Here is a 72,089-nt window from a genome sequence, read left to right on the forward strand (position 1 = left end):
TCGGAAATGATGCTGTCCTGGTATGAAACCAAGCTTGCAATGCTATTTTGAGACTTGCATGTTTCATTTCATTCATTTTCCACCTGTATCCAGTTGATGATCTCTGCAGTGACTTTTCTTGTGCAGCGCCTGAAGTTCATTGACTGTACAGTATATGCAAACTTGAATGACTTTGAGTTATTGGCTCCTGGTGTGTCAATGGGGTAAGAGGTAATGCTATAACACCTGAGGTGTCAGATCTGTGCCAGCTTCTAGAGAAAACAATCCAAAATGCAGACCAAACATCTAGCGTCTAAGACTGTCTCTGCATCACTGGAACCCCATTGCTTAACAGGACCAGGAAACACCACACTGAGACCAACACAGGGGAGATAGATCTGTATGTGTGTGTGTGTGTGTGTGTGAGAGAGAGAGAGAGAGAGAGGGAGTGTGTATGCCTGTGTGCGTGTGTTTTTGTGTGTGTACAGTTGTCAGACAGTATGGCAGTCATAACAGATCAGCTGTCAAAAGGCTTTTTTAAGCCCAACTGTGAGCAGACAAATTGCCTGGAAGGGCAAGACTGCTACAGCGTGAACAGACATGCTTGCCAAGTGTGTGGGAATGATAACATGAGCACCATCTCATGCGTCCAGCATGTATTCATACACGTCCAGGCATCCACTACAGTATATTAAATGACTAAAGGGATGTGTGCGTGTGCATGCGTATGTATGTCTGTGTGTATCTGGAGAAGGTGTCATGCCACAGTAGATATCGAATGCCTGTGAGTGACCTCAGTCATGTCATGACAAACCCATCCAGACCCCATCAGAAGCATCACGACCCACGTCAATCCCATCCCTGAGGACCATTCCAGCAGCACTGGAGAAGAAGCACACAGGGGAAAATCAACTCAATTCAATTTTTTTTCTTTGTACAGCGCCAATTACAATTGAAAGGAAACTTTTTCCTTTGAAGGGAGCCAAGAGCCTGACCCCCCGTAGAGCAGGCACTAAGGCAATGGTGGCAAGGTAAAAACTCCCTTTTAACAGGAAGAAACCTTCCTAACCCAGTTCATAAGGGGGGACCCATCTGCTTAGGACCAGCTGGGTACAGAGATAGAAAAAGGGGGTGGGGGGCAGAACAGAAGGGTGGAGGAGATAAAGCAAACAGATACATTCATACATGCATGAGAATTAAACATATTAGCATACATGGGGGTAACCCCCTCAGGAGTATGAACCCGGGTTAGGGTATGGGTAGGAATTGGATAGGAACCCAGGTTAGGGTAAGGGAAGGGGCTGGGGGCAGGAGAGCCCCCCGTGATTAAGAACCTGGATTAGGATAAGGGAAAAATCTGGGATACAAACTTTAGTCACCTTAGGTATCCAAAGAGAAGTAATAGGGCCTCTTCATCAGTATTAACGACTTGTAAAACACGATATAGGGAGAGAGGAAGAGATGGAGGGAGAGGTTGCCCGGCATGGTGAATGGGAAGTATATTGCGACAGATGCCAGATCTTGATGCATTATTCCTAACTATAAGATGCACTAAAGACGAATGTTTCTAGTCTGGACTTAAAGATGGAAAGGGTGTCTGCTTCACTTATAGAGGCAGGAAGATCATTCCACAGGAGGGGTGCTTGACAGCAAAAGGCTCTGCCTCCTATTGTGCTTTTTGATACTTTTGGAATTACAAGAAAACCTGCACTCTGGGAATGAAGGTGTCTTGGTGGGCAGTAGGGGGCATTCATTCCTTGAGGTAATTTGAAGCTAGGCCATTTAGAGGTTTGTCTGTTAGAATGGAGTACTTTGAAGTCAATTCTACTTTTGACAGGGAGCCAGTGTAGAGAGGCAAGTACGGGTAAGATATGTTTATATTTTGTACTTCTAGTGACTGTGCAAGAAACACGGTATTTATCAGTGTTGTTTGCTGCAGTTGTTGCTGCATCCGGATAGGAGAGCATTGCAGTAGTTTAGTCTAGGGATAGAATATTGCGTAGATGAAAAACCCTGAGACCTGTTCAATGTGTAAATCAAATGTCTTTGCTGAAATGAAATGAAATATCAATGCTTTGATTTTAGGTAGTTGTATAATTTTGTCGGGTGTGGATAATAGTTCTGCAGTCTTTAGATGGCCCTGATAGCATGCTGCCATAATCGCAAAGAGCGAAGGTTACAGGTCACTGAAGATGTAGGTTTTTTTCGGTTTAATTACAAAATTACACCTTCTGGACCAACCACTGGATTAGTCACTAGGTCTATAAGTTAGTAAACTCTTACAGGGGGCCAGCTCACCTGTTTGTTCCCAATCAATAGCAACAAGATTGAACGCATCTTACATATAATTACTTCTAATTTATTACATTTATATGCACTTCAGCATGGCACATGAACTCTCTCACAAGCTCTCCCAGACCAGTGCCCTCAATGACCCTACCCCACCCAATCTTTTCATTCTCAGAGCCACACATTAATTTGGTGTCGACATAATTCTCCAGCGCATTCTCATGAAAGGGATTTCCACATGCTCCTGCTCATTTGAGGGGCGAAGAGAAGAGTCTTTTGTTGAGGGTGGCGTTGCGTCAGGCATTGCGTCAGGGCTCAGGAGCTTAGCGATGAGTTCAGGTTTCCTCTTCATCACCCGTGGCCTGGCTGCTCGGTCGAGCACAGCCCAGAGTAGTCATGAGGGTACGGTGGAATAAGTCAGCACCCCAACCCGTCTAGTCTGAGGACATTTTCTGACATAGTGTGACCCTGCAGAAATTACTTTTCTGTGTTTTAATTGTTGCAAATGTACCTTTTTCAAGATGGGAATTTAAAAAAAACAACAACAACAAAAAAAAAGAAATGACCTGTAAGAAGTTGAGACTTTTATTTAATTTCAGCTAACTTCTCCAAAGCAAACTGTCTGATCTGGAGATAGGGCAGCAGTTGTCATTGCGAGTGTGATAATGGAAGCAGCGGTTTATCCTGTAAAACCCAGATTATTCGGCCAGCAGTGCACATTTATATGCAGGCACATCTATGGGACTTCAAAGCAAGGCTTTTGGCGGATAATGCTCTTGTCTGGGCCTACAGATTAAGACATATCCAACAAATATCTGGTTCAATCCAATTAGCAGCTCATTTGGGCATAAATCCAGTCTCTTGGATGGTTTTCAATTTGGTCAATTCCCCCTATTTTCACTTTTCAGGAATTATGAGTTATTTCACATAAGGGCTGTGGCCCACTTTAGTGCAGATTTGGTGTTATTAAGTTCTGTTCAAACATGGCACGTATGACTACCATAACTGATTATAAAACGAAAATGGAAATACTGATGATATAACATACTGAATTCACTCAGAATGTGTCTATCCTTATAACTGTTCAGAAAGAGGGACTTCTGTTTTTGTTCATTCAGAATTCCATTGTACATTTCTGAACATATCAGGAAAATGAAACATATTTGGCTTTAGATAAACCTTTGGAATTCTTCAACTTAAATGACAGGAACAAATCAGTAATTTTATTAGTTACCTGACTGTTTCACTGACATTCAAATGGATGGATTCACAGAATCTATCCACAGAAAATCCCTCACCAAATGACAGGTTCTCACTCAGCAACAAACTAAAGCGCTTGTGTCTAATCACCAGCAGTACTTCAGTCACACTGGCTAGGGTTATCATGAAATCATGAACTCGTCCATGAAATCTTCTTAGCCAGATGCACTCCTCAAGCTGTTATTTGCCGACTTAATATGCACTCCACAGGGTGTTGGTTTCCAAAAATAAATACTTCGGGGCTTACAGTGAAAATGTCATTCTGCAGATGCAGTAAAAACCTAGAGTTTCTCAGATGCATTTTATTTCTTGGTTCCTGGTATTTGTTGCCATTTTTTTTTTTTTTTACTTTTGTCGGTCCTGGCTTCATCAAATCATTAACTGCCTGTCATAGAAACAGAAAAAAACGCAGTAAACAAACAGGCACTCAGTACATCACAGCAAAATGTTATGTTGTGCACAACAAACACACTCAGAAATTTTCCACAAGTGGTTCAAAACAAACCCGCTAATTATATTCCCCAAACATAATGGCAACAACAGAGCAACAACCAAAGTTGATTTAGCAAGTGCCACAACCTGACGTTACACAGCTGGATTCAGTTCCACTCTACACATTTCCATAACTCTTAGATTACAAGTTGTTGTATGTAATGGTCTTAGCACGCTAACAAAGATAGCTAGGACCAACAGTGAAAGCTAGGGCTAACAACTTGTGTCAGTTTGAATACATCTTCCAAAAAATAATAAATGTAAATATAAGGTCTCCAGGAGTTATCTATTAAGACTCTCTCTGTGTTGCAATACACAGTTCCTTGAATGTGTATGTGGTTAGTTTCTGGGAGGTGGGGTGATCTCACTTTGCCCCAGTGACCTTTGCCCCAGACTTTGTGACCATTTATATTAAAAATAGATAGGATGCAGGGGTCTTAGCCAATTTGTTGGTATGTGGCCATAGCTTTCCTGAACTGTTTCCTTCACAGTTGTCTCCTCTGGCATCCCCTTCCTGTCCTGCTCAAAGTGACAGTGGAACTGTGAAGACACCTACGGAGATGGTATGTGTATTTCTGAAGTGGTGTTTGTCTCTTGAGGTATGCCTTGGAGTGGCTGACGTATGCAGACCTGGTAACCCACAGCAGGTCAGGGGTGAGGCATGAGCTTAAAGCTGTCTGTACACTACCAAGGTCCTGTTTGGAAAATTGTCTGGAGATTGTTGAGATTTACGAAATGTGCTGTCAAAGGTTTTTGAGGAGGGATTTCCCTGTAGGCTTTACATTTTCTTGGTACATTGGTCCTTGTGAGACCAGGCCCTGAAATGAGAAACAAACAAAAAGAGTAGTGATACTTGGTGACATTAGGCTAGACATCAGCCACCTTTCTCTATGGTGTATTACCAGCCTGTACAGCTTCTCTTGCATCTCTGGTATGTAAAACCTGTGTAAAGGCCTGTAGGTTCTCTAGCCCATTAAAAAGCACACACACACACACACACACACGCACACACACACACACTTTGAAAACAAGCACTCATGAAACAGGAACAAAAAGTTGAGTCTGTGCCAGAAAGGGCTTTGGAAAGCTTTGGTCATCATTTTATTCAGGTGGAGGAAAGCGAGAGGAGAGGTGAAAATAAGATGTCCTTAGTGTTCAGTCATCACAAGTACTGCCAGAGTAGAGGTCACGTCCATTTGGTGTCTGTGTGATAACATGAGAACGCTATCACTTTTTAGTGTCAGACAAGGAGAGTCAATTATTGGCTCCTGGTGTGTCAAGCTTTGGCAGTAAACACATCATTCTGAAATAAACAAACCAAAAAAAAAAAAAAAAAAAGGATGTTTCTGCTATGCCAACTTTGGATGTTTCAGAGAGCAGGTATACATAGACAGAGAGGAGAGGGAAGGAGTGAGAGATAGGATGACAGAAATAGGGGAGAGAGAGAGAGAGAGAGAGAGAGAGAGAGAAAGGGGGGAAAGCATAGATAATTGGAGAGTACACATAGGTGTGTGACACCTCTGTGCTTCAGTACTTCTGAGGTCCTTGGCAGTCTGTGTGACTCAAAACAGAAGGACAAGAGGCTGGCACAGACATATGCCCGTGACCTGGCACATTGTGTTTGGCACTGGCGGGCGCAGCAATGATGTGGCACTCACAGGACAGCTGGGTAGAGCGAAGACTGCAGGGGGAGGTGGCAGGTGCCCTCTGCCAAAAAGGTTTGGGTTTATGGCCACGCACCCACTCACCCCTCATACTCTCTGCTTTTATGACATGAGAGGGAGGAGTGGGGGCAGTTCTACCAGACCAGCTGTTTTGAATGATTATGCTTTATTCTTTCAACCTGTGTCTCTTTCTCTCTCTCTCTCTCTCTCTCTCTCCTCTCTCTCTCTCTCTCTCTCTCTCTCTCTCTGTATGTATGTGTGTGTGTGTGTGTGTGTTTTACCTGTGTGCATTGTTGAAGGCATGGTCTGCATTCAGGCTAGGGTTATAGAAGTTCTACTGCATATGCAAACAATTGGAAGGGTAATGAAATAAATGTGTTATTCTAAAGGGTTTCATTAGAGGAGATTATCACCAAAGCACTGCCTTCAAGGCTGCATATTTTTAACATACGCCATTGGACGCATCATATTTGGGCAATTCTTTTATTTGAAGCCAGTAGCACAAAATGTTCCTGATTTCAGTTGCAGCTGAATGTTGCAGGAGAGCGAATGTTTCCACTCGCTCCCTATACATTTGAAATGAATGCACCAACAGCTTCTCCCTATTGTACTGTATTGCTTTACACTAATCAGTGCTTTAATATGCTCTCTTTGAACCTTAGATGATGAGCTATTGCTCACACTTTAAGTCAAAACACACTGGATGTAAATATAAATATGTACATTACATGTAAGAGTGACATGCATGTAAGAACATGAAAGGAAGACTGTGCTGTATCCACACCAGCGCAGGGCTGGATTTCTTCCTGAGTCCGTCGCCATCTGGGAAGATTGTTGTACATGTGAACTGGAGTTGGTTATGGGTCAGTGGGCATAAGTCTCTCAGGCCAAGCTGGGAAGTGATATAGCGCTTCAGAGCTAATCCATAAAACTGGCATCCGTTTGAACTGTTTGGGTGGGGAGAGGAAGGGAGCATTGTTCTAATCCGTGTCGGAACATGGACAGACACAGCCAGCCGACTTACTTCAAATCACTGAACCGCACTCATTATTGTCCTCTCATTGTTTGTGTGTGTCAGAGGATGGTCTTGGTTACATTGAAACTGAATGTTTTTTTCTTGAATTTCTTTATATTCATATTGTTATATTTTCCAGTGGGTATTCTCTCAGTTGTCTCTGTTGTACTCTCACTGCAGACCAGACCCGTCCTGCAGTAGGTGCCCTTCACGTACCCCCGTCCACTCATAACTGCTTGTTTGCTTATGATATAAGCTTAAGCAGTTTCTCGCATTCACTACTCGTTTACTCAGACATCAATACTTTCACGGTTTGGAGGGGAGGAGGGTTGCGTAAGAGCGGCGGAATCACCTTGTTGGTGCAGGTGTAGCGCGTTGAACTCTGCTGGCCCCCTCTACAGATCGATGGATCGCTGTGAACGAGAGGAGCAGAGCATCCCCCTTCACGAGGCGTCGTTGCTTTTCAGGTAATTTCTTACATCACACTTCCCATGTAAACTCTTCACAACGGCTGTTCTGTTGCAAAACTCTTCCTCATGACCAGAACAGCATCTGGTGAAGCCCACTTAGAGACAGCATTGGAAATACAGTGTAAGTCATGAAGTTCGTCTTGGACGGACATCTTGTGGGTAGTTTTTTTTTAGATTTATTGTTACAGTGTATAGAAAGCCACATTGTTTATGGTAATGTGCTTTATGATTCCCATATGATACAAAATGCTTACATATGGTTTTCTTAAACCGCACGTCCCCTTTTTGCCAAGCACTCAGTGTTCCTGTCTCAAATTGCATATTTTATCCCTCCCCAGATTGACCCCGTGCCTCCACGCTGTGCATGTATCTGTTGGTTTTGGAGATACGCTATAATATATGTTCAATGCTGCGAGTTACACTTGCTCTGTGTCTGTGACTCCCTGTTGGATATTTCCTCTGCTGCTGCCGGCACCAGAGGTGTGTTCACTCGCTCAGTCATTCAAACGCTGGATGGGCCTCTGACCTCAGACCCACAACGTGAAGCGGTGTGTTTGCTGAGCACACACCTGGGCTGGACACGGCCTGTCGCGCCTGAGAACGTCCCGGTTAAACTTAAATCCGTTCACAGAAGCCACACTCTTCTATGACCTTGCTCTCTACCAGGAAGTCCCAAGTCTACTGAATGCATAGGGTTTTTTTTTTCTGCCTTGTTTGATTGCCGTTGCACAAACTGTTTAGTGTACTGCAGAGAAAAGAGTTTGCTTCGACGATCACACGACTACCATAATGTTGTGACATTACTTTGCTCCCAGTTTAAATACAGTCATTGCAACATATATTTTTTATGGTAAAAGACCCTGAATGGGTCAACAATTCACTGTTTTGGAGAATGATGTCATCACACCCTGTCCTGTTAATGCAACTCCTATATCCTATGAGATGGTACTTGACTGCATAAACAGCAAACCCCTCCACACACAGAAACATACACACACACACACACACACACACACACACACACACACACACACACATAAACACACACAGGAGGGAAATATGTAAACACAGCCTGCTGTCAACACTGAAATTCTCCTATGGTGTGGGAGGTGTTTATGAATCACGGAGAAACCCAAGGTCCTGAAAATGTCTGAAAATTCTTACATTCATCTTTTCCCTTGAAATCAATTAATTAATCAATTAGTGCTCTTAACTGTGTGTTCCTTTGTGAAATGGACTGCTTTCTTTTTTCTGTTTGTTCCTAATTTAGCTCTGAATCTGTGCACAAATCTGTTTGGTATTACTTTTAAACCCCCCATAATAAATGTGTAAACCTGTTTAAAAGCCTGGCCATTAATATTGGTGATTGGGAATTGGTGTCCACCCCTTTCTAAAATAGTAGCCTCATGCTTTGGGTAGCGTTTCCTCTAGTTGCCTTCAGATTGCTTTCTCTCCTGTTAATGGTGCTTCAGTGAGGTCAAGCAGAGATGTTGGATAATTAGGCCTGACCAGCATGGGGTGGGTGAACCAATTACAGCCAAAGGTGTTGAATGAGGATGTGTGGCTTTCCACTGACTGGTCTATTCACATTCACCTACATACATCTTGACCAAGCATTTCCTGCCTGGTCCTTGATTTGGGCACAGGAGCCATACATCAGAGAGCTACTGAGCTGGAGATGCATCACATCCTGACCCCGAGCCTGACCTCACTCCCTGGGTCTGACCTGGATCCGCCAGCCCTGTACCCCAGATCACGGCCCGATCTGTCCCAAAGCCAGCGTGTCAGCCTTCCCTCCCCTCCTGCTAAACAGCTCCCACAGAGTTGGCAGCACAGAATCCTCCAGAATGTAATTTTATGCTAAATTTCCCTTTCCTGGATCTGAGAGGCTCAGATGGAATCATGGGTGAGCCAAGTCAGTGGCCTTTTCATCCCTCCTCCACCAAACTTTGCATTTCCGACTTTACAGCAGTAGTACTCCTGACATCTGCTTAACCCTGATTTCTCTCTTTGACTGTAGGCCACTAAAGTGTCTCCTCTGCTTCAGGATTCGTCGGCCATGACTTAGTGGAATCGCCTTAGGAATGAATGAATGCTGATGAATGACTTTGCTGTTGATGAACAGCTTTTCATGCGCATGTTGCTCTGTTACAACCAGGAACACGTGGACTTGTAGGCGCCAATTGCCGTGGAACCTGGTTGTCCCATTCGGTGAACTCCGACCATGTGGTAGAGCCCTGCAGAGTCTGAAACACTGCACAGGACTATCGCAATACGTCATATATTGTAAGTCAGAGCGAGTCTCCTACAAAGCTCAGAGGTGATTGAAAAGAAGACCACACACACTCACAGTAGACAGTAGACACATAATAACATTGCCCACACATGAATGCATTCAGAGTACATAACAGTTTCTTTTTCAGCCCTGCCATGACAGGTACATGCGTGTAGCAGTACTGCCCAGTTAGGAAAGTAAAATCCTTCAACACTCTCATGCTAAAAGTGTCCTTTTCTTCCAGCATGCACAATTGCCTTGCTTTGTGTAGATCACCTAAATGTGTGATTCATTTCGTTTAAATGACACCTCCTTTATAAACTCACTGATTAAAAAAAATATTGATAACAAATATAGCCCAATGCCTCTTCATAATGTAGAGACTCTTTAGGTATAACCCATACATTTACATAATCCATTTGATAGATTTTCATTGACAGAAAAAAATTAGATCATATCAGCGAAGTAGAGCACTTGGAAGGCTCCAGTCAGACATTTGTTAAATTAAGTTATATTTAGTTTGTGTGCAGACACTTTGCCTTCCTTGTTTGTTTTGTAATTATGTGTTGCAATATGTGCAAGCACAGCAATTTGGATAATGTGTGAAATCATGCATCTGATCCTTCATTGAGGCCGAAACAAGAACATTGTTTTGTCTTGCTCAACCATATCTGCATTTCCAGTGTGGTCTGCACACTGTGCCATCTCAACATCGGGTCACTGCACCCAAAGAAACACTAAGCTAAACTAAGTTTCAAATATCAACATTTCTTTCAGAGGGACTGAGCGAGCGAGAGTTACCAGACACAGATATTTGCTTTCAAAGAACAGACTTTGTCATACGGTTTGGCAGTGATCCTGAGAGGGTAGAGATAAATAAAGTTAAAGCTTCTGTCTAATGATGAAGATGATGATGAATATGGCAGGAATTTTCCATGCTAAACATGAAGCGTCTGCACAGGGCATTGCATAACTGAATAGAGGTCATATGAATTATGTCAGTGTCCTGCCCTATCCATTGGCCCTTACTCAGATTCCCCCTCAGTCTTAAGCCATCAAGACTCTCTGGTCGAGTTTAAATTACGTCTACTTAAATGCAAATGCCCCAGCTGACTAGAGGCAGGCACGTAAGATTGAGTCTGGCGAGTCCCAATGTTTCCGTTGTCGGGGAAATAGAATGGGAACCTCATGAGGCACAGAGAGTTCGTGCAATGCAGTAAATGGCCGAGAAGAATGTATGTTTTATGTTTTTATTATCCCTTCAGGCACAAATCAGAGCATTATGTGAGGGAGTTTTTCAATCCACTACACACAGCCTTACCATAGTGAAAGACAGGGCCCTCACACACATAACTGGAGCTCCGCTCCACAAGGAGTGACTCAGCATTTTTTATGGTAAGCAAATGTTTTGCTCGAGGAACAGTTTGACTGTTTGTCTGATATTTTTTAAACACCCATCACAAGGCACGCTAACTACTCAGACTTAATGTCAAAGGGCAAGGGTCACATTTGAAAGACTATTTGTGGTCATGCAAGTTGATGGATTTTTCCACCAGACAATGTTTACTTTTCCTGAATGCCCTATCACTAGAATGGGGCAGTTTGCTTCTGAAATAGAGTAGTGTGATACATGGCGTTTCTGAAGGATAATTTGGTAGACAAATAAATATATATTTTTAAATTGAATGTATATTTTTACATTTAAGCAGCACAGTTAAAATAAATCAGCAAAAGAAAATGATCTTTCTGTTATATGAATGATTTATCTGGCTCTATTATTTGAATCGGATTTCATACATTAATATTAAGAATAAAGTATAATTTCAATTTAACATGCCATATGTGGCATAAATAAATAATGTCCAGTTTACAAGTTGTCAGAACTATATAAATGCAAACACACACACCTACGTATGTTCACAGACTTGCACGCACCCACACACAACACACACTCACATGTACAAACAGCAGATGACTCAAGGCACGTGGACTATTGGCACAGCTTTACAAGGAAGAGAATGAATCATGGTTGACCTGCAAGTTCTACAGTCAATATTTTTTTTATATCTTTTAAAAAGTATTAGAACATCCTTTTAAAAATATCATTATTTCCACACGTCTTGTGAATGAGTTTTGTGAGTAGTGTTGACCAACTTCATACGAAGGACTAGGGAGAGACAGAGGAAGAGAGAGAGAGAGTGAAAGAGAGAGAGAGAGAATTTGGGACAAGGGCCTTTTATATCAGGGAGGAAAAAACCTGTCTGATCATTTTATCGCCTCATTACATACTTTTCATTGAGAATTATAACTTCTGCCAAAGCCTTTCCCCATCCGAAGAGAACAGTGCTTCTCTTCTTCTCCTCTCTGTGCCGGAGTGGTACCAGGGTCCTGTGCAAGAACATCTGTGGAAACGCTGAGACACCTGCCAAAAGCACCCGCATCATTAATTGCTCCCTTTATACAGCCCGTTGGGATGTTAATCAAGAAAAAATAGAGTGTTGCAGGCAAACGCTGGAAACCAGTAATTGTAATTATGGGTATTGCTGCAACTACCCGTCCTCTGGTGGATTTTGAGTGGCGCGTACGGGGGCCAACAGCCTCCCCCTCTCCCTCATCTTCCTAGGAAATTTGAAACCATACCAAGGTCAACACCCCGGATTGACACTGTGCACAGGGTTTTTCCTGCAGGCCTGTGAGTGTGTGTGGAACTGCACTGCAGGAGGCCTCCACAGGAATATAAAGATTATTTCTCTGCTATAAGAGGCAGACCGGGAGGAGTTTGGGGGGAAGGTTTCCAAGGTGAGACAGATTTCATTGCACCTAAAATACCGGAAAATGGACATCCATTCCTCTTAGCTCTAGATCTGCATCAGCCACCTGTGCCTGACTCACCTCCTTGCACTATGTCATTCTTTTATCACCGTTTACCAACACTATAAAAATGATAACCTAACACATTACAACCACTCTCACCAGATGTCCCAACACTCCAACAGCATATCAGCATGGTGTAGAGAGCAACTGAAGGCTTACACCTGAGATAATCACAGTGTGGAGATACAAGAGTGTTCCTGACACCCTATCCCATTTTAGTATGAACCTTAGTGGTGTAAAACTTTTGGGAAACTTGGCCTTGATCACTGCCTTTGATGCAGAGCGAGTGAGTAATGTGTTAGCTCTATGCTGGGCTGGCTTGAGGGCTGCGTAGCATTGCGTGTACGAGCAGGGCTTACATGATCAGGGAAGCTCAACGCTCAGTTTCTTAATGAGCAGGGGGAAAAGGAGCACTTGCATATTCTCTTTCCATTCTTGAATTTACATATTTATGCAGCCAAACTCAGTTGCATTTACATTCCAGGCTCTCGAACTTGGAGCTCAACCAGGCATGGCATGTTCTCTGTGACCATGCTCTTCAAACTCTGTGTTCATTTTCATCTCGGAAAGTCTTCCCATTAATTGCCTAAGCTGAAGCTTACCGCTGGGGAGACCTATGAATAATTATGCAATTATCTTAAAAGGTTGTAAGGGCAGCCAACATGTTTCCATTGTTTCGGAAAACAACAGGCCGGGAGGATTACACTTATCAGATCATTATGGGACAGTAGAATGCATTAGAGTGGTCAATACTGCATACAAATACAATTAATCTGCTAGGAAGAAAGTTAATGAATGAAGAGTTTATAAATACAAAACACGCTAAGCTTATATGTGTTTCAGCAATGTAAGGTGAAACCCAAATTGCTAAGTACTCTAAATAATAAAAATAACAATTGAATTGAAATTGATTGAAACAGGCTGGACGCCAATTAGACTTGATTGATCAAATGAACTTGATAAACCTGAATGCACAAGATCGAAAGAACACAAACCCAAACCTGAGATGAATGAGTGAGAAAAAGAGAACATATGAAGGAGAGGTGGATAGACAAACAGAGAGAGTAGGAGAAGAGGGGAAGAGAGGAATTAAAGGCAGAGTAGCAGAGGAGGTAAAGGGAGGAATAAGATAGTGAATGTTACAAAATATCTGGTTGTATCGCCTCAACACCTTCTATTAATTTCCCCCAAACCAATGCCAAGATGCCACACTATGGTCAGGATCCCCCAAGATCATATCCAGGCCCAAATGGCCACCTGATTGGTCATCTGGAGGTACAGAGAAGGATGTGCCAGAAGGGTAATTTACATATAGATATTTGATGATCCTCTTTTACATAAATCAAGGTTGTCTGATTCTCAGAGTGAAAACAGTATCAGACTGCTGATAAACATGTATTACATCCATACACACATGTAGTTGTCACCAACATCCTGGCATCTCTCCTGTACCTACAGTAGGTCAGAATGAGTGGAGGTTGGGAACACAGAGGGCAAAGGAGTGTGGTTTTCCTGCTGCTGCTGCTTATACTGTAAACAATGCAAGTCTTTTGTTAGGAGAAGATCAGAGGGAATTCCTCTGATACACTGCCTGTCTGGCCTTCTGCTCAGACACTGGAGATCGGGGTGTCCATTTTCTAAATTTCTTATTAATATATATGTGTGTGTGTGTGTGTGTGTGTGTGTGTGTGTGTGTGTGTGTGTGTGTGTGTGTATATATATATAGAGAGAGAGGGAGATAGAGGTAGATAGATAGATATCATTCCCAGAGTAAATTTAGACTTAGATGATAATCTGGATGAAAGTAAAGTCAGTAAAGAGCAGTGGTGGAGGAAGTACTGAAGTTTAGTACTTAAGTAAAAGTACAAGTACCCAGGAAGATAAAAGTAAAAGTAAAAGTAAAAGTAAAAGTACCACATCAACAATCCTACTTAAGTAAAAGTAAAAAGTACTTACTTTTAAATTTACTTTAAGTATTAAAAGTAAAAGTACTCACGCAATGGGTTGTCTCTCAATGTCTAGGCTGTGCCATTTTGATAAAGAAATAGCTACTGGTAATAAATGCCTCTACAGATGTCACTACTAGTAATAATTATAAGCAACAACATTTGTTAATTGGAAAGGTTGGTGTACTTATTGTGCCTACCATCTGTAATACTGTTCACACTATATCTTACAATTCTGCGGATGACAAGTTATCTACCAGGGATTATTTGCAAAGTAAATACCATTAAGCCAAACCAATAAAGACACCATGTGATATCTTTAAATCTTTTATTTAATTGTAAACATGTAAAAAAGGGAAACATGGAACATGAAAAACAAATGTGATTGTAAAACTGGACAGAACAAGGCACGCTAGCTTGACATAGCTAACCTACCAGCTTTATCTTACCACTACGTTGAATATATAATGAAGGTCCAATCATGTTTTTTTGATGCTATTGCTGTATGTCAACATGCATTTCGCTAGATAACATTATAATATCATGTCAGTAAACGAATTAAATACATATATCAATATTCAAAAGTCAGGGACATTAACTTAGCATAGCAATCACTCTGCTTACTTCGATATGCTACTTTAAATTTGAGGGCGAATTATTGAAGGCTAGCAACTCCTGGAGTCATTCTTGGGGCCTTTGAACTCGAACATATCTTTTAAATAGGGCCAAGGGTGGCTCATATCAGAGGGCTCAGTTCAGGCCGACTCTGGATCCATGTTGAATAGGCAGTAGTCAGGCTGAATGTTCAACTATAACAGGAAAAGCTACTGCTAGTGCTGCCAAACGCGCACTCTGATATCACTGGAGTTGATAGAGCCACCTGATTGGTTTAAACTTCCAAAACAGCAACGCAATCCATAGTTTTGTGTAGGCAACATTTTGGCGAAACTATGTTCATAAAATGTAACGAGTAACAGCACATATTGTAGAAATGTAGCGGAGTAAAAGTATAGATAATAGCTAAAAAATGTAATGGAGTAAAAGTAAAAAGTATGCACTATTATTTTTACTTAAGTAAAGTACAGATACGTAAAAATGTACTTAAGTAAAGTAACGAAGTAAAAATACTTCGTTACATTCCACCACTGGTAAAAAGATAAGTGAATTGACAGGACACACAAATCCAGACATTCCATTTTAAGTTTCAAGTGAACGAATAAAATATTTACTCTTATTAGGCTGATTTTGGTGATAAAGTGGACATGAATTCATGATTTCACCAAAGTGATATGAGGGTGAGAGGGGCTAGCCATCCTGTCTGTAATTTGTAAAAGTGGGTTTCCATAGTCTCACTGTATTTCCCTGTATGTATGTATGTATGTATGTATGTATGTATGTATGTATGTATGTATGTACGTATGTATGCAGGGGCGGAGATCCCATTTCTTTGTAGGGGGGGACAATGCATGGGATAATTTCAGAGAGTAATTCTTGGGGGGGACATGAAAAAGTTACTGTCTGGCCCTATCGCCCTCTCTCTCTGTATGCTTTCTTCGTACTGCGTTTGCTACCTTGCAGGACTAGACAGCAGGCACGTGCACAGACATTTTGGGGGGCAGGTGCTCAAACCAAAAAAGGGCACCCATCGCCAAAATTATTTATGAAATAAAAAATAATAATAAAAAATAAATAAATAATGTTTTCTGACAGAGTTGAAGCATAAGCAGCATTACACTAATTATGCTGTCCTCGACCTGCGTTTTCTCTTGGCAGGATTAGACAGCTAGCTTAAATTTTCCATATAAATAAAGATTAATTATTATATGGCAACGACAGTACGAGCGTTCTGATTGGCTAATGGGTAGTCATGCCAGCCACGTATTTCCCTCCTCGCCGATCTGATATAAATCCGTATTTCCCTCTGACATCATTTTTAAAAAAATGCCATATAATAAACAACTTACTAACCTCGACCGGTCGGTCATGCCGGGAAATATAAAACTTCTGTAAAAACGTTAAAGCCTCAGTCTGATAATTCCCCATGACCTCACTCTCGGTTAGTAAGTAGTTATTACAAGTGTTGTTTTTTCTTGCGTTTTCTCTTTTCACCTTCTGCAATTACTCATACAAGATTGATCGTTGTAAAACTGGAACAGACAAAGAGATACATATCACATACAGTGGCGGTTCTACACAGAATTACGCCCCGGGCGAGACCCCCTCCGAGCCCCCCCCCCCCGCCCTCGGAAAAAAAAATCTTATCTTATTTTTTTTAAATTATTATTATTATTATAACAATATGTGAAAGACACTTAAATTTCTCAATTGACCTATCGCTAAGTCCCGCCCCCCTTAGTTACTGTTGCTAACTCAGACAAACTATAGGAGCTGACTAGTGTCAAAATGATATCCCAAGAGGCTCTAGGCAACTTTTAGAGACAGAAGGACCTGATTTCGTCTAGAAGCCTTCAAAAGGGACTTAATTGTGCAATGGAGGGATATGTACAAAATGTAAAACTAGATATGATAGATGACAAGTAAAAATTGGAGGCGAGAATTTACAGAACACAATGCAATGTCACGGTCATCACGATTGCAGATAACAACATCCCCTACCAGCATTGTTCAATCACCGCAGGGAAAGAATACATTAATATACTTTCAGTTAATTTAACTCATCCGGAGAGGCACTGTTACATGTAGACCTACGTTTAGTAGTTTATTAACTAGCATTACCCTGTCCCTGACAGGGCAGTGAACTAGCGTAGCTATGTCAGTTATCTGACAGTGTCAAACAACGGCCATTCTGTTAAACAATCAAAATGCTAAGTTTAATAAAGCATTAACAATCGATATGCTCAGTTTAATAATGGATTAACATGACAACGTGAAAGTTTGCCGATAACACACGCAGTCCGATAATTAACACCGTTATGATAACTGTCTAGCTAGCTAGCGCAGCTAGTGAAAAGCTAACGTTAGCTAGTTTTAACCAGAGATAACTTGCCTAAGCCTAGCATAACATCAGTGGTGAACGTAAGCCGCTACTGTTAATGACAATAATGTGAATAATGAGTATGCTTATGATCATGTAGGCTTAGTTGATTACTTTAGCAGAGGAAAATTCCAAACTAACAAGTTCCATTTGGGAGACCCAGAGGTGATTACTGTGCTGGTGCCGCCCTCCACGTGTAATGAAAAAGTGCCGCCCCGGGCGGCTGCCCGGTTCGCCCGTGCCCAAAACCGCCCCTGATCACATAAAACAATGTGGCAAAAGGATAGCATGACACCGAGAGCTAGCATAGTTTAGCTGCTATTTTCCAGCTGTGAATTCTCGTGACATTTATAAACATAAATTCAACATACTTTCTAAATTGTCTAAACGGCATTTATACAACAACACAAAGAAGATGCCTGCCTGTATCTCTCTCCCTCTTCATTAAACATGACAAACGTCAGTAAACAGCTGGACAAGGCTTTGAAATCACGGATTTCGTGAGTTTTTTGTTTGTTTATTTTTTTAGGAAACGTCGGACCAGTTGTGATGTAATGTTTTCAGCGGCGCTAATGTTGTGGTTAATTTATCACCAAACAACGTTGGGGGATTGCACAAACACCGTCATTACCTGTTTGTCTGATGCTGCGGGTCAGAGAAGAAGTATGCCGCATCCGTTTGGCCTGGCGCTCGAGCACTGCATGAGCACTAAGTGGAGGAGGAAGAGGGAGGGGCGCGGCACGGGTTTGTGAGCGCCGCTGAGCATGTCGGGGCGAAATTCTCACAAGAACTCAAATAAATGCCCAGTCAGATTTCAAAACAGATTTGGGGGAAATTGATGATAGAGAGAGTCATTTTTATTCTTAAATATTGATGAATGAAGAAAAAATTGGGCTCCAGCAGAAGGGGCACTTTTCTCATCCAGGGCAAAAGGGCAGGTGCTTGAGCACCACTAGGGGTCTATCTGTGCACGTGCCTGCTAGACAGCTAGCTAACACTTGTCTTTGCAGAATAAAGATGATGAATTTCAAGTGAATACACAAGTCTTGTTTTTTCTTGAGTTTACTGAAGTTATCAGCATGCATTTATTCATACAGGATGTTTGATTTTGTAAAACTGTCTGGAACAGCTCCGCTGAATCCGGGGTATGTTCCACGTGCTTCGTTACTGCACTTTACTGGAATAAAGATTGCGCACTTCACTGGAATAAAGACAGATTGCTGCATCAACCACAAAAGAAACTTCCTTTTTCTTACAAACACAGATTGCTACATCAAAAAAGAAACTTCCTTTTTTCTTACACAGACCTGAACGGCGAATATTAGTATGTAAAATGCAATACGATAAAAAAAAAAACTTGGCTACGATTGAAATAATCTGACAGGCCAAAAAAAAAAGATGCCGGGACAGAATTGGTCCGGGGGCTGCCTGCTGCCGACCCATGGTGTGTAGGCTACTGGGCTGATTGACTGAAACAGGGAGCTGACGGTAGCCCCGTGAACCAAACCACTTTGAGGAATAGGGAGATCATGAATTTCAACACTTAAAAAACACATTGTTTTACGCTTATAATTAGCACCGCTTGTGTTGTCTGGCTTTTATTTAATATTACTATAGTATTCAAAATTATTTATTTGTGTTTACAATGATTTTTGGGGGGGACAACTTTATGGTAGGGGGGGACACGTCCCCCCTGTCCCCCCCAGGATCTCCGCCTATGTATGTATGTATTAGAAAATATGTTTCAGAGTATGTAAAATGTCTGCATGCTGTTTACTGTAAAAGTCTGTGGATAGACAAGAGGAGGACAATCAGGTGGCATTACTACTGAATGCATGTAGCCCAGTTGGTCAAGAGCCTTATTTCAGTGACCAGAGCTTAATGCTTCTGTATATGGTCTGGTGCAAATGTCATATCATCCTACTCAGAAGAGTTACCAGGAGTGCTGTCTGTCTGTCAGTGTTGAAAGAACTGGTTAACGAGTAATCAGCACTCGATCGCCAGACAGCTAGATGGCGGAGCCCAGCTGAGTGGAAGAAAAACATCCCGAGAGTCCTGCTATAGTTATGAGCAGAGCAGTGACTACAAGGAGTCATGTCACTAGCCTTTGTGACATTTCCAAACCTCCAAGTGATCTATAATGTCTTTCCTGATTCAGTGTTTTGACACTCCACCAGACAGCAACACATTAGAAGAATGATTTGACATCTGGCTGAAAAAGTCAGACACACATACAGCACATGGCAGTTGAATGCACTCTTTATCAGTCGCCTTGGAAAGTGGAGCACAGACAGTTCACTCTAGTCTCACAAATGAGTTTTGCTGTGGAGAACAAACTCTGAGGAGAATTACTATAATATCCGTCAAAGCAGAAGATATGATGTGTTTAATGTTATATAATGGAATAGCCCAGCACATGTCAATAGTCACCAAATTACATCTTTGATATCGCCTTCTTAACTAAGACGGGAAAATTAGAAATGCCTTCCACCCAGTTGGCTACCACCACCTGGAGGTTTTCAGACTTTAATGTACAACATGATTATGAAAATGATTTGAATCATTCTTGGTCTAGTCTTGTTTAGTGTATGAGTTTTGTCTGAGACAGCACATTCTTGGAAAGCTGGCCCTGTCAGTGAGCAGACAGTGTCTGTCTGTGTGTGTGTGTGTGTGTTTACTCAAGGCTGTCCAGCAGATAACATCACTGCGGCGGCCCAAAAGTGCTGATGGGAGAATGTTTTAAAGACACTTGCCAGCACTTCGAGGAAAATCACAGGAGGTCTTTTCTCTGTCACTGTGTGAACAGTAGGGGTGTCGAGAGCCTTGACTGTCTGGGGAGAAGGCAACATTGGCCCCCTATTCAGTTCATTCACCTCATTCTTCTCACTCGGTCCAAGAGCCCTCTCTAAGCAAGCTGTTTAATTGCATGTCTCTGAGGATAGGGCGGCTATGACATTCAGTCTAGGTTGTATACACTGTTTTTGGGCCTTGTGTTTTGCTTTCCTCTTATGTGCATCTTAAATATTTAATAAACAGGTAAACCTGAAAATAGACTGAATGGTATAAATAAAATAAAAAAACACCCCTACTGAGCTTACAGGTGTGAGCAGTCAAATGAGCATGTTTTATTTATTTGTTGTGGTACACACCCCCTGGTAAATCTAGCGTAAACAAGTTTAAATAGACAAGGGGGGTGTTTGTTTCTTGTTTAAATCACGGACAGATCTTTCCAGCCAAACATTTCAGTCTTAACTTCGCATTTGTTTGATTCCAAATCCTTTGACCTTTGCCTTGAAGGGCGTTCATGTAAAGGGTCACGTATAGTGCCCGCTGCATTCATGGCAAAAATAACTCCCACACTAGCCGAAATAAACCTTTTCCAGTAAATCTAATGAAACTGGTTTTGTTTCATTTTAGGACAGGCATTTAAGTATTTATAATGAATAGCTATGATGTTAAAATAAATAATCATATTATGATTAATAAAATGCAAAAAAGCTCACATAATAGAATTGTAATTAAAAGTATACCTAGTGAAAAGTGTTATCTGATAACTATATTAGATGTGTCTCTCCATGCCTGAAAACTTTAAATGTCTCCAACCCTACAAATCATTATCTAATAATAGGCAATAGCATTCTGTTTGTCTGGCCAGTCACTCTGCCCATTAGAGTAAAGGTCTGAACATCAATGGCTATTAACCTCAACATCAGGTATGTTTTTTACCAGCATTAAATGTCATTTGGTTGCCTTTTCACCTGACAGAACTTTGATGTTTTGGCCTTTTCCGACAGCATAGAGTCTGGGTCATGAGTCCATCAACCTCTTCAGGAGATGTGACATCAGCACTTTCCAGTTTCTTTCATTTGAAAGATGCATGAGTAGGAGTGTATAATTCACATGTAGAGTATACCAACAAATAAACTGTTAGGCCACAGACCATAAACAGGCAACCAAACATGAAAGTAATTTTTTAAGTATAAGCTAAATTAAATGTCTGTCTCTATATCTAAATGTTTAAGGAAGGGTCTCTGTAATGAAGTACATTGTGGTCTCTCCGGTGAATAAAGGCAACCAGAGAGACATGCTGCAGATTTAATCTGAACTAATTTTCACTGTTTAAAAAGGTGCCCAGACTGTGAGTCTGAGAGCCTGGGCTAATTACATAAGTATCCGTCTACATGGACATTCATTGGTAAAACAGCAGCCAATCCTGGTCTACATTGGCGTATACATAAAAAAAAACTAAAAAAAAACACTGAGTAGTTCAGTACCAAAGACAATGAAAGAAAATAACATCTGTTGTTCCATTAATACATGTTGGTTGAGTAATACCTCTATTGCTGGCATTGTGTTGAGGCTAGCACCAGATGTCAGACGCCTTGCCACAACAGTCTGATCTAAAAGGGTTTAGCGCTAATGCCCTGGAATTTAGAATGCATGTTAGCATGCATACGCCTGCACCTGTGGAAGATATTAAGTCAACCCGTGCTGATGGTTTTTCCCTGCCCGCATTATCAGTCCTACACATTTCTATTAACAACCTCAGCCTCCTACACACACATTTCTGCCTTACTGTTTCTACTGGCAGATCCCGAGTGATATTTGTATCACTTTGAGCAAACAAATCACAACCCAAATGCAGGCCATTCAATTAAACTGAACTTGTTTCCCCTGATGAAAGCATTCTTGGCCTGATGCTCTGTCCAAGCTGTTGCCAGTAAACTCCTTTCGTATGTACGGCATACCTTCAGAGCCAAGTTTGCATTACAAGAGGATCAATGTCCAAGGGCTGTCTGCTGTCATGTAAACATTTTCATGATGAACACAAACTGTTAACAGCAGCATGCAGGCAACTGGGCTTGCTTTTAATGTGTTCACTCCTTTCTTTTTGCCCTGCCAATTTCTTTACACAATCAGACATTATGACATTGTCAGGCTTTTTGGTTGCCTTCATTGCCAGTGCATCCGTGCGATATAGTGCATAGCAACACGCATCCGTGCGATATAGTGCATAGCAGCACAGTAAGGAGCATATGTCTGACCCAGGCTGGGCTAGCGTCTCTGCTGCACCAAGGCCAGACCCATGCCAATGAAGGGGTCCTACCTGGGAGGTCAGGCCATGTTGGATGGGATCAGTCAGTTACTGTTCTTTATCTTGATCCAGTGTAAACCCAACAGGCATTGGTTATACTGACAGTTTTTAGTTAGTAGATGAAACACATCCCTTATTCAGATGCAGCAAGGATCTATGCTGTATTGACCATTAGAAGGGCAATTTAAAGATATGTTAATGCAGGATGTTTTAATTCTGAAATTATTGCATATAGAAAGGCATTTTGCTAGGTCATGACCAAACCATGCACCCAATTTAGACGTGTATACTCAGGGTAGCATATACAGTACCCCTGTGCAGCTTCTGCATAGTGATGAATGTGATTAGGAAGTAGACTCTCAAGAAGTTTGTCAAAGGAGTATTAGAGCAAAGTCCATTTACATAGTGTTACCAGTAGAACCTCAGAAGACTATAATAACCCCTAAAGTAGGTCAACATGCTTGCATCCTATCCCTGAAATCTGTTTCCCTGTCTGTCTGTCAATCCATCTTTAAGGGGTGAAATTGCTCCCATTTAGTAAATGGCCTACATTTATATAGTGCTTTTCTACTCATAGAGCACTCAAAGCGCATTACAGATGATTGCCTCTGATATTCATACACAGATGGCAAAGACTACTATCTAAGTTGCCAACCTGCACATGGGGAGTGGTCGTGACCGAACTATCTAACTAGCAAACCTTCTGATTGCTAAACACCTCCTCTACCTCCTGAACCACTATCGCTCCTTTTAGCAGTGGACCTAGGGTGGCATAGGCAGACCCAGTGCCCAGCAGTGTTTCCTAGTTCTGAGGTTCCCCTGGAACCCCTGTCAATGAACGTGGCAAGGCTTCTGTTACACCCACAAACGTAATCACTTCTCATAAACATGCAAATAGGCAGTTTTTTAAATACAATAATCCCACAAAGGTGTGATAATAATTATTACATTATTATTATTTGCAGGAAATTATTGTGTTTGTGGGAAGGTAGCATTTGTTTATCACATCAAATGGAATAAATCTATAATGAAATTCTACATGCATCTAATGAACTGTCTTGGCCATATAATCGCTTTCTTTAGATTTTTTAATTTTTGGATGTGTATTAGGCTGTGTGTGTGCATGCATGACATCCTCCTCACTGGATTTGAGGGTTTGGGTGGATTAGTGTCTCACCACATTGAGTAAAAATGCTTCTGTGCTTCTGGTTGGTGCATCTGTGTTTTATGGAAAATGTTGCATTGTTGTAGCTCTACTGTGTAAGAAAAGTCCCCCAAGGATCAACCTAATATCAAATTGACCTGTCATCCTATCAGTATAATTGGAAAAGTTCAAAAGTTTTTCAAAGTTCAGTGTGCTATAGGATCTATTTCACACCATTTGAGAGGGGCTTGGCCACAGCATCTGTTTTATGAAATTGCACAAGCTGTCAAGTTTTACATCATTGTTTAGGGTCTTTTTTTTCAATCCAAATAGGTGGATGAGTTAAGAGACGACACTTACTTTTTATGGTCTATTAAGACAACAGTTGGAGGCAAAGGGTTTTTTACAATTTACCATTTTGTTTTGACAAAAAAAAAATCAGGTTGATATTAAGGGTTCCAGATTGCAAACACATTGTAGATGTATGACAGGGTCAAAAAGTGGCCCAGTACTGGTAATCTAAAAGAATATTATGCTATCCAGTGCTGGCCAATCACCCCAGTCCCAACAATGATGAATTCCCCAATACCACTTAGGCCGGTGAAGACACAAAGCCAACACATGGCAGAGGAAACTCTCTGTATGAATATCTGGACAATGAATTCAGACATTTAGTCCATTTTGGATAAGCTGCAGAATGTTATCATGCAGTGATGTACTACATTTGTCATTACTTCAATTTTGACAAAACATTTAAAAACTGACGGTAACAGGAGGTGACCTCTGAACTTTGCTGCTTAGCCCCTTACTATAATCTGGACATACAACTAGTACACACAACACTCAGGCAATGTAAAAATTAAATAAATTCTAATTATTTTATTTGAGGAAATGTCATTAGATAGCGGAGATTTGTGACAACATTCTTTTACAAATGATGTAACAGTTCAGCACATTTGTGATTTATTACATTTAATGTAATACATTTTTTTTATCCTCCCATAAATATAATAACTTCCTGCAAATCATTACGTTTGTGGTGGGCATCAGTTATTATGTTTGTTGGAAGTCATCACGTTTTGTGGGATTATTACGTTTAAAAAGTGCAGATTTATATTGCGTGAGTTATTACGTTTATGGGTGTACGAGCTTCCATGTGGCCTGCTGGTGTACCAGGGCATTATGTATCCGTGAATGCACCTGCTTCTCCTACAGACCGTCTCTTTGTACTGCTGTGGCATCCGTGCTACCATGCCCCCTGCCCACCCCCATGCCCACCCCCTCTCCAAACAGTGGCATTCTTAGTGTAGATTTGGGGTCATTTCGCATACCAAGCACTGCGGTTCCCTGGGTGACCCCTGGGGAGCTGCCCCATGAAGAGGTGTTCAGGCATGACAAGGACGCCTATGGGGCTTTCCGGCTGATAGTCATCTGTTATGTTGTGATGAGGTCATCTGTAGGACACAATGCAGTTTACTATGTATGTTATGTCATCATATCATGCAACCTATTACCAAGACCTTCAGTTTGTTACACCTTATACTTGAGACATGTGATCAATAATCCGTTACTGATTAAATGACTGAACAGTATGATTAAGTAATTGATTACAGTGCATAGTAACAGCAATATTTACTAAACTGAGAACTATTTACTTTAACAGAATTCATTAAGCTCTGAAGTAGGTTTTTGGTGGGAAACGACACCGTGTGATTTATTGATGAAGTGATTTGCCTTGAATCAAAATCATTCTGATTCTTAACATGAATGAATGGACAAGCTTTGGAAAGAGTATAATAATATAAAATAAGATTAAATTAAACAACACTCACAGTACTTTCCCCTCTACCATAGCCACAATGAACCTGTTCCTTTCATGTCACAAAGAAGCACCACATCAACAAGGAATTCAGTCAGAAAAGCAAGGCTCCAGTGCACAACCTACTTGCCATGTGAACTTGACGACACCATGAGGCTGATTATGATGTATTTATTATTTCAGGCTAAATTGATCTTAATTTATGGTTAGGCAGTTGCTATGCTGTTGCCATAACAGAAGTGACGTTATCGAAAGGAATGCATTATATTGTAGGAGTTTCTGCAAGAGTTTAAGTACATTCCCCCTGTTAGCTATTGTGTCTTGGACTGAATATGATATGCAGATAGTGTTTTAGCCTCAGCACGCACAACCGCCATGGCTAGATGTCATGTTGCATGCTGAATTATTCAGGAAATGTGCAATAGAGTGATGCCTTGCTAGTTAAGAGTTGTAGACAGTATGACAGATTGCAGGCATGCTTTTTGAGATACACAAGCATGGTGTACATTTCTTGCCAATCAGCCATTTATTTATTCACCCTTTGGGGTTTCCATTAGACTCCCTGGTAGACAGTGGAGGCAGGACAGAGAGACGCACCCAAACCTGTGGATGAGTCAGTGTGCAGCCTGTTGGTACACGTCATTTCAGAGACCTTGGACAGTGTTCTCCCCTCACCTGAATAATTCAGCCAAGTACCACTCCGGTTTCCAAACAAGGCACTCCACCTCCACACATCCAGGGTCTGGGGGCCTCTCCACTCCGCGCAATAACAAATGGGAAATGGTGACATAACATTACAAAGAACAAGGCCAATTGCACTTCAGTCTCCATATACAAACACAGAAAGAGAGATAGGGCTTTCTACATCTCAGTGGTGCAGTAAGTGTATCACATATTCAGTTGCTCTCTAAGCTGAAGCTCACTTTCTTAGCCATGAGGCGGATGAAACACACAATACAACAAAACTGCATCTTCCCAGCCCCCATCAGGATCACAGGCAACAGCTTGACTTTTGGAAATGGAGAAAAATGCGATTGCTTCATCACAATCCAGCACCTACACATCAAAATATCCAAGGTTTAAACCACACAATATCCAATGCCAATTTGTCAAACTGCTGTATGTTGTAAGTCATAGTCTGATGCTATTCATATATCTGAATAACTTGTCTGTAAATGAAAACACAGCTGTCTGGCAGTTGGCATCCCTGGAAACCCTTCTTAGATTGCAATTAGACTTCTAAACCTTCAAACTAGACCCCCTGGCCTCTGGTTAGTCGGTCTACTGATAATGTGTGAAGCAACTGTATGAAGGACTGAGAGTAGATTGTGACAAAGAGATGAGTTTGGTTTCTATTTGGCTGTCGGCTAGCATTTGGTGCTAATAGCATTTGGTGCTGTGTGGCACATTTCAGTAAGAGGGAATCTTTAATCTCATGGTTCATAATACCACTGGACCATTTGGTTTGCTAATCCTGTGTTTTTGTAAGAACAGCTTAAAATACAATAGCAATAACATTATGAAACAATAACAATATTTCTATTCACTTATTTATTTTTAGAAACCTAGCATCTGCAAAAAAAAAAGGAAAAACATAACATGGCCGCTGTGTAGCTGTCTACAATCTTGAACGTGTTTTCTTTTCTGTTTCTAGGTCAGTAGGGAAAAATACCTAATTACGGCGACCCACTGCCAGAGCCACATGCTGTAGAATTCCAGTATAGTATTACAGTCTGTCACAGGTAATACTATAGCTTCCACTGTAGTAGTTGGACGGTGTTTTAAGCCTTTTCTTTACAGTATTCCATATACCCTTATCCCTGGTCATGATAAGCCATACATCTTTAAAACCACAGGCTCTAGGTCCACATAAAAACTATGACATGAGGTTATATAATCTCCACGTTGTTAGTGTATGCACATTAAACAGGGCCTTTTTCACAAATGAAATTCCTGTATTAATGCTGTGTAAACACTCTGCTTGTTTTTAGTGTGTGTCCATACATTTGAGCTGCATGACATATAATCTCCTGTGCATGTATGATGCGACCAGAGCCTCTATATGACCATCAGCTTCATTCATTCCATGCTACAGACCACCTGCTTCTCTTAGTTAGGTAAATGATGGTAACACTGCATAACAGCATCTGGAGTGTTATGTAACTCACACGATAGTGATCCACTGGAGTGTATGGCTCGGACTGTGAGAGTGAAGCAGATATCTGACTGAGCATAAAAGAGGCATAGTGTTGCTGGTCATCACAGCTAGTCAGCGACGCTCTCCAGGATGAGTCAGCACTGGGCCAGATGAGATAATGGCTAGCACTGGGCCAGCACTGGGCCAGATGAGGTTAGGACCCGCACTGGGCCAGATGAGGTTAGGGCCAGATAAAGTCCTGACCTGTTTTCTGAGTCAGCTGCCATAGGGAGCCCCTCATACTGACGTCAAGTCAGTCACATGCCCCATCTGTAACATTAAATAAAAACAAATACAAAGAGACTATTCAGTGTAAGTCAAAAACAAAATACATACATTTCTTTACCTTAACTGAGAAAAATCTGATTCCATATGCTGTAGTATTTACCCATATGAAGCTGTTTAATGTTATAGTGTATAAATAGACACATGTGTGACCATATCGGGGAGCACCGATCATTCTAAAGTTCATTCGGTCACAAAAAAAAACGTGTTGGAGAAGGATGGATGGATGAAAAGAATGAGAATACAGAATGCCAGATGAAGCAAAACCCCTCCCATCCGAATGTCTCTCATCTCTTTTCTCATTCTATTTTAAGAGCAATTATGGGCGCCATGTTACGGATTACAGCTAAGAGTCCAGGCATATTTTGGACATTCTAATCTAGACTACATTTTAAACTCCATTATTCATAGTATTGCTGATGTTTAAATGGCTTGAGTAGAGACTGCCATCCGATTGTGCGTGAAGGTGCTGTTGTCTCTGGAATGAGAATGAGAAAGCTTTTTCTCTGGGTACATGTATATGCATCATTATGCTCTCCACAATGGATAAATCATGTATGTTTGGCATTTGAAGCATAAACTGATTGCCCCAAAGTTCATTTTCCATGCCCCTGACCTCCTATCTGAATTAGGTTACCCATGAGAGCTTGTACAAGGTTAGGGATGAGAGCAGCATTTAACAGCATAAAACAGCATTTAACTCAGTCAGATCCCTTTCATCTTAAGTAGCTTTGGAGGCAGCTGGTCAATTGGACTCAACCAGTTCCAGATAAGTGAACAAAAGCCATCTGTAAGTACGCTTACCTTCAGAGACACTTAAGTTTCCTACTCGCAGAGAGAAAGGGGGAGACCGAATGAGAGAGGAAGAGAGCGATGAGAAGGGGAGAAGGGTGGATCAAGTGGAGGGCTAGAGATTAAGAGAGGACGGGGAGCTCCTGGACCTTGATTATCCTTTATACCACTCTGAAATGTCATTCACAAGAGCAAGTGCATCTTGCATTGACAAGAGCAAGCGCAGACATATCAGGTAAGGCGGGCCTTATCCCTGTTTATCCCCTTGACACCGCAGTGCATTCACCCGCAAGGAGGGTCTCACCCAACACCTCTGTCTGTCTGGGACCCTTAGACACCAGGAGATGGGACCAGACCTCGGACTTTGCCATCCATAGGGCCAGAGTTTACCCACCATAGAGCCAAGTGTTAAGGGCTAGACAGTCAATGATACCATTAGACAGTTATATATTTAAACATGTAAAGGGCATATTAAAGGCGTGGAGCCCAGAACAAAACCAGACACTTCATTGCATACAGCAATGAGATACGCCTTTATTTTTACACCCAGAAATGTCAGTGAGTAACTATACTGATCACAATGACTCAGTAATTAGGAGTCCATACAATATAATGAACTTTAGCTCAATTTATGCCTTAAAAGTGAAGCCTGTATATTCAAAATGTAGTGATAGTGAATCGTAGTGATTTATCTGAGATTACCCTAATGGAATTGACAGCTATGGCAGTTGCCAGTCCTTGTCATCATGTCATATATAACAGTGTAATGATGCCATACGCAATAATTTTTAATTATGTAATATGTTATGAATCATCACACATACACAATACATAACAAAGCAGCAAGCATAAAGGGGGAAGCCATAACATGTTTGATTAATGATAACACAATGTTGTTTTGTAATTACAAGTAATCTACCATGGAAACTTATGACGGTGGTTGGCATCTGCCACGACATGTTTATGACATGGGTTTATTAGTGTTTTGACAGAGAGTTCAAGTGAAGTGTCTCCCTCGTGGTACATAACGCCTGGTGCTTTACAAGAAGATCATGACCTGTTTCAACGCATCCGCCTCCAGGAAAGGCTGAGGTTGGAAGACTGCTCGCACGCTTTTGGCGTGAGCCAGGCGCTTTGTGGGCTCCTCTTCAGGCAGCCTCATACCATCTCACCGCGATTTCCTCCACTTGATGTAGTGCGTGCTCAGACAGCACCGAAAGTTGTTTACCCTGCTTTAAAAACACTGGAAGTAATTCCCATTTTCCTTCGTCATAGTGGATGATGTTGTAAACATTAGAGGTGAAGACAGCACCTTTGACGTCAACTAGATGTTTCCGTTGAAGTATTACTAATCCTGTCTGCATGTACACAATGCAAGCAAAAGTGTAATCCCTGTATCTCACTTAGTCTAATTAAAAAACTGCGTCCGTAATTACTAACCGGCATTTCTGTGTCTTCTTGGATGATATCAGATTCCCCGCTGTCCCTTTTCCATCAATTCAGTTTCCTTGTCAGTCCGGAGAAAAAGCCCATAGGTGACGTCACGATCTCCCCACAAGATAAGCCCGAGATTTATTTCAGCGCGGGGAATGATTTACGGTATAAAAAGACACAGCGACAGAGACGGTTTCTCACCGGGGAGGCTCAGTAATTTCAGGGGGCAGGAGAAAAGTTTGACAACCTTGCTCTTGGCTGGTGTCAGTTCTGCGTTCTGCTACACTTCTTAGCAGAGGGCAATTGAATGCACTCAAAGTTAAATCGTGGCGCAAGTGAGGATCCACCCAAATTTACTTCCCCGGTCATTAATGAGAGTCTGTAACAAGAAGCGGTTGGGAAAGTGGACCGACGTCCAAAATGTGCAGGAAAAGGTGAATTTACAAGACGCAAGAGTGGACGTGCCACCAGCGAATCGGAAAATGGGCATGCTAAGCGTGGACCTGTTGGTGACTTTGCAGATACTGCCGTTTTTTTTTTCAAACTGTCTGTTTTTCGTCTTGTACGACTCGGTGTTGCTAGTGAAACGTGTAGTTTCACTTCTCAGTTGTTCGGGGTCGGCAGCCGGCGAGTGGCAGCGCATGTTAACCTCAGCCGGCGTGCGCTCTATATGGAACAGCTTTCTGCTGGATGCCTACAAGCAGGTACGTAGAGCAGCAGCACTTCTAATTCACCGGTTACAATGTGATCTTAAATAACTACTCAAGAAAACATAAATTATAAATGGCCATTGATATAAGAATCGTTTTTTTTAATTATTATTTCTCACACAAACTTACATTGGGGTTAGGGTTAAGGTTTACTGCATACACTGAACATACAGCGATCATTCTTTTTCTCAGCTGAATTAAATTATTGAACTTTGTTCCTCAAACGGTACATTGAGCGTAAGTCATTGCCCTTAATCAGCTAAAAATGCTGCCAAATGTCACGGTTCCTCTAAATGTTACTTTTGAACCTATATCAAACAAACCGGTATCAAACTATATCACAATTAATATATGCGCATTAACAGTCCTGCCCGGCTAATGATGTCTCAACTTAACCCCCAGGTCTGAGAAAGGCACAAAAAGTTCATCCACACTTCGCTTGTAGTTGAGTCTTAACATATTCCTATAAAGAACCGTTTCAGCATTTTGCAGTTAAACTTTAATCTATAGATACATCCGTAAAAATAGTAGACAATAGTCCTGGTGACACTCCCCCCTCACGCGTCATATCACAATCCCAGTTTGTAATTGTAGTACTACTTGTCTACTAGTGTTTGTCTTTCTATGACTTTTTCTTCTGCTATTTTCTTTAGTTTTTGCTTAAAGGCACCTCTGTTAGTGCAATGTTTATTGATAAATCTTGCTGGTCTGTCATCCCAGTTCAAGCCATACATATAACCGTAATCATTTTTTTCCCCAAAACATTATATCAGGATAAATCTTTTATAACGGTCAGTCATAAATCACTTAAATAACAAGCTATGGAATGGAATTGGCTTGTTGTCTGTATTTCTTCAGGTTAATGACTATTAACTAACTATCAATAAACAAATTAGTATTAGTTACGGTTGTAGGGGAATAGCCTCTACACCCTAGGGAATGTACCTTGGCTTTCGTGCTGAACTTGGACACCACACACACAGTGTTGGGTGTTGATTATACTCATACAAAATACTGGTAACCATAGCAGCAGAAAACCAAGCAACGCTTCAGATGATTTAGAGTAAACTCCCTCTCCCATGTGATGGCAAGCTCCACCGGGGGTGTGAGTAACAGTGTGTGTGTGTGTGTCTGTGTCTCTGTGAGTATGTATGTGTGTGTGTGTGTGTGTGTGTCTCTGTGAGTATGTATGTGTGTGTGTGTGTGTCTGTCTGTCTGTCTATGTGAGCATATATGTGTGTGTTTGTCTCTGTGAGTATCCATGTGTGTGTGTGTGTGTGTGTGTGTCTCTGTCTGTGTGAGTATGTATGTGTGTGAGTGTGTATGTGTGTGTGTGTGTGTGTGCATGTGTGGATGTGTAATTGTGAAAGTCTATCCTAGTTTTGCCAAATGATTATGTCACTGGCCATTTAAACATGATGAGAAGAAAAGTTGCAGGCTTTCATTATAATTGAATACATTGTTTTTCTTCTGCTGCTCGCTATTCAGGTCAAGCTTGGCAGCGAGGCGCCCAACTCAAAGGTGGTAAAGGTCAATGGCATGAACAGCAGATGCCGCAGCGTTGACAGCGAACCTGAGGACGAGTGCCACCTCCTCGACTTCGAGTCGTCCGACCGTCCCTTGGTGGTCAACTTTGGCTCGGCCACCTGACCCCCCTTCTTAAGCCAACTGCCAATTTTCCGGCGGCTGGTTGAAGAGTTCTCCGACGTGGCGGACTTCCTGCTCGTCTACATCGACGAGGCCCACCCCTCTGACGGCTGGGCCGCCCCACCCATGTCCCCCTACTCGTTTGAAGTGAGGAAGCACCGCAGCCTGGAGGAGCGCGTCCTGGCTGCCAAGCAGCTCCTCCAGCACTTTGCCCTGCCCCCGCAATGCCAGCTCGTAGCCGACTGCATGAACAACAACGCAAACGTGGCGTATGGCGTGTCTTACGAGAGGGTGTGCATTGTCCAGCAGAAAAAAATTGCCTACCTTGGGGGAAAAGGTCCATTTTTCTACAACCTGAAAGAAGTTAGGCTCTGGCTTGAACAAAGTTATGGGAGGCGATAATTTCCAGTGAAGAGAGAGAGAGAGAGAGAGAGAGTGAAAGAGAAAGAGAGAGAGAAAGAGAGAGAGAGAGTTGAGCATCACCTTCCTTAAAAAGAGAGTAATTTATTTTTGTACAGGGGTGAAAAAAGGGAGGTGTGATGCGTTGAACTGCTTGGTGACCTTAGTGAAGCCAAGTTGAACGTAACATCCAGCAACAACCAACAGTTCGACAGAGGAAACCAGACACTCTCCACAACCTTCGAATGGCATGGATTGTGTTGTAAATGGACAAAGTCCAGGCTGGACATAGCAAACTCAAAGTGTACTTCTAATGCACTATCAATAACTATTCAACATAACATTCACTATTAATGAAGTCTTTCAGAAAATATTCAGTCAAATCTCAACGCTACAGTATGTCACACACAAATTACCCTTTCAAAAGAAAACCAAATTGCTGAATAGAGAAAAAAGCACAAGTACCCAGCTTTTATACAAAAAAAGAGAGAAATTAATTTATTTTATTGAGTTGTAATGTTTGTCGTTTTTACTCCATCGTAATATATGCCCAAATTGTATGTGTATGCACTTGCAAAGCTTTTGTTGAAGGTGACAATCTGTTACGTCAATTTTGCGTTCAAATGTACTCACACGAACGTCCCCAGCGTTGATTAACTCCAGTACTCTATTCCATTGTCTCTTGTCAGCACGTGCCCAGTATAATCACCAGAAAGCCTCATGCCTGAGTCATACATACTAAAGCATCATGCCTGAGTCATACATACTAAAGTAAGCTTAAAGCGCTAGATCCAACAGTAGACAGTTATCTATCACACTGGCAGAAAACTTGCTTCTCGCATTCATTCAGTTATTCATTCATTCATTCTTTTGACTCATAATTTAATCTGAAGGTTAAATAGCTGCAACGCATAGCTGCTGGGATTTTAGAGAGGATAGTGGTCAGTGTTGGTGATGAAGTGGTGATGTACATGAACAAATATTGTTGGAAAAAGCCATGGTTATGGATCTTTGACCCTAGGAAGAGCCACTGAAGTGAGGACTAGCCTGGTGGGGTTGGGATACTGCACACAGGATCAAATTGACTTGTTTCAGGAAGTTTGACGAAAGAAAGTGTTTTAGTAAGTCATGTGGATGATCATTTGCATTTTACTATCCAAAATCACTTCCATGGTCAGAAGTCCATCTGGCAGAATGCAGACACTGGTCTGGTGTCAAGACGGACTCGGTGTACGAATGAAAATCATTGACGAAAGGGTTTACCTCCCTGTCTCTGGTTGGATGTAAAACTACACCGATCTGACTAGACACGAAACCATGTGCCTGTTTAAGAGTTCATACCAGTGCTCAAGCTCTGCTCTAGCTCCAGGTGTATTACATATGCTTGTTTCCATTTCCATGTAGTGCTGCTTTTACCACTGAGAGAAAAAGGAGGGGGGGGGGGAATAAAGTTGAAATTCTGCTACTGAACTTGTGCTTGGTCTCTCTTTCTTCTCCCTTAAAGTGAATTTGACTGTGGGAAACTGAAATGAAAGGCCGGTCGAGGGAAGGGAAAGAAGTCATTGGTCGAATTCAACCAGAGACACCTTTGTTTTGGGTGGGGGCGGGGGGGAAGCACACTATTGGTTAGCGAAAAAGAAAAAACATCCTGGAGGGGTCAGTGAGTCCACGTGTTTTCATTTCCATGAAAAATGTACACTGATACGCTTTAAGTGATGAGTTTGAACATGTGCAACCCCTATCAAGTGGTGTGACACAGAGGATTCTGGCTGACCCCCTGATCCTTTGAGCCTGCCAATAGCAGAATAGCGAAAAGGCGAAGGCAGAGCATGTTCTGGGGTCTCGCCATGTAACAGAAGCCCTTCTTGCGGCCGGACATTGGCTGTCCAGGCGGAACTATTGAATCCGAACCACTGAGACGTTATTCACTGATTGTCTCGGTCCTTGGAAAAGCCAAAAAAAAAAAAAGTACGAAAGAAAGAAAAAAAATCTGTCAAGCTGGGTCTCTGCCATTGTTAGAGGTGGAGGCATGAGAGCGCAGGTCGGCACAATGTGGTCGCTGCAAATCCACTCCAGGAAGGACCAGGGCATAGTGTGCTTTCTAAGGAACGTGTTTGGTAAACAGGCACTGGGCAGAATCCTAAACAGGGACTCAGGAAGTGTTCTCATTCTGGGGCAATCTCCGAACACAGCTTCTGCAGGTCCTCTCGGGACAGCGTGCTGATCCCCGAAGACAGTTAGGGAATTCATTAGGGAGAAATCGTGCTCAATCAACATTTAAGGAGTACTTTACTCACAATAGCTCTGACCTCAACAATGCAAAGCTTGTTTGTGAATAAAGATTCATTGTGCGTGAAGGGAAACTTTGAGCAAAATCAGGTCTTGGATGTTTTCTTAGAAAACAATCTTGTGCAATATCTTCACTCTCGTTCATCAAGAAGCCAAACATTTTCTCCATGCAAAACAAAGTCTTCCTTTGAAATATGAATCATAAAGAATTAATTCAGTCCTGTCCCTAATGTTGTGCTTATCTTGGACCAGCACTCACAACTTACACTGGCCTGTTTTCTCTACACATAAAACAAGATTTTTTTTTCATTTGACAAAATATTGCTTTAATTGCCATTCAATCCTGCCTGATTAGGCATTAGCTCTAGTACTTTCATCAACTCATCATTTTATTTGTATTTGTTTTCCTGACACACAGAACTGAAAGTGGAGTTGGCCTCTCTTCAGGGTTAAGCTGCTCGCTCGCTCGCTCGCTCGCTGTGGCTGTCCCAAGCTGCTCGTTCGCTCGCTCGCTCTCTCACCGTGGCTGTCCCAAAGAGCTCTTTCTTTCTCTGGCTGTGGCATGACTCAGCCCAAGCCTCTGCAGTCTTCCCCTCCTGACCCAGTTCGCTCAGCACCACCACGACCTCCATCACCTGTTCCCTCTCCGGCCCAGCAGAGGCTCTCCTGCTGAATACGCCAAGAGAGGGTAGAGATTTGTAGACTGTTACAAAGAAAGTGCACACACTGTTATCTGCTCTAAGAAAATACAAAGTATTTGATAAAAAAAACACAAGCCTTTGGCTAGTGGCCTTCTACAGGAGTCCAAGACTGTTTGAAGAAGGCCACTGATCAAAACATTGTTTTTCCCTATTAAATGCTTTATATTTTCTTAAAGCAGATAACAGGGTGTGGACTTTCTTTGTTACAGTGTTATCTTCACCTGTTCTAGCATGTGTGTGTGGGTTGGGAATTCTCTCTCTCAAGGTAGAGATGTGTTCCTCAGCTTTGACTTCTTTTGTTCACTATGAAAAGGGCAGTTACTGCTGGGGCCGTAACAGATCTTGCTTTATCTTGTTGTGAAAATATTTATCTGCTATTAAAGAGGTGCTCATGTAATCTGTGATATAGGATGAAAGAGAAGCCTTTTTTGCCCGCTGTGAGACGAGTCCAAATATGAATAGTAAGATCACACTCTGAAGGGACACAGTTTGTGCTTAGGCCATTTTCAAGCGTTTGAAAGTGCTTCAAATATGATTGAAAATATTACTGAACGTTAACACAACTGCAGAAGTGTAAATCATGACCTGGTCTGAATTCATTTTACTGACATTGAAGATATTCTAGGGTCGTATTGAAATGACATAGTATGTAACGCTCTTGAAAGCACTTTGAAATTGATTCATTACCACACAGCAATCGTGTATAAACCTGAACGCCATGCTCTTCTAATCATTTTATCATGGATCTCTTCCTCAAATAGCTTTAAGGTTTCAATCCAGGCAATTGTAATTTTCCCGCTGAACGTGTGAGGATAATTGAAAAATGTGAATAGTGAAGGCGCTCGTTATCACAGGTCATGTGAAATGTAGGCCCATGGCCGTCACTGACGTATTCCTCTTTGGGGATGTCAGGGCAGCCCACTGTGAATACCATCTATGCTGTCATCTTTCTGGCATCTAATCTATCTGGGAAACAGATTTTCCTTCATTATTTATTTAGACACATGCTCTGGTCCAACACACACACACACACACACACACACACACACACACACACACACACACACACACACAAACACACAGCTGCATCCTAAATTAATGAAGCATTGACAGTCATCATAAAATTGAGGGACGTTGAGTCTACTACTCTATGAGTTGCAAAAAAATACAAGCCAAATAGAGCAGCAGGCAGGACTATTATTTCAATTATTTTGACAAGACATCCTTATTTGTGTAGCTGATGTTACACATTCCTATATGTTTTTTGAGTTAAGGATGACATCACAGTGTTTTGAATAACGAATCGGAACAAAAGAGCCTGTTGTTCCCCACCGGGCCATGTTTTACATGAGGTTTAAAATGACTGCTTTGCCTTGTCTGCTCGCTGCCCCTAGCGTGCTATTCTCCCACACACATACAGTATAACCTCACCAGTAATGAACACATGAATAGTGTGGTGAGAGGTTTTGCCACAATCATTTTGAACCCCAAAAGTGCTGCTGTGTCTGTGTGTGTGTGTGTGTGTGTGTGTGTGTGTGTGTGTGGCAGAGGCATTCTGTTCTACTTTCCGTTGTGCTTGGCCGGAGAGAGTGGGGGTGTGTGAGGTGCGGTGGGGTGGGGGGCCGGCGGGAGAACTGAGGCATTGTCTGAGGACAATGCTGCGCTTCGGTGTCAGCAGAGTGTCTCTCATGCTCCAACACAAGCACTGGATTTCCGCGCTGGCAGGATCACTCTGTCCTTCCCCTGCTCACAAACTGGCTCCAAATCCACACTGATCCCCTTGTGTTCACAGGCACTCCCTCAACCTGCCTCTAGGGGGCATTATGGGCTTGGAAGCGCACACACATACACACACACACACACACACACACACTCACTCACTCACTCACACGCGCGCACACACACAGACACACACCCACGCCTTCTCTTTGCTCTATCAGTTGAGAAGCATTTGCAATGCACTGACTTATCGCTTTGTTCTCATGTGGAGAGCAAATTACTGTAAAGGCAAAACGTTAATAAGGTCGTGAAGAGGATATGTTTATGGGTAAATTAAAGGTCTCCCGTACTTATAATTCAAAGCCAAATCTCACTTGTTTGCATAATTCTGAAGGTTTTACCATAGTATGTGATATGTACTGAAATAAGCACATTATTCTGACTTATTCAGACTTCCACACATTTCGAGGTGATGAGTAGACACTGTCATTGTGCACAAGGATGGTGCCGTTAAGACAGTACTGGGTCTCAGGCGATGCATTTAGACCTTGTCCTTTAGTGGACGATAGCAACACTGACCTAACCCCACCTCCCCTTACCCTTGTGTTGTAGCAAGGTATCTCATATTCCTCAAACACATTACACTAGCAATGCTTCTGTTCCTCCTTAGCTGAGTTGGAGTGAATCATACAGCTTTCTTCAATCAGAGCAGTGGTAATGATGAAGGCAGTTGGGCAAGCCTGTGGGTTCTGACCCTGGCCACACAGTAGGTTTAGAGGACCTTACAAGACTGGCAGCTTTTCAGGGCCAAAACTCCTTTAAAGAGACAATTTTGTTTGTAACATATAGGCTAGCTTACATGTACTAATTATCCTCATGAAAAAATTCAGTTAGTCATGAGTTGTGGACATATGTACAGCTTGTAGGTTGTGTTAATGTTGGTAATGGTGGAAATACATATATAGTTGCAGTTGGCTCTTTAAAGATGACAAAAGTATGAGGGCTTCAGACGTGAAGGAGCTTCCGGCTGAAGCAGACTGGGATTCCATTAATTGACCAAGTGGGGACAGCCAGGGGACCCAGTCTAGTCTGTCTAACACACACACACACGCGCACATGCGCACACACACACACACACACATTGCCAGGAGACGTGTGAGCCGGCTCTTGGCAGTGTGGGACTGGTGTCCTGTGGTGACTCCACAGAGTTGGCCCGTTTCCTCCTTCACACCACCCAAAGGAGCGCACAAGGCAGTGGATCAATACATGAATGTGTGAAAGAACAAGCCAACTAATCAATCAACTGGCCACTCAATGAAGCAAAACAATGAATCAGTCAATCAATTAATCAATAAGACTGACAGATGATTGAGAGAATAAGTAAATTGACTGACTGAGCAACTGAGTAAATTATTCAATGAATGAACAATTCACTAAAATGAATGAATGAGTGAATGAACGAATGAATGGAGAACTGACATCTAGAGAACATTGTGACAAGCATCATATGCCAAGGCACTTGTTATAGCTAATGAGATATTAATTAATATTATCCAGTGACCAAAAGACCAAAACAAACCAACACAAGAAACACTTTGTGCTTTGCTAAGCTCTTGGCAGTGTGAGGTTTGTGTCCTGAGATGACTAACTGATGGGGGAGAATTGGAACTATTCTCTCCACTCAGGGAGAAGCCTTTCAGAAACCCTACCATCCATACTGATGCGCTGGATTCCCAGCAGTGCAAAAACCTTTACAGAACAGAGTGCTAAAATAAGCAGGAGAAATCATGGTCAAATAATCTATGAGTCAAGAAAGAAGGAGAGCACAAGGTTTGGAGGAAGTATGGATTAATGGCATATCATTGGATAAGAGAATGAATGAAATTAACTTAATCAATTACTGAATGGAAGCTGTGTGAATTAATGGTTGACAAATTATTTGTCTGAAAGTACCTTATTTTCAGATGGGTTAATTTTGGCACTTGAGTCCTGAGTTGATGTTTGTAGCAATGCCAACCTGGATGTTATCCTTGGACTTTCTCTGTAAATCTAATCTTTTACTGTAAATGAATGAGTGAATGAGAGAGAATGAATGACTGACTGACTGAATGAATTAATTGTATGGTAATTATATGGTGGGTTAGCGTTGGTATACAACTGTTCCACCTGTCTCCTAATGATCCAAAAAGACATCATTGTCATTTCCTTACCCCTGATCTTATGGGATTGACGTAGTGGAAAGACAGCCTGTGTGAAATAACTCCAGTGGATGTGGTTGTCTCAGCGTTCCTCCAGCCCTCTGAGCATCTACCTCTGCCCCTGCAGCAGCTGCGTCCAGTGCGGGGAGCCCTGTTAGTATTCTTGTGGAGAGGCGGCCGCTCTCCTCTCCTCTCCTGCACTGCCTGGGCTGGGTCAGATTAATAATGCAACGGGGCCTTTTATCATATGGCCCTGGCTGTCTCGGGGGCCATCAGCCCGATCACATTTCACTCACGGAGCCGCACCAGCCTGACATCTCTTCATCACCGGCGCATGCAGGCATCACAGAAGCCTCCGGAGGAAACACGACCAGAGACAGCTGAGGGATGGATATGATCATGTACGTTCTTTTTTTTATTGGTGTTTGTTTGTGTGTCAGTGTGTGTGCATGTGATTTTGTGTGTGTGAAAATGTGTTACTGCCATGTTTTAAAAAAAAAACATTTTTGGGCTTTTTGCCTTTAATCGATAGGTCAGTGAAGGTTTGGACAGGAAATGGAGTGAGATGGTCGGGAGTGGGATCGAGAAATGACGGCGGGTCGGATTCGAACCCGTGTCCCCGTGGGCGTTCAAGCCCGTATATGGTCGGGGATACTGCTTGCGCCACAGTGCCCCCCTGTTACTGTCATGTTGACCCTTGTTCTTTCTGTTGTGACTAAATATTTAACAACTGTCTAGATCACTGCATTAGTATGGCACAATGACTTAGTAGAGTTACACGTCGATGTTAAATCAGATTTTCAAAACAGGTATCATAAAAGTGCCCAAGTCAACATTTGATGTAAATTGAACAGTGGCCTGATACAATGTTTGATTAACATAGAATCCCTAACAGGGTCAGCATCCATTGCACTCATATATCTATATTTGAGTATTTTTTGGCGGGTTGAAGTCTGGGCCCACCACAACGTGTTCACTTCATAACAAACACAAGGCATTATCATATTTTGGTTCCCCAGGCTTTATTGCATTTGTGGCGAGATGGAGATCATTTGACCTGCTGACAAAGCTGTATATGCGCAGCGATGGGGCTGCAACACACTGTGGTGTGGATTAAGCTCTCAGTATCTCAAAATAGCAGGGCTAGGCTTGGTAATGGGCAGCTTGGATTGCGGTTTGTGGTCTGAGTCCTTATGTAATAGTATTTTATATTTCACATAACATTACACAATTTCTTAGGTCAGCAGAGAGCTGTGTTCCCGAGACACTCAACATCTGTGTTTATGCTTCCAGGTTTACCGGGTTCAGCTTGCGCCGGACCAGCATTCTGTCTGCGCCTTATCCAGTCATGATGTAGGTCCTGCACGGATTTTTGTGATGAATGGTGAACAGACTTTTAAAGGGAAAGCCATTCATTCTCCATGAGAAGATGAAAAAAACCCAGATGTTATATGTGATGAGTATAGCTTGTTGGTTGTACACTGTTCGCTATAATTTGGTTTACTGAGTAGCTTGGGGAAACACTGTAAAGATCTGACTGCCTTCTGGGATTCTTCACTTAGGCTTAAACAATTAAAATATATAAATAAAATAAATAAATGCCATTTCCCATTAATGCTCAATAAAAATCGAGCAAAGGGCTGGTGTTTCATACGCTGCTTGTACAGTACAAACTGCTCGCTGAAATTGTTTTCCTGAGTGGTAACTTGGAGACACTACACTAAACGATTTGGCTGATGAAATGCGGTATCCACAGACTTCATGAGCAGTGCCCCTGGCTGCAGACAAGGCTCTGTGGAGGATCCCAGAAAGACAGGCAAGCTCTCTCTGGGTCCTCCCATTACTCTACTCAGATTTATTCCACCAAACAGAAACTCCACGTGAAGCTGGACTATTGCATACCGACGAGACAGACAAACACCACCAGTGCCTGTATGAAAAAGATGAAGGAAAACACAATACGCAGACCAGAGAGTCAGCTGTCTGACAGATGGCATAGCAAAACAGCCGAAAGCCTACTATCTGTGTCTGGATCTGGGCCAGATCTGGCCAGCATCCTTTCCAGAAGTTGTATGTTGTGTGGGAGCATTGTTTGTGGCCTGATGGTGCTGAAACACACAGAGATCCAGAGGGAGGCAGCAAAGTTCATGTAGTGTGTCTCATATCACTGTGAAGACACTGGTTAAGATGGCTTAACTGCATACACTGAGGAATCAGTAAGAGTATGTGAACGAGATCTTTCAAACACAGCAAAGCAACATTAGACCTCTGCACTCTGCATCCTTGCTCGACTCAGTAAGTTGCTCTTCAGCGCCACCCACTGGGTGTCAGAAATCTGCAGCAGCTGATTCTCTGTATTTAGCCAAGATTCATTGTACTGCTTACATTCTGGGAGGACATAGCCATGAAATGGAATGGTTTCAATAAAAAGTTTTATTAAACGTCTTAAACGTAATTCTAATAATCTCGATATTCAGCACATTCACACCTCATGGAAACAACTACAGTCAACTGGCAAATGTTCTAAATATACTATGTGATGTAATTTAATGGTTTAACGGGTGAGGTATATGGTTTGCAGTTACGATCTAATGGAAACTGCTCAAAGACCTCTAATGATCTTTTTAAGAATACATGTTCTTTTACCTTCATACTTGCACACGTACAGAAATGCTTTGCCATAATCAGTCATAAAGTACATCAGTAATGTGTAGGTTTGAAGTTGCTATTTTTGCTATAAATGTTTGTTATAAAGTGACATATATAGCTCTATACTGTAGCATGATGAGCTGCAGCGTGTTTCACATAATGGGTCAAGCGAGATAACACAGGAAAGCAGGTCAGCCACTGCACCTGAACAGTCTGACTAAAATAGAAGTAAAATTAGAATTCTATTCTAATTAGAAATTCTCTTGTGTTCACAAAGCTAACTCTCACCCAACTGTAATAGAATTCCTCAGTGAGATTTATGTAAGTGATGTTAGTATGAAATGTACAAAAAGCAGTTCATTTGTTTTACGTTCATCTGATACCATCACCTTTTACCTGATAACACCACCTCAAATTGTATTACTTATAATATTCATACTAATACATTAGTTAAAACATCCAAGCAGCTGTTCATTTGTTTAATGCTTATCTAAGGGCCTCTGAAATTATTCATTTGAACTTGATTCCCATTAGAGGTGTTCAACAATAAACAATGCTCTGGTTTACATCCGGAGATGGACACACTGTGACACAACGGATCTTTGGAATCTTATTTTGGCTAAATTCTATACCTAAACGGGGAGATAAGACAATGACCTGTGATGCATTCATAAAGCACTAAGCCGGAGTTGAATAGAAATCTTGTAAAATGTTCAACTGAACTTCCTCCATGTGAACACAATATTAAGGCAGATTGATTTTGGTTCCCCTCCAGATTTTTTTTTTTTTTTTTTGTATAGACCGACTAGAGTGAAAAGCGAAAAAGATCTGAAATAATGGTTCTTTCTAATCAGTTGAGTTCATCTGGAAATGGCTTATTGAATTTTAGCCTGTTTTGAATTTCAATTAACTCTCTTGCTGCTCGGAGAAAAGGCGTTCCTTGGTCAATGCGGTTCAATAAGCCAGCCACCCATATAACAAGACGTTCATTTGGAAATCGTATGCCTCACCCATTGGTTTAGACTGAAACGGCGTCTGCCTGCTAACTCGGAGCCAGGGCCGGTTGCAGCATATTAAACACCACTTTCAGAATCTCAGCATTCACTCCTGTTAATTTGCACTCGAGAAAAAAAAAGATGAAAAGTTTTTGCCTGTAATAAAAACCTAGAATGGGATCTCAAAGATAAGATCCTCTACATACCATGTGTTGTATGACTTCCAGTGGGCAATAGTTATGTTGAAGGGCTATTGGTACATCTCAGTAAGGCTGTCCAGTGGCCATACCTGTAGAAAAAAGTTGATCTTCCCTCCCTCTCACCCAACCGGATGTTGGAGGAGTAAAACGCTTAAGTTGAAATGAACGTTTAAAGACATATAACCATACAACACAGATGCAACATTGAGCTTCTCCCCCAAAGTCAAAACTTGGGAACTGACTGGTCAGAAGAAAGAATAAACATATTTATTATATTTCGTCTTGATTTGTTTCCATGTAAAAGCACTGCATTAAGCATATTGCACATGCATTTAATACTTGCCTTGTATAACATCTGACATTCACTTGACAAGGTTATATTTTGCTGACCCACGCAAAGCTGCAATCGCAATTTCAACAGTTACTATACCAGCCTGGAAAAGTGATTACAATGAACATACCAACAATACAAAATAATGGCAGCAGGGAAAATAAAAATACTGATAATTTCTTCAGGATATAATGAAGATATAATGCCATGATTGTCAACAATTCACCACTTAGAGAATGTTACAGTTATTAGCACAACTCAATCATTAAGAAATGCAAGAAAAGGAATTATGGGAAAATGCTGAAGCAACATTGGCACTGAAATGCTCACTGAGGGCTAAATAGCATAGGATGACTCTTTATAGTGCACGATGAATCATTTATATCTATACATCTATAATCTAGATTCTGAATTATACAAAAATAACAGTCATTAGTTAGAGGCAAAGGCCTGATGCCCTCTAATTTTAGTAAGGCCAAAACTCCCATTACTGTCTGTCCATTTCCTTGAAGAAAACTAATACCTGCCTTTCTGAAATTCTCTCCTGACATACTCAGTAACGCATGGGAAATGAGATGATCTCTTGAGGTAAGAGTGTAACGTAGTATGTACTCTTTTCTATAGTGAGTATGCTCATCCCAATCGTAATTTCACAGTATGTTTGATCTGGCAGGCATCTCATCTCACACCCGATAACTCAAACGTCCATGAACCGCTGTTGTAAGTATATACTTGCAGGTTCATGGGACTCTGTTTGGACTTACTCTGTTTGAGACACTTCTGAATTTGATCAGCACCCTACCAAAATCAAGGGGCCAATATCAGTATGACCTCCACGTGTAGACGCCTCCATGTCACCTCTAGGTACCTTTATCTGTCACATTCTTCTAAGCCATCTCGATGAGAAAAGCTCTCTGCATCTTGCTTCTAAACATTCTACACCTGCCATCTACAGATTCTATATCTTACACCTACATGAATGTAAACTGCAGCTTTACATTGACAAACATGTAAAAGTAAGAGTGAATGCTGCCCCTGTGGACTAAACAAACAAACAAACAAATAAATTGACAATGAAATGCACAAGAACTCATGGTATTTCATGGATCATGACAGACTTGTAAATCATTTCTGAGGAATGCTTTATTTATAATAATAAAATTTAAAAAATTAAACCCAAACAAATATGTAAACACACATGATGTGTAAAGTCAATGGAATTAAATAAACAGGTTGTAAAAAAAATGGATATCAAAAAGTCAAATGGTAATGAAATGTCAATACATATGTAACATTAATAAGGTATATTCATAACTTATTAGAAAAAGATATGACTTGAGTGACTGACATGAAATATTTGAATGAAAGAAACGGGAGGTTTTTTTGTTGAGGTAATAAGCACTGCATTTTGGCAGATTATGATTCACAATTGTCTGCCTGTATTTTCAGTTCTGTCAATTCTTCTCTGAATAAAAATAACTGATAACAAAAGTTGCTTCTCACCGTTAGGAAGGGTGTCTTGTGTTTGATGTCTGTTGTCAAATTTGTATTCATGCGTGTCAGACATGTCTACAAGAAAGGTTTGCTGTCTAACCTAGCATTCTCCTCAGGTTTTCTCAGAAAATATGGGCATGTCTTCATCTGTGTAAAAGTTCAAGAGTGTTGTCATGAAATACGCAGTTACTGTAAGCTCAAATATCTTGTCTTTCAGCTGAACTACTAAAAAAAATACAACATAAGTTTTATATACAATATCTACCTACAAGGTACAACTGCTATAATTTCATAAAATATGTAAACAAATTTGTTCAGCTTTTTTTTTTGACACAGTTGACTGTGACAACAGATAGAATTCACACTTTTCACATTGGATTTATTTCTGTATAGACATCCTTAACAGTGTTATAGTACTGTACCAGGCCTCCACCATACAGCTCCATAAAAAAGAGAACAAGATAAAATGGACCAACACACATACGACTGAAAAAGGACCAGCACTGGTAGCAAATAAAAATATATTTTCCAGGGACTTTTTCTTTTTTTTTTTCTCTCTCTCTTGTTGTCACTTGGAGGGAGAAAGAGTTATCTGATGATTCACTGTTTTGGCCTGGCGGATCTGTTCAAGACGAGTTGAACACGGTATACTGTAGCTTAGAGATGACATGCATTACAATCAGTCGCTTTATTGAGACAAGAGAGAGACCAACCAGTTCTCTCCATCAACACGGCCAAAGTCACAGTCGTCATACAATTAAAAGAATCTCTTTTAGGTGACAGTGTTTCACTAATTTGTCCTTAGCGGTTTTCTTACTTGGTTTCATTGAATACATTTTTCTCTTATTTTTGCAGAGAGCAAAAAAATAATATCAGACATCACATATAATGTATAAACAATACAAAGATTCATTAGATTTTTTTTTTTTTGGCAGGAGTCCTTGTTACTGTCTTTTTTTCCTCCCACCCTTGTAAAACTGCCAGCACTATGTGTCGCTTACATGCTTGAAATGGCCGAAATCATTTTTCTCCTTTTTTTGTACAGGATTACAAAACAAGATTTACGCCATGGATCACATACCTCTAAAAGTCACTTAGGATTATGATGTAGCCGTGAAATATTCTACACTGATAACGTCTTCGACCATATAGAAGAATAAGGTCACTAATGTTTCTATTTACCATCTTGGTATGCTTACAATAGTAAGTGTGCTTTATATTACAGTACATGTCAGAGTTCAACGTCTCAGCACAGCTCAGGCAGAAACATCTTTCCCTTCTTGAAATTGCAACTCCCGATAGGATAATTTTGTTTTAAAATGTCTTTGCTCTGTTTCTCTCTCTCTCTTTCGTGCGCGACACTTGCCATTCACACATAATATTCCTTGTCCTTGTTTTTCTGTTTCTTGTTGCTGCTTTTCGAACTCGACTGTTTGTCCTTCATGACGGCTCCATTCGACTGTGCTGAGTTAGTTATGTAGTTTCTCGTCTCGTCCACCTGGTAAGATCCTTCGTCCCTGTTTCTGTACTTGTACATGGCATACAGGAGTATAAGGATGCATAATGCGGCAGCAGCAACTATCCCGACGACCATCCCTGTGGTGCTGCCAGATTCACGGACCACCTCGGAGGGCCCCGGAACCCTCCTCACGCCCGGCTCCGTGGGGATTGCTGTGGGTACATTACGGAACATGGGGGTGGTTATTAGCGAGCTCTTCAGCTTGGTGCTGTCTACCTCATAGGACGTGGGCAACGGAAGCAAGACTATGTCTGGCTGGGGCTTAAGCTCTCGGTTATTCATTTTGCCCGCGGGCAGCTTGGGTCGCTTTTCGGGAGGAGGGGGCTCCGGCGCACCTGCGCCACGACTCAGCTCAGTAGTAGTAGTAGTCCTACCAGATTCGAAGGCTTTCTTAGGTTTAAAGTCCTTGGCTTCCCACTTAGGTGCGTGAACTTTGTAGCCACCTTCAAAGGCCGACGTGGACAAGGTCTTATCTGTTACCAAGGAGAAGGTGGTGTAAAAATCTTCATCATCAGTAGGGGGGAGTTTAGAGTCGTATGATTCCCCCGAGCCATACCCAGATATCACCAAGCCATCACCACAATCATCGCTGCCTCCGTCCGACAAGCAAGGTACCCCCGCCTCCGTTGTCATGGACAGGTACTCTTTGGTGGTCTCAGTAATGGTGGGGAAGGGGCGGAGGGTTGGGGGGGGAGGGATGGAGGGTGCACGAGTAACTAAGGGAGGGAACTCTAGGGGATCCTCAACAAGTACTGGGATACTGAATTCTCCTAGGGGAGAGCAGAGACGACAGAAATCACAGTTAGGGAGAGATAGTGGTGTGACAGTTATAATTAAGACAACCACACGAGTAACACTTCTGCAACACTACAAAACAATATACTTGGCAATAATGACTGAAACTATAAAATTAAGATGAATTTGAAATCAGAAGAACGAAGGCAAAAGAAAGCATCAAACATCGAACGGCTTCAAGAGGCTTGCAAGGGTGAGCCAGAAATGGACCTAGACGTGAGAGAATAACTGCCTGTGTCCTAAAGCAGACTCTGACGAGTGGGCTGCGGATCTCTCACAGTAACGTCAGTCTTTCATAAATAAATCACATTTGAAGACAAGAAAGAGTGACTGAAGACTGAAACCAAACCAAACTCAAATCCTACCTCTTTCTTTCATGCTACAGCACAGTGGATGCACTGCCTTCTGCCAAATCTATACTGTGCTTAAACAGTACACACAAATCTATACTGTGCTTAAACAGTACACACAAATCTATACTGTGCTTAAACAGTACACACAAATATATACTGTGCTTAAACAGTACACACAAATCTATACTGTGCTTAAAAAGTAAACTCAAATCTATACTGTGCTTAAAACACTACACTCAAATCTGTGCTTACACTCATTTTGGTGGAGATTTTGTGTCCTTAGTGTATCCTTAATCCACATGAGCATTTAGAACAAGCTGATTGAGAGAGTAAAATATTATACAGACAGCCTTCCTGTTCTACTTCCCTGCAAAAACAGCTGGCTCCTTGGGAAGCCTCTTGCCTTTGAATGCATTTCTAAAGCAACCAAAATGGCAGCTTGAAGATATATACGATTATGACAGCTGAATGTTCAGGCTCTTTTATGCCTGAGGCCTTTTATAGTTTGTTGGTAAGAGGCTGGACTAGATTCTGGTAAAATCGTGTCATTGCTTTATGAGTGAAGTTAAATTAATTAGAAATTGATCATAAAATTTAAAAACTGAGTAAAATGAACTTTCCCGCTGTCATTTTAATGGTCATACACTGCGAATGCAGTAGCTAACATGCTCATACAACGACAACAGAACAGAAACTGTAGCATAAACCAAAGATGCAAATTCAAATCATAAGAAAAAATATCACACTACAAAAGACTGGCACAACACAAGTCAAGCTAATTATTACTCAATTGATCATATACATCACAAAAGGCATTCACATACAAGTTCATTGTACAGTTAGATTGATCAATACGACATTAGTCCCACACATCACATTGAAAGGAATAGGGTAGGGGGTTGTACACTTACATCATCAAATTGCCCGCATGATTTTGGCATGAAGAAAAAAAGTTTACAAAAGAAAGATGTGTAAGAATGTTCTTGGACAGGTTTCTCATAGAAAAAAATATTTTAGCCAGTATATTTCTCATTAGATATATTTCTAGACATGAGTGACCAGGGCGGCAACAACACATACATTCACACCACATAAAATTCACCATAATTCAGTTTTGTTTTTCTTCAATAAATAACCCAGTTTGAATACAAAACTGTACATATTTGAGTTTCTGATTTGATATATCTTTCAATAAATATCTACACTCTAATAATTTGATAGGTTTTTGCTTAAATTCATTTATTCTTTAGGTTTGAATGAATGAATGACTGTACAGATTTTACCATAACTAGAGTGGGGAGGGGGGGGGGACGGTGAGGGGGAGGAGGGGGGGACCTATGAACATACTACATAGGAAATGACAATGATGGGGGTGATTGAGTAAGTCAGTGGCCATGTCCATGTAAAGGCAGAACGAAGCGGTCGGGCGGCATTAGAGCTTTTAGCTGTAAGGAAGGGATGGGGATATACAAACAATGAGCATATACATGCCCATCTACGGAAAAGAACAGAACTCTAACACTGACAATCTGACAAACCCTAAACTGCAACTTCTTCGCCATGCAGTTTGGATTTTTCTTTTTTTTTTGGCAACCATTCATCAATTCAATTGTTCATCAATATAGTTTAAAACAAGAGGACATATCAGCAGATCTGGAACCTTTTCATCGACAATAATATGTGCTTTTTACGTGAGGGCAAGGGGTGTGTAAAACAGCTATATAAAAATGGCTACACTGTCACACATAACCATAACACATTTGATCAAGTAGCCTGGTCACAGAATTTGAAGCACATAGAATGTTCGCTGAAATAGTTCCAAATCCAAAAGTAAGAATAAATATCTAAACATTATCAAATAGATCATTACTTTTTTTATAAAATCACATTTAGTTTTACTCTCAATGCTATTGTTTTTTTCTCTTTTAAAAAAAACTGAACCCAAAGAATCAGCAATTCCAAAATTATACTAGCAAACAAAAAAATGAAATTGGTTTGAGGGTGTGTATACACTAAGAAACAAAACTACCAGGGACGAAAGAACAAAGCAATTTGAATTTTCACACACTACAACCAGATGCACACACTAATTGTAAAAAGACACACTTGAGAAGGACAGTTAGTGGCTAACTGTCGCCTCTGTCATGTGACCCAATGACAAATATATCTGTTCTGGTTAGTTTTAGAACACGTAAGACGCGTGCAGTCTGGATGTATGTCGGAGAAGAGAAGAGAATTGGCTGAGAAATGGGTTAATCTTTTACTGCAGATGTTGATGCATGCTTAGAGTAAGTTGCATTTAGGGAAAGTAGAGAAACGGGGAGCAGGCTGGGGTTGGGAGGACGATAGATGTCAAAGGTTACAGGTCTATAATTCCACTTCACCAATGGCTGTAGGTTATCAATGGGATTTAAATGTCATCTAAATTACACTAAGTTATATTATATATTTGATCACGTCAATTCATTTAGCTTTGTTCGTTTGTGTGCTTGCACATCAACAAAAAGACAAACCTACAGACTTTGGTTGAACAGTCAGTCACTTTTTAAAGGAATTCCACAAGAGGGGAAATGAATAAATAATAATAATAAAAAAAAACATTCAGTGTGATTGAGATTCAGTTCTTTAGCCATTATTTTGTACATGAATATATTTCGCAGACCACTTTATTATGTTTTGCAATTGATCCCCAGTATGCTTCCCTAATCAATATGTTAATGTAGTCAAATTGTCTTTTAATTCTACATTTTCATACCGTAATTAACTGCCATTTGTACATTGAGTTTGCAAAATTTCTGCAGCCCTGCGGTAAATACTTGGGTGCATCCTTTACACGGGAAAGCATTTTTCTCCCCGCCTGGTAGTTAGTAGTGCACAGTAATTCTGCAAAATGAATGGGTCTCTCGCTTTCTCCCTCTTTCACATGTAAAGTAAGGGATGTCGTGTATTCCTACCAGGCTGTATTTAATGGGATTCTATGGAGCGCGAACCTCCGCAAGAGGTGTGTGAGGTGTAATGCCAGTTATTCTGGCTATGAACTATTTAAGCCATCTCTATTTTAGGGAACCATCTTAACAGTTCGTTGTTGCTAGCTTGTGTAATATGAAGTGAACATGAACTCATGTTAATATTAAGCTGCAGAGGCACCCAGAGGGTTTCTACGCAAGCATGTCCGAAGATTATCATTCATGGTACTAGGTCGCCAGAGGATCAATTAACAATTAGACTTCATTGTTTAGCATCCATTCCCACACTAAACACTAAATAAATGCTCAAGAAATGGTTTTCACTGTGAGTAGGAATGGGGTAGCCTATTTACCTATTTGTGCGCGTGTGTTCACCTGTGGTATATTGGCCATAACTCACCACGTTCTATTGGCATTGATACCATAACCATTTTTGCCATGTCCTTGCTTGACCTATTATTTATTGTTAATGATTGGTGTGGGCCAACATGGAACAAATGACTGAGGTAAATATGACCATGACTTGGGAAGTTAGGTTTAACAATTGTGTTAAGTGCTGGCAATAATAGACTTGAGGTCTGTGATATCTCATGATTTACCATGAGTATGAGCTTCAAAGCCATTTTAAATCATAACATTTTAAAGAAAACTAATGAGTTGAGTTGATTCTGAAATAAAGGCTATTGATTAGATATGAATAGCAAATCCAGTACAGCCGGACTTGGTGCAACAGGTATACAATGGTTACAATTTACAATTTTTGTCTCAGAGTCCTCTTAACACCAGATCTGTACCCTGTATGGGAAGTGTTGTTTTGAGCGATGGCATATCAGGCTACAGCAGATTTGCATTCGCTTACATTCGATTACAAGTTTAATTACAGGTAATTCATTATGAAGCACAAAATGTAACGCAACACAAATTTTGGTCTTACATTGAAGTCAGTGCATACATCCAGACACTAACACTTTTATACTTTAAAATGATTATTTTTTAATCTAAAAAACTGTGTAAAGAGCGTCTCTTTACAGAAGGTATACTTTGCTAAGAACGTTCTGGGAAACACCTAGAAACAGTAAGGTAACGTATAACTTACAAATGATATAGCATTAAGAAAGCTCTGGGAAACCCTGGCATGGGCATTAACATTACAGACCTCTTCCTGTAAACTTGAAGTTAGTGTTATATTCTTACGTGAAGGTGTGTTATTATAGGACGATCAGTGTACATTTTAGCTTTGTTTTTTTTCTAAAATTGTATTTCACCTAAAGCATTAGATAAAGCTATGCTCACTTTAATACGATGCACACACACACACACACACACACACACACACACACACACACACACACACACACACACACACACACACACACACACACACACACACACACACACACACTCTCTCTCTCTCTCTCTCTCTCTCTCTCTCTCTCTCTCTCTCTCTCTCTCTCAAACACACAGACACACATTGAGCATTTTAGGAGTGTACGCATTGTGGAGGCAACAGGCCTATGGGCTGAGTTGTGGAGCGCTGGAATATCCAACCATATTAAGCTCCAGCCAGTAGTTATAATTTAAAATGATGTTCCCGTTACCCATTTAATTAGCCCGCAGGGGACCGGTAGTACTTAATTCACTACAATCTCCACCTGTTCATCCTACAGCGAAAGACTTCAAGACATAACCACCAGGAATAGAGCAGAGGAGGGGGATTCTAAGTCTGCCTGAGGATGGACAGAAGACACAGAATAACAGCCTGTGCGTGGCAAGAGGATTGTTTCAGCAGTCACCAGTATGCAATGCAGGCACATACAGGTGACTTGCATGTATGATTAAACACTTTTGAGTTGGCAGGTGCTCGACGCAATTACTGAACTGGGCCTGTGGTTGGTGGTTGTTGTGATTTGGGTTTGTTTATGTATCACTAGTTACCCTCATGTGGAATTCCTTCATGGAAAAAAGGGGGAGATACAACACTTTTACAGGCAGAGAACAGAATCACAGCACGACACGGTAGCAGAACAGGGACAGACAGATAGACACACATAGACAAAGTGCTCTGGGGGAGAGACAGAGGGGCACACACACACACACACACACACACACACACACACACCACACATAGAGTGTTGTGGGGAGAGAAAGAGAGAGAGAGTGTGTGTGTGTGTGTGCAGCTGAAGTCTTTGCGTCTTTGCAACTGCAACTTTGGGAAATGCGATGTGTGTGATCTTAAAACGTGAACACCCATCCACCCACACACACCCACACACACACACCCACAATGGTATGCTATTCTGAGAGGCAGGGCTATGGGGTTTATATACAAAGTAGTGGCCCCATTGAAGTGAATTTCATGCATTGCAGAATGGATGTTATCTGCGGATGGATATACCTCAAAGCTAGAGTACCACACGTCACAGATGACTGCTTGAGAAGGGATGAGACTGAAGGACAGGTACACTTTATGGCAATAAAATTCTTTTTATGCCTGCATTAAGATCAACTTTGTATGCAGACTGGCTTAAGGCTGGGGGAAAGGAGACTGCAGGGGTGTTGGGGTTGGGGAAATTGGGGAGGGGGGGGGGGGGGCGGGGTAGTGAGGGATCATTCTTGAACACAACTTTCTTGAGAAAGATTTCTATCAGCAATTGTGGCCCCTAGTAATTTGATGGCAAGAAAAGATTTTGTTGCCTGGTACAGCGTTTTGCTTTGTTAATCCAAAGAATGAAAAGGTCTTTATAAAGCCTCATGGCGGCACAAATGTTTGCCAAAAAATGAGATAGAAAAAAAAAAATGAGATTGAAAAAAAGAAAAATGATTTCAACACCAAAAATCATGCGGCACAAGATGAAGCGAGACAACAAGGAATGCTCGAGTCAGGAGAACTGGGGAAATCGATGAGAACAGCTTGTATGTAGATAAATGTATGCATATAAATGAATCGAACTGACCAAAAAACTATAACATAATTCCAAAACATCCACACAAATAAAATACCCAGTAAAACAGAAAACAAGAGAAGCCCCCGCAGCATGCTGTACTGTAAACCCAGCTGAAGAGGATGTAACACCTGGAGCAGCCCCACATCCATGCAGTCTCACACATCTATTGATGTCGGGGGTTAGAAATGGCGTGAATTTCTGTGTAAACGTGACTGGATGATCGGGGGGTCCTCTCAGTAACTGACTGTGTCAGTGTGTGGAACAGAGGGGAGGGGAGAACCAATTTAAAACCCTCTCAAGCTACTCTCTGCTTTGGGAGAAATTGGGATTGACCTTTCAGTCTGGAAATTCATTTAGCCCCTTTGAGGGTGCAGCACCAGAGCAGCACAAGAGCTGCGCTGACGTGTCGCCACGATAGAAGCCTGGTGCTTGTATAGTCTAGTGGCCTCGCAGTGTGTCTCTAATCAAAACACATTTTGTGCTCCTTTATAGATTGAAGTTTGAAGCCAGAAACACACCAGTTAAAACGGAAGGTGCCAGAACTGTCTACGTTTTCAATGTGAGGACATTAAATGTCCTCCAATAACCAGCTGGTTCCAATTCAGTGCTGCTGATAATAATGTGTTGTACAAACTGAGATATGTGTGTATATATGCAAGGCTTTGGATGACTCAGTACAGAAGAAATCATCACTGGGACAAATCATTGAAGCTTTGTAAAGGATGGCAATACCCAAGTTCTCTCAAATACTCCAAAGGAAAGATGAATTACCTCTACTTGTTATAAGATTAAACTCTTACTTTTTGGAAATTATATTTTTGTACAATTTATTTACTTTGAAGAAAAATAATAGAATGAACAGAAAACAAATTGTACACCGAAATTCAATGATATCCGTTCTCTATCAAAATATTAAACTAAGTTCAAGCTTCCAAGTATGGGAGAAAAAACGCAGCTGCTGGTCCTATGGCAAGTATTCACTGAGGTATAACATTATAAATTTGCAGTTAGAAATTTCAAAGAAGTATATCTCAAAATGTATCATGAGTCAAAATGCACCATTAAGGCAGCAAAAAGCTTCCTGTATATAATATGATACATTTTGAAGCATCAATGCAGAGAACATGCCACCCCTCCAGACTAATTTTGTACTTTTCTTTGGTTTAAACCATGTTATTTAATGAGATGTACAAAAGTACAAAATCAGTCAAAATCAGTGAGCATGTTAACCACTTCGGAAAACCCCATGGGCCAGTGTAGCTTAAAGTACTGATGTGGTTAAAATGACTAATGATTATGACATGATCATAGCTGATTATTTCAACTGAGTCTGTCTAATTGTCCTCTGCGTAAGTAGCTTGACCGGTAATTGTATGAACACTCACATGTTAAGCCCACAGACATGCAGGGATTTAGCTTGAACTGCAGGAAGTTACACTCGGAGAGACCATGGGGAATGATGCTTTGAGGACAAGGTCCTCAACTGTGTGTGTGTGTGTGTGTGTGTGTGTGTGTGGAAGAAGATAAGGTTGAAGCAAGCAAAGTGAAACTAACCTAGCCCACCTGCATGGCCTGAGTCGCACTCCTCCAGGTCCTCGTCATCGCTGGAACATTCTGCTGATGACACAATGTCGTCCGGGGTCTTGGTTGGTTCATGGAAAAGCACACACAAACACACACACAAACACACACACACACAAACACACACACAGACACACACACAGGCACAAAACAAAGGTGAGGTATGAGAATTCCTGAAACAACAGTAGCTTTTTTTTCACTTTTACCAAAATCTATTTACATTTCTGATAAAAAGTTCAAGATTTGTGTGCACTGAAAACAAACTGCATTTGCAGAACAACCTTTGGTTCACATGTTCCTAACTGCATCCCTGGAAGTTAACATTCAATTGACCCTCCAGCCAATTAATTCAAAAGCTGCACTTCCAACCTTCACCTGAAGCTCTGAAATTAATATAGTCCATTGTGTGTGTGTGTGTGTGTGTGTGTGTGTGTGTGTGTGTGTGTGTGTGTGTGTGTTCCTGCATCGGTCTTTTTTATGCTGTTGTTTTGATCTGTGCGGCTTACACTCTTTAATTTCTGGGTGTCAACTCAATCTTTCCCCCCTGAACGGTTTGCATGGATTTCCATTACTATAGATCACAGGTATTGAGAGGCGTGGTCTGAATCAAGCCGAGGCATTCAGAGATTATCTGTTGGCCACGGTGGGCCAGAGCCATGATTTATCCCCTTCCCTCAGTCGCAGGCGCTGCAGCACAGGCCGTTTTTCATCGCTCGCGCTTGGCATGGCTTTATTAGGAAACAGATTAGAATGGGGATAAAATAAGCACTGTCATAGAACAGGTTTATGAAATTATAAATAACACTGGACAGAGTGGAGAGGCCTCTCTTCACAGCGAGCGGTAGAAGCTGTAAATCTCGTAGAGCGTGATGGACTAATAAAACGTTGTCCCTCCTCGTTCTTCCATCTGATGGACTTCCTGTGGAGAAGGAGTTTGAGGGGTGGGTGTGCAAATTGGGAGGGGGGGTTCTGGATGGAGTGTGTTTGGTCGCGCGTCATTGAGAAAGCAGACGGAGTGGCCCTCCACTTGGGAGAGATGTGGAATACAGCTCAGAGTAAATATAAAATTATTCATTGAATTTATATTTGGTGTGGCAAAAAGGGCTCATCTCGCCGGCAGAAAAGAGCAGGAAGATCACAGCTGCGGAGCGCAATGAGAAAAGTAATTGACTGATTCCAGAGAAAATGTGAAATTATCCCCGATTTCCCAGTGAAAGTCAGGGGAGGTGGGTCGCTTAATATGGTAAACTAGCCAAAGCTTGGCCTCTCAATTGCCATCAGTGTTTAAATGTCATAGACACCACCTGACCGGAATGAGTTTGTTTCTAGAGCCTTCACACAAAAACGCAGACTCCAGATTTGCCCAAAAGAGGGAGACTCGAGCAACTGTCAGTTTTGTTATGTTTTATAATTCATGCAGATCCTCCTCCACTTCGCTGCAGATACCAACTTTACCTATAGAGAGTGTTTCTCTAGGTCGGCATCACGACAACAAACATCAGGTACTGGGCAACAAGCCGCCGTTCTGAGCCTGGCCACATTATGACATTGTATAACCATCTATTGATACTTTTGTCAGGCAGCAGAGAAAAGGCCTAATCCACACATGTAACAATGAGAGAATATGTTTCCATGGAGCATAAGCCTTTAACGTTCATTGCAGCTTCGGGGATTAATCTCTTTCCTCACTTAAACCCGCAGCCTGACAGTGACAGGAACTTAATATTGAACTTCTGGAAGATTAGTTTGTTTCTCTGAGCTTCTCCCATAGCCGTAAGAGTGTAATGCTTCATGGTGTCCGACAGATAAGCAAATCCATCTAAATCCTTTCAATTTATTTTCAGTCTTATTATGCATTATTTAAGGCGCAAATGTTGTCCTCCCTTAAAATCAAGAGTCGTCCATTTCTTGGGTTGGTTTATTGATTTTTATAGGCTAAACCTCTGGGACATTGTTTAGATGGCCCACCTATTTTGTGCTTCACATTATTCACATCTCCCTTAAAACATTTTTTTTTCTAGCTGCCAAAGAAAATAAAGTAAAAAAGTATTCTGTTTAATTCATCTGAGTGTCATCAAATGCAAACATCAATGTACATTTTTCTATACTTTTGACCCAAAGGGACTGCCTACAGAATGCCAGCTCCTTTCCTCTGGTGGAAATGGCTGATGCGTAATGAGTGGGGAGAAGCGGAGTGGGGATGACTTGACAGAGTCGACTGATGCTCGAGGGGCTTTTTGAATCCCGAGGAGTGTCCCTGCGGTGATAAGCCCGCTGCACCCACCAACAAAGATGCCGAGCGCACCAGGAATCTGCCAGCGCTGCACAGCAGACAAGCGTTTTGAAGAGCAGGTATGTGTGATGGCTGCTAGTGAGATAACGCACTTTAATCACAAGACCACACCAGGGTACACAGAGAGAGAGACAAAGGGAGAGAGAGAGAGAGAGAGAGAGAGAGAGAGAGAGAGAGAGAGAGAGAGAGAGAGAGAGAGCAAAACAAAAAAACACAACTTCCTGTTTTTTTCCCCCCGACTTCAAACTGTTTTTAAAATAATATTTGTTTCAAAATATCTGGGTTCATTGGACTCAGACACGACTTTGAAAATATAAAATTTGACGAATAGGACAGGTTTGTGTGTGTGTATATATATATATATATACATAGGTAGGGGAGAGACAGTGAGAGAGAGACAAAGAGAGAGAGAGAGAGAGAGAGAGAGAGAGAGAGAGAGAGAGAGAGAGAGAGAACAGGGTTTGTTTGGCCAGTTCTTGATCTCTCCCTGTGAAGCAGCTTGCCTGGGTGATTGGCTCTTTTGCCCAAATAAGCTAATCTCGCACTCAGCACAGAAGCTCCCTCTACCCTCAAAGGTTATATTTTAGTTAGTTATAATTCACCTCTTTGCCTTGCGGTTAGCATCGCAAGAGAAAATCTACCTAATCAATGCAGGGTATTTTGAAGTGAGGTTTGGGTAAGAAATAACTGGAAGGCCTGGCCAATGGTGCATGGGAACATTAACATCCTTCTGACTGCAGTGGACAAGAGGAAGATGCAGAGAGTGGCAGAGCTGAGAGAGGGCTGGCATCTAAAGCAGGGAGGTAGTAAATATTTTACAGGAAGCTTTGGGATGAGAACAGTCTGTTTCAACTCCACAATACTGAGGAAAAATGTAATGTAGTCGTTTTGTTTTTCATTATTGTGCCAGCTTTGATAAGAATATTGCAGAAATGCCGAACTACAGCCTCATGAAACTCATATAATAGTTCGCAGGCTTAAATAGCATATACAGATAAGGAAGATGTATGGAAATGTGACCATTTGGAAGCGGCAAAATCTAGCCCTTTCTATTTTTTTTTCTGTCTTTGTAGCAGCTGCTGAGGGTAGTGCCGATTCAGTGGGGTGGAATAATCAATGATAGCAAACAGTTGGGAAGCCTAACTGAAATGTCAGAGGGCCAAGTGAAAAAATACAAAACTCAGGAGACAATAACAGAATATTTTCCTAAAATGACCGGTTGTGGTGGTGTGGTGTGGTGTGAGAGCTCTAAGTGTGTATTTTCCTCACTAGCAGATAAGGAGCCGATTACGGTTTATGTAAACTAGAAGGGCTGCAGTTATCATGGCGGAACACAAGGGCACCAGAGGTCAGAGCCATCAGACAAGATGACTGTGAAAATGTTATATCCTCAGGCTCACAAAAACGCCAGAAAAAAACTCTCAAATCACCCCCGTGGAGCCTCCATCTCTCTTTAGCTGAACCTCCAATACATCAACAGTGAAGTGTGTGTGTGTGTGTGTGTGTGTGTGTGTGTGTGTCTGTGTTTGTAAAGTAAAACAAAATTATAAAACAACCCCCAACTCTGTGATTTAAATAACTTTAAAGAGGAATGATACACCAGGGACAGTGACAGGAAACACAATTCCCTTAAGTCCCACCTTTCCAAATAAATCATATCCATTAAATATCTCCCGTTGTGCTTTCTGCATACTGCCACTTCACTGAGGTCATAAGGCAGCACTCTCGCAATGCTGCGCATTTAGACAAACATTGAACATCCACATGTGTGACTGTGAAAAGCATATTACCTGGTGACAAAATCACTGTCAAACCTGCAATTTTTTATAACTATTTAGATATAATAACATTCTGAGATCAATTATTTCCATGCAGGAGGTGACCAAAGAAAGGAACAGATTGAGCCATGACATTAAAAAGAACGTGCTTATGGTTTAAAATCCCGTCCTCTTTAAAGTGGATGATGGATCGCTTCTGTGAAGCATTTTTCAGCAATTAATAATGGGCAACTTTATGATCTCTATGAGAAAAATTCAAATTGAAAGGGCACTAATACCTGCTTGAGCTTATCTTTCTCCTTCAGAACCTAAACACGGTGGAAGGAAAGAGAGAGAGGGAGGAAGAGAGAGAGAGAGAGATAAAGGGAGAGAGAGAACAACTTTTGTAATCAACATTATAAGCTAAATGATAGATATTTTAAATGCTCACAAACCTTTGTATTTTAAGGACTGCATTTGCTGAAATGCAGAACTCAGCTAAAATGTCAGGGCATCTATACATCAGCCTATCCTCTGCCAAAGGCACTCTGATGTATATCATATAGATGTACCATCTCTGGCTTGATTTACAGTGAAGACAGGAGCTGGGCCGTTCATTTCATCGCAGCTAGGCATGTTAATCGATTACCTAGAACAACGGAAAGTGCTGACACTGGAATAACCCAGGAGATTTAGGAAGTTCCTTGTGTCAGGATTTTATACCCGCTGGAAAATGAAGATGTAAAAATGGGCATGGCGGATTAAGTGTATGGATTTACTGTAAATTAAAGATGGTTCTGCAATTGGATTTTAAAATAATTTCTTATGATCCAGAAAATAAATTGTTATTAGTTTATGCTGAATTACTGAATAGTTAGGAATTATGAAAAAATCGAAATGAATAAATTCTGTACTTTTTTGTGTAATATCACAGACATTAAATCAATAATAATCTAATAATGTTTTTTCTAGTTTCTTTTCCGATATCAATGTGGCACTGTAAAATTACATCACCACAGATTATTTAATAAATACTCTGTTCTACAACATACTTCCTGACTGCATGATCAGGTGTCTCAAGTGCTCAATATATTGCTGAAGCTCTTGTTACTTAAATAGACAACATGACATGATAACTTTAAAACACGGAAGCATGACTTTAAGACATATGAAGGGCATTTGTCATCCTTTCCATGGGGTTAAGACAATCAATCAATTTCTCTAAAAATAGCTGACTGGAAGTGATTCTTTTTTTATTTTTTATCTTTTGATCAGCTGGGCCCAACCTAAGTCTGCAGAGCTCTGCAGGGATTTGATGTTTTCATTTCTGATCTCAACTGACAGAACAAGAAGTAAGCAGGTTGTATTACAAGCAGGATCAATATTGGTGGTCAAGGTTGGCAGATCCATTTCAAAGAAAGATTTCAGGGAGGTTCAAAACCTTTGTGCTCATGCACATGTCATGTTATCATGTTCATAATCATCATGTACAGCGTGTGTGTGTGTGTGTGTGTGTGTGTGTGTGTGTGTGTGTGTGTGTGTGTGGTGTGTGTGTGTGTGTGTGTGTGTGTGTGTGTGTGTGTGTGTATGTTTGTGCCTCATAGGCATGGATGGGACATTCAGTACATGGAGTGGGAGTGATCAGCAACTGACACCCGAATGCCTTACGCAGACAAACACACACACACACACACACAAACACACTCACTTTTGTGTCTCACTGTCATCATAAGATAGAGTAGTTCATATTGGTTTCTATTTCAAATCATGCCATTTATCTTTTGCAAGAGCATATTTCATAACTCCTTACTCTCTACTCAGTCCTGCGGCTAGACAACCCTCAGAAGGCCCTTGTGTGTATTGTGGTTCTACTGGCCACGCATGCTTTCAAACGGCACCCATTTGTCTTATTTAAAAAGGAAACGTTATTTGGCCTCAATCTTTAATCATCTTTCCTGCGACTGAGAGCAAGGTCGTGAAGGGCAGTGCATGATAAACAGTCAGTAGACAGCCCCAACCTCCACTGTGGCCGGGGCTAAAATTAGAACCGTGATACACAGTTTGTTTCAATTACAGATTCAAATCTAAAGTAGCGTCTTTTATTACCTTGACTAATTCAAGAGTGGTGAGGGAAGGGAGGGACAATGGAGAGAGGAGATAAAGAGGTGTGTGTGTGTGTGTGTGTGTGTGTGTGTGTGTGTGTGTGTGTGTGTCGGGAGAGCGGGCAAGCAGAGAATGACTCTGAGAGGGAAATAAAGTTCTGACGCTGGAATTAGCTATGCGTCAAGGTTAGGCACATCTCTCTATGGCCTGACTCCATTTAAACTGACATGTGTGTGTTGACTGCGCTGGCTGATGGACGGACACAAATGTACATTCCATCAGTGTCTGCTAATGAATGGGCTGCATGATTAAACTGCCCAGCGCTGGGATTTTCTATTTTTCTCACGCACAGCGGTTTGTGGATTGGTGATAGTGGTAAATTGCAAATCAATTCTGAACAATCTGATGAATGAATGCATTATAATGCAAATCAGTTTGATATGCTGTATGTTAGGATTTAGTTATCATGTAATTCCAGCAGATATTGGTAGCAGATATCCTTCTTCGCAGTAGTTATTTTCTTGTCAGTCCTGTGTTTATGCCATGTGACAGTAATGTGCATTCATCTGGTATGTCTCACTCTGTGCTTTTTTTGCAAAGTCCAGGAAGTCTTTGACATTGTAATTAATGTGTGCCTAAAGAGTTGTTGAAGGCTAGCACATAACACGTCTGAATGGATACAACAACACGAAAGAGAGCTGGAATATTTTTTATATATATATATATATATATATATATATATATATATATATATACACCCACGTAGGTGCTTTGCGCAGGCATGGTTACATGAAAATAATATCAATGACTACAAAAATGATTGATTGAATGAATGAGTGCATGAAAGATAGACAGACAATGTCTGTTATGAACAATTTTTTATTAGTTTTTAATTAATTATTAACTGACTATTATTAATTATTTAACTATTTGGTGTCTGATTTAGTCCTACAGTGTGTCTGTGTTTGTTTCTTTGTTGAATACCGTGACAGGACAACAGGCCTGTTTGACTAACAACCAGCCGGGCTGAACAAGGATGACTTTTCTCAACGGTATGACAAGGTGTTTTATCTTTGTGGCAGTATAAGTCAACTGATTTCCTAGTGTGAATAATTTCTTGGTTCTTACCATGTTTACGTTATTACCGTGGTTTAAGATGATACTATCTACTTATTACTGTGATACAGTATAACCCAATAATTACCGATCTGTGAACTAGACTTTAGATCCATTTAGTAGCTGGTTCCCTGTGATCTAGTATGGATCCGTTGGCTGAGTTGGCTGTCATGTGGTTGTCTTCAGATGAGAAAAAGCTGTTGAATGGAAAGGCATATGCAGTGTATGGATGTTTAACTTAAGACTGGCTGAGGGGAAGGTGGTCAACCTCACGAGGCAAACCTCAAACCTCAGCTCGGCTTCACCAAGCAACCTGAGAGGTGCCTTTTTAGCATATATTAAAATCACAGCATTTCACACAAAAAAGTGCCACATATAACTACTTCAAACTAGACCTTGCTTTGCCCTTTTCAAACTCTAGCGAGGGTAACAAATTGGATGCACTTTGCTTATGCTGTGAGAGCGCAGTGTTATGATACAAATTTCTTAAGTCCTGTTGAAATAAATGGCAGGCGGTATCTCCTAAGGTTAGCAGCGTTTGCCCACTCCCTGGCCCCAGTGACTCATCCATACCTAGTGAAATGTATCAGTCCTCGACACCAGCGCCGCTTTTCCGCAGTCTTCTCCTGCCATATAATTGGATTTTGAACACGACTCCGGTGAAATATTACCCCCTCAGCTTGCTGGCGGAGGCAACTCCATCTGCTGACACCCTTTTTATCCCCCTTCACTGTTTTGCTTTCATATAAATGTGCTTTTTTTAAAAGGTTATTTTTATTAGCATCCCTTCTGAACTAGTGTTAACCTATGACACAATAGAACTTGATACTATTATGGACGTTTTTTAATGGCCCCAGCTGAAGAGGCTTGGATGCTATTTCAGGAGGTTTTATTGCTTTAAAAATGTTAATGAGGAGACAATTATGGCTGTCAGAGGAACAGCTGACCTTTACGCTAGAATGTAACATGGAGCAGCGTTTTCAGACAGATCTTATGACATTCTACCAAAGACGCCACCGGTTAGTTACGACGTGAAATACATTCAATAACACACCACATCAGAGGAACATTATTGATTTTAATTCTTCCAATGGCTTCATATGATCAAGTAATCTTACACCATAATATTCACCATGTACCATAATTACACTTTTATACAATTTGAATCTTAATAATCTTTATTAATGCTGTATGGCTTTGATAAATGTTAAGTGTAAACACAGGCCAAAACAAAATTATATTTTCGAAACAAAGTTTGGGAGGACTGACAGCTGTCACTCACCCCACTTCCACATTCTCTGAGATTTAAACCAGCTTACCTGTCTGCTACGTCACGCGCCCCATCGCAGCAAAACAATCCCACCTCCTCCCCATTTCTCCTCCCCGTCACCAGCATCTCTAAGCCCACAATACCCCTCATCCACACGCAATCTCCGCTGTGGGCATCCTAGGACCACGGCCAGCCTCGAAGCCAAACATGCTCTAAATCAAGCGTTTCGATTGGCGAACTAGCGAAGCCATCTTTAAGACAGTCCTATCTCTTACTGAGGCAGACATAGCCAGTATCTCTCAACACATGTCACAGTTTTCCTGTCACCTCCACAATGGGAAGAATCAATCAGATTTGGGCATGGTATAATGGAATCTTAATTAGTTATTGATGTTTCAGTGAAGTGATTACAGGCAAAAGTGTATCTCAGTGGAGCTAGAGGTTTGGACCCAGGAGCTCTGTGTCTCAGATGAAATGAAACGCATCCATTTGTGATTTAAATGACCTTTATGTCGTCTAATCTGCAGAGAGACCTTTAAAGTTGGTTGCTAAATCCCAACTGCTAAGATCACTCCTGTGAACTAGAGATATATGGCCACTCCTCAGTTTTAAGTGGACAGTAAATTTACACGCTATCATTTTTATTGTCTGTGATAAAAAACCCTGCATGATGCCAGCGCTGCAGCAGTCTTTGCGTCAGTGACATTGTTGGTCTCTGTGAGTACATTCTACCTGTCAGCGATACAAAGAGTCGAAAGAGTCACTGAGCTCGTCTTCATCCTGTCATCTCCTCCATGGCGGGTTGACTCTAAAATGCATTTGGTCCTGACCTGGCGCATACTGCTTTTAAGATAATCCTTTTGGCTGTGCCTCTTTAGCTTCCAAATAGATGAGACAGAAAGGCAACATAAAAGGCTCTAATAGTTTAATATGCCTCTAGCGCTCCTGACTGAACAAAAAAAGATAGAAAAATAGTTGGATAGATGGAGTATGCTGCAACTACACCAAAGCCCTCAATATGATGATAAAATATCAACAACCGTAGGAAATTATGCCTTTTTCAACAAATAACACAACATAATTGCAGATGTTAATTTCCCAAAAAATGTATTATTTTTTTGTATTATAATGACTCTGTTGCAGTAGTCCAATAGTAATCATGTAATTATAGAACAAGTAATGGAATGTAAACATTATTATGTGTCTGTGCTGCACTCATTTCCTAAAAATAATAAACAAAATATAGTTGCCTTTCTAGTTTACATTTTTGCAAATATTTGCAAAGACAATATTTGCAGAGACAGCTGCACACTTAGGCTGCCATCAGATTGATGAATATGATAGTGTGCCTCTTAGTCCAGGGACTACCTCAGCACTGGAGACAAAGGGTCTCTTAATCCTGGGACTACCTCAGCACTGGAGACAAAGGGTCTCTTAATCCTGGGTCTACTTCAATACTGGGTCTCTTAGGTTTAGTCCTGGGTCTACTTCAACACTGGGTCTCTGAGGTTTAGTCCTGGGTCTACTTCAACACTGGAGACAAAGGGTCTCTCAGGTTTAGTCCTGGGTCTACTTCAACACTGGAGACAAAGGGTATCTCAATCCTGGGTCTACTTCAACACTGGGTCTCTTAGGTTTAGTCCTGGGTCTCTCAGGTTTAGTCCTGGGTCTACTTCAACACTGGGTCTCTTAGGTTTAGTCCTGGGTCTACTTCAACACTGGAGACAAAGGGTGTCTTAGGTTTAGTCCTGGGTCTACTTCAACACTGGAGACAAAGGGTCTCTTAGTCCTGGGTCTACGTCAGCACTGGAGACAAAAAGGTCTCAGGTAGGCCTTAGAGGAGGTGCTTTCTCAGAAATCACAACATCTCGTTATCCCTGCTTCCTTGATACATTCTCAGTCTTAATTAAGTCAATCACAACAGAAAGAATGTGCAATCCAATGGTAACCAATTGCAATCCAATCCCATGTGAGAATGTGCTCCAATTGAAACAAACAAACAAACAAACGGAAAAATAAGAAAATGAACACAAACATTTACAAATAGATACATCCCCTGAACTCTCCTTTCCCTGCATCGTTTGGATTTGCAGCTTTGCAATTAAATTATTTGCCCGCTGTGACGGACAGCTTGTTTACATATCCTGTTTGCACAAATTAAGATGGGAGTGCAAACATGACCGTCAGCTTGTTGACCTTACGCATTGGCTGAGCCTTAATGAGAACTCTCCTGCCAATTCCGCTAAACCACCCAGCAATCCCGCCATTCAACAGGCTGAAGAGGATGGCGCCCACCTATAAGCACTCGCTTAATCTGCATTTCAAACACAGAGCCCAGGATTTAGCGACCCACTACAAAACACCACAGGCACAAAACTCAGTCTTCAACGCAGGTTACCTCTGCAAGGTAACATCATCAACAGATAATGCTGCAAGATGGCAGTGACATCATGAAACGACATTCATGCAAATGTTATGCAAAATCTTATTATCGTAATCAAGGCTTCTAATTTTGCCTGAGGTGGTTTTCTAGTGAATGTGCTTATGTGGGGTGTAATTGAATTCAGGGTTCTTCAAAATGTATCAATCGCTGCTGATGAGGGCTGGTTGGTGTTTTTTTCGAGGGAAAAGAAAAACCAGCGCTACGCTGTACTACAGGGACACACAGACACAGGTAGAGAATGCTTCTCGTTTTGTGTTTGTGTCCTACAACCCCCCTCCCCCCACCTGTCTTCTGGGAAACACAGGTTTGTTGCTCACCGTTTATTTTGCATACACTTTGTATGGAGCACAGACCTAAATGCAGCGATTGGCCGTTCAGCCACAGATTTAACGAGGAAATCCGATACCGCTGGCCCCGCTCGGCTCACGAGCGGCTGCTGGTGTGTAAGTGGAAATTTCCTGGTCTCGACGAGAACGCCACGGGAGAAGAAAATAAAAAGTGGGTAGCAGTGCTCCTCCACGGCTCCTGGAGGCCTGTAATGCAATACCACACTTATCTTTGCGCTCCACCCCTGCCAGACGCTACCCAAGAGAGTGTCAAAAGTCACGGTGGAAATAGCTCGCCTGGAGAGGGTTCACATGCAGGAGTCTCCTCCAAAAAAGAACAACCCTGAGAAAAAGACATGCTCTCATTCCCCCCAAGGAGGTTGGAGAAGCAAAGGTCTCTTTAGAGACCCACGGCTGTCAACAGCTGACATGACACTGTAAAGACTGGAAGAGCGTACACAGGTAAACATAGGTGTGGTGGGTGGGAAAGAAATAGAAAAAAGGGAAACTTTACTTAGAAAAAAAAAACTATGTTGAAATTAGCTGTAATGCAGTGGCCCAGTTCTAACATATACATTCTGTTCAGGTCATCAAGATATTAGAAAACCTTTCCTAGCTTCACGAGAGTACATGAGAGTACATGCACTGTGTTTGTTTGTACAGCTGCAATGGGGGGGTGTCTGCAGTCATTGGGGACAGACGTGTTTTTTCTGTACATGTCATACAGGCTGCAGTGAGTGATGGCTTTAATAACCTGCCCACCCAAACACTCCGCTCTGCCTTACTGACTATATGGAATGAACAGCATAATTATATTTGCCATATCACATCCTCTTTTATGGTCGCCCCCGTTAAAGTTGGTTTGGAAAGCTGTTGGTTTTTCTGTCAGGGGGGTTGATTTGAGCTGTCCTTCAAATGTTTGTGCGTGCTGTGAATCACGGTGTCCGTGACCAAACTAATTGAAGTCACACATTGGGATAAGCGAAGCTTAGAATTCAGTTTCAGCTTCATTGAAATGATGCTTGCAGACATACAGGTTGAGCCCCTTCCATGTTGGTCTGAGGAGGAGAATTCATTATTCTGAACATGGCCTTCCCCTTTCCACCTAGCCAGTGCCAGTGCAGGTGTCATAGCATTGCTCAAGATTACATCAGTACATACCAAAACTATATCAGTAAGGCATATTCTAATATCTAAATTATTCTAATATCAACTGGTAGAGCAAGGTGCAGTTAAGTTTAAAGTTAGAAGCTAAAGTGCAGAAAGTTCCACTTTCCTTGAGGACTCTTATTGATGCAACCTATTTATATGTCCATTATATTTCCTTTCTGTTCCAATATGCATTGTTTGTTTAATGACAATTGGTAATCAAACAAGTAATTAATTTGTATAGCAGTGTAAGTTTCTGTAAGACCACTTACATGACATTTTCTGTATTGCCATTTAATGCCATTTTCAGCAATGCCTATTTTTCATCATAATCTGCTGTTTATAAGATATTTCCGGTCTAATATATTTCTTATCTTGGGGACTGAATATTTTCCTCTGTAAACTGGATAAGTTACTGCAGTTTGTGCTGCCTTGATGTGAAAATGCCACCTGCCATCGAGGAATCTGGTTTGTCTCCACTGAATCATTACTACTCTGAGTCAGGGCTGTGTTACTCTCCAGAAGCGATGTCCTCGTTCACACAGTGATGGGGGAATCTGGGACGAGCGCTGGTTATTTGCGGTGTAAAAGACAGACTGCTCCAGAAGCAGGGATGATGAAAAGCTTTAGGCTGGTGCTGGGGGCTGTGTTTCCAGACTTCAGAGAGCAGGAAGTCCGCTGAGTCTCATTCACAAAGCGGAGGCACATACAGTATGATCCCATAAGTGTAGTGTGTGTGTTTCTGTGCACATTTTGTGGTTCATTCATAGAAGTTCATCAATGCACTCTTGTTTAGCACTTGGGTAAAACTTCACTTTAATGAAATATCCCAAATGCTTGATTTAAGGAACAGTAATGCATGTATGAGATAAAACCATATTTGACTCTCTGTAGACCTCCATGAATCTGTAGGGAGTTTTGTAGATACATTTACAAATAATGTAGTGATGCAGTACACAGCTTTATAAGTAGAACTCGATAGGCAGGGTGTAGTAAGCTTCACCTTGTCTGGAAGAGGCGGGGATTTGTCTGGGTCTAGAATATGAGTAGACCTAACTGGTTCTAGAGGAGGGGAAGACCTAACTGGTTCTAGAGGAGGGGAAGACCTTACTGGTTCTAGAGGAGGGGAAGACCTAACTGGTTCTAGAGGAGGGGAAGACCTAACTGGTTCTAGAGGAAGCGGGAGACCAGACTGGTTCTAGAGGAGGGGAAGACCAGACTGGTTCTAGAGGAAGCGGGAGATCAGACTGGTTCTAGAGGAGGGGAAGACCAGACTGGTTCTAGAGGAAGCGGGAGACCAGACTGGTTCTAGAGGAAGCGGGAGACCAGACTGTTTCTACAGGAAGCGGGAGACCAGACTGGTTCTAGAGGAAGCATAAGTCTGGGGGGGGTTACAAGGGTTGCTAGAATTCTGTGAGTGGTGCTGAACAAGTGGCGCTTGGCTAATGGCACTTGGTACTTGGGTGAGGTTATGTATGTGGAGATGATCGGTCAAGTCTTGAGGGAGGTGGATGAGTGGATGGACCAGGTAGGATGGAGGTGGATCCAATGGGGATCTGGACAATATCACTCTATGGCTTGTTACTAACTCTCCGTTCTTCGGTTATTTTGACAAGCACTTATTACCCTCCGTGCCATGGCTTGGCTGTCCAACCCTAAGCGGCTACTAAGATGGCGGGTGTGTTAGGGCAGCCTACCTGTATGGTTGGAGGGCTGCGATGCTTCCGGGTGGTGGTGGTGGACATGGTTGTGGTGGTCTCGATGAAGGTGGTAGACATCTCAGGCGGGAGGGCGGTAGTGCGGGGTGCCCCTGCATCCCCCACTAGGCGCACGCTGCCATTGATCCGGATGTTGGGGTTCCCTATGGCGGCCATGTTGAGCACTTTCAGGCCGTTGTAGTAGAGCCCAGAGAGCTGGCCCTGGAAGGGCCGCCTGCGGTCAGAGCCGCCAATCGAGATGGTGGCCTGGGTGTTAAATATTGTTAGCTGCCGGCCTACAAAAGTAAATAGGAATGAAAAGGATTAAAGGCATCACTTTCGGTCCAAACGGCAGGCCTTTTCTCAGGCCTTGTGACATGGAGTATGGTATGAGAAAAACTTCATTACATTTCTAGAAAAAAGAACCACAAAATACACCACAAACTTGTCTGGAGTGAAGCTTCACTTACATAATTTGAGATCAGATTATAGGAATACAGTAGATGATGACAAACTGTATGAGATCTTTGACTAGACTCTAGTCCTTGTCTTGGGGTAAGTTAAAATGTCACCTATACCACGTTAACACACTGAAAGGAGGAGGTTTTGTCTTACGTTAGTGAGCAAACACTCCCTAAAAAGGTTTCCAATCAATCGATTTTTTTGTCATATAAGGGGCACAGACAGCTTGCCAGCAATCGTTTAAGGTTAAAGCATTTTCCATGAGGTAAGCACTGTAAAACTGTACACAATGACCTCAGAATGGAGCACATAAAATCTAATTGGATGAAAACAAGGGCCGTAAAAACATAATGATTACTATGAAAAATAATATTACAGGCATACATAAAAACACATGAGGTCATGCGCAAAGCAACTCAGTTCCTCACTTCCACGCTGGTACCTCAAGAGAGTGTTAAAGGGACTTTATAATGCTCTTAAGAGTTAACATCAATATCATTTTAATGGCTTTTTAAGTTATATTCAGCGGCCTGAAAATTCATGCAGCATGCAGTACTAATGTATTATTTACAAATCAGTTAAAAAAACTGGAACAACTTCTAAAAATAGACAGTTTGAGGAACAAGGTTTGGCACACAAGCAACAGCATAGAAGTTGCAGAATATGTTTGCATTTGGTAGGTAGAAAGACAGATCGTCACCATTGATTTTGTCTTTGTATACCAAATAAGGCTGTGAATACAAGGGCCCTTTAACATGCATGCTTAAGAGTTACATTCTGCTTTGTAATTACGCTGATATCACAAATAATTTGACAATGAATGATTACTAATGTAGAGAGAGAGTAGCGATGTGTAGCGATGCAAAAAATGTTTATTAGAATTTATCAAGGTTTATAATGGAAGTTAACATTCTAAACATAAAAGAAACAACAACAAGCAAAATGAAGCAACATATTTAAAAAATATTTACCTTTCTCTTGCAGCCACTCCTCTACATTTCTCTGAATTTTGAATGGGATTTTCTTATTTACCATTTGCAGACGTTCATTATCGCTGTTGCCTTCAAAGTTTAAAACACATCTTATTCAGTCTGGTCCCAGCCACCAGTGGAAATTAAATCTATTTATTGCATTTAGAAAATGGCTTTATGTTTGTTTATAACACAGGTGAAGTTGTAAAGGCTACTTTTAAAACATGTTTACAATAATGTTAAAAAAGTGACTTTATAGGGGTACCATTACTCCAGATTTATTTGTTGTTCATTAAATATAAAATGTATTCATACATGTAGGGTTGTTTCTGACCTTTAAGTAGCTGTTTATCATTTCAAGAAGTCATTAAATATTGTTCATGAAACCCCAAATATTGTTCTATGGACAGCATCGCCTTTCAGTCTATTTCTGACCACACACACACGCGCACACACACGCGCACACACACACATATTTAACACCTCTTGGGTGTGTCAGTGTCTGGGACAGTGTGTCTGTTTACAAGAAACTTCAAGACTTTGTGGTTTTATGAACCACGGGGACACTAGAGAAGGCCTACGGCAGGGGTGGCGAACCTGCGGCTCGCGAGCCGCATGCGGCTCTTTGCCGGCTGACGTGCGGCTCGGCTCCAGCTCGAGTGCTCACTGACTTTGCTCTTGGGGTACAGAATTTTCATATTGTAAAATAAACATCTAAAATGCATATGCATATATTTGGCAATACAGAGAAAAAGCTGTCCGATTTGAATGTGGTATTTATTCATGTATATTTTGTCATCACGCGATCTTGAGAGATGTCTTTAAGTAACGTTAATGTTCCAAACATGAAACATTCTAATGTGTGCACCCAGTCTCAGAGAGTTACTAGCCAGACTAGCAGTAGCTACTGACAGAATGCCATGGACCCAGGAAAGCATAAAGCTAAACGAAAATATGAAGATGAACACCGGGTGTTTTTTGCCTAA

General features: G+C 41.5%; 2 protein-coding genes and 1 long non-coding RNA gene across 27 annotated transcripts in view; 1 reads left to right on the forward strand and 2 right to left on the reverse strand.

Annotated features, from left to right (window-relative positions):
- Positions 1 to 29,363: 29,363 nt before the first annotated feature.
- Positions 29,364 to 30,160, reverse strand: LOC122133478. Its single transcript, XR_006152797.1, has 2 exons — positions 30,032 to 30,160; positions 29,364 to 29,823 (listed from the first exon to the last, which is right to left on the reverse strand). It is a non-coding gene; the product is annotated as an uncharacterized LOC122133478 (long non-coding RNA).
- dio2 (iodothyronine deiodinase 2) lies at positions 30,152 to 34,251 on the forward strand. The gene is made up of 2 exons (XM_012836851.2): positions 30,152 to 30,729; positions 32,224 to 34,251. Exons 1-2 carry the CDS (start codon positions 30,397 to 30,399, stop codon positions 32,782 to 32,784), a joined length of 894 nt encoding a protein of 297 aa, XP_012692305.1. The 5' UTR covers positions 30,152 to 30,396; the 3' UTR covers positions 32,785 to 34,251.
- An 11,459-nt stretch (positions 34,252 to 45,710) lies between these two features.
- nrxn3a (neurexin 3a) overlaps positions 45,711 to 72,089 on the reverse strand; it is a 266,234-nt gene continuing 239,855 nt past the window's right edge. For 9 of the 25 annotated variants that reach the window (XM_031579973.2, XM_031579975.2, XM_031579982.2 and 6 more), the window contains 5 exons: positions 71,104 to 71,193; positions 69,671 to 69,966; positions 59,866 to 59,895; positions 55,490 to 55,577; positions 45,711 to 47,646 (listed from right to left, as the gene is read on the reverse strand). In XM_031579973.2, coding sequence (XP_031435833.1) covers positions 46,727 to 47,646; positions 55,490 to 55,577; positions 59,866 to 59,895; positions 69,671 to 69,966; positions 71,104 to 71,193 — 1,424 coding nt within the window. In that variant the 3' untranslated portion in view covers positions 45,711 to 46,726. Of the gene's footprint in view, positions 47,647 to 49,328; positions 49,470 to 55,489; positions 55,578 to 59,865; positions 59,896 to 69,670; positions 69,967 to 71,103; positions 71,194 to 72,089 lie in introns of those variants that run through there. The other 16 variants (XM_031579984.2, XM_031579983.2, XM_031579980.2 and 13 more) reach the window with 10 other exon arrangements.

This window comes from Clupea harengus, chromosome 14 (assembly GCF_900700415.2).
Source record: "Clupea harengus chromosome 14, Ch_v2.0.2, whole genome shotgun sequence".
NCBI lineage: Eukaryota > Metazoa > Chordata > Actinopteri > Clupeiformes > Clupeidae > Clupea > Clupea harengus.